At 46.2% G+C, this 67,834-nt stretch overlaps 1 protein-coding gene and 1 long non-coding RNA gene across 3 annotated transcripts; both read right to left on the reverse strand.

The window, feature by feature from the left end:
* Positions 1-750: 750 nt before the first annotated feature.
* On the reverse strand, positions 751-55,465 carry Sae1 (SUMO1 activating enzyme subunit 1). 2 transcript variants are annotated; one of them, XM_052761116.1, is made up of 9 exons: positions 55,278-55,462; positions 45,436-45,547; positions 40,672-40,845; positions 38,426-38,568; positions 36,431-36,530; positions 28,278-28,383; positions 8,905-9,049; positions 4,014-4,083; positions 751-1,735 (listed from the first exon to the last, which is right to left on the reverse strand). In XM_052761116.1, exons 1-9 carry the CDS (start codon positions 55,385-55,387, stop codon positions 1,643-1,645), a joined length of 1,053 nt encoding a protein of 350 aa, XP_052617076.1. In that variant the 5' UTR covers positions 55,388-55,462; the 3' UTR covers positions 751-1,642. The 2 variants fall into 2 exon arrangements, with proteins under 2 accessions (XP_052617076.1, XP_052617077.1); XM_052761117.1 differs by lacking the exons at positions 751-1,735; positions 8,905-9,049 and having other exon boundaries at positions 4,016-4,083; positions 55,278-55,465.
* LOC128124620 (uncharacterized) lies at positions 10,526-28,270 on the reverse strand. The gene is made up of 2 exons (XR_008222906.1): positions 27,704-28,270; positions 10,526-23,535 (listed from the first exon to the last, which is right to left on the reverse strand). It is a non-coding gene; the product is annotated as an uncharacterized LOC128124620 (long non-coding RNA).
* Positions 55,466-67,834: the final 12,369 nt, after the last annotated feature.

Raw genomic sequence — 67,834 nt, forward strand, 5'->3', positions numbered from 1 at the left:
CCTGGGGCCGGCAGCTTCAGATTCTCCAGAGGTTCTCTTGGGTGACTCACTCTGTTATCTAGAGGCACAAGCTAGACAGTTTGTTTCACCAAGTTCAAGGTATATGCTCCTCCTTATGACCAAGGCTTTAAACTGTAACCGCAAAGGTGTGTGTCATTTGTCTGTCCTAGCCCATGAAATTGACATCAGGACTGATGACCCCAGCCCAGCATCTTGTCTACACTAATGGTGCCCAGGAAGGGAGTCCTTTACAACGGGTCCCGCTGCACCTGGTACAGGTTTGGGGACGGGGTGGGAACCGTGTTCGGCACCAACCAGAACACAAAGGGCTAAGAACTGGAGCTGATGGTAGTGCAGCGAAGTGCTGCCTTACGAGTCGTTGGACTCTGCTCTCCACTTCCTGAGCTTGCTGCACAGCAGAGGCTGGCCTTGAACTTGTGATCTTCCTATCTCAGCTCCCAGGAGTGTGCCGCATGCCACTGTTAAGCACAGGTTAGGCCCCCAGACACTCAGGATCACTCACTTGACTTCCCCACAGCTGGGATCCTCAACACAGAGGCAGAAATATAAGCCTCTGTGTGTCCTGCCTGTGTAGCCCAGCTGCGACAGCATCAAAAGGAACACGACGAAAAAACAAAGGTGGTGTCACTGGACACAGAAAGGATCTGAAACATGAGTGAGATTCTTCAGGTTTGGGGAAAAGGGGAGACCAGCCAACTACAAGTTTCTAAACAGAGGAGACAGGCAAGCTTGAGAGAATTATTGTTACTTTATTATCAATCCTCACAAACAACCAGGGAGTCTATGAACTAGAGAAGACAAGTTGTCCCGCCTGGAGAAGACCAAACCAACTCAGCCCGGCCACTGGAGGACCTGGGTGCCCAAGACAGGGACGGAGAGGCGACCACCTCTAACTCTGGAACACACCTTTTATTATATTTTGAGACAGGTTCTTGGTACATTATGTAGACCAACTTGGCCTTGAAACTTAAGACAACCCTCCTGACCCTCCATCCCAATTTCTAGGATTACATGGTCCCTGGCATTGAATCTGCCTTTTTAGAAATAAAAATTTTTGGCTGAGAGATGGCTCAGCCATTAAAGGCTAGGCTCATAGGCTCACAACCAAAAGACAAGAAATGAACAGTTCCACTAAAGTTTAACTTCTAAGATAGCTAGGTGACAGCCTCTCCCTTCCCAAAGCCCAGGCTACAATCCTGATGAAGGAAGGCTCAATAACCAAGGGCTATCCTCAGTCCTTCGGGTTTGGCAGAAGTCCACTTCCACTGGGGTTCAGAGGCTCTGGGCCTCATACTCCTGCTGAAGCCCCACCCCATTCTGTTATAGAAAGGGTTAAGTCCAAAAGGTTGCAAGAAGCTCATGACAAAGCATGCTGCTCTTGCTAGGAACTGTCCGTCTCCAATGACAGCGTAAGTGAGCAGTGCCAGAGGGGTGCTATGTGACAGTCATATGCCAGAACCAGCAGGTTCCTGACACTTGCTAGGACAGAAGCAGGACACAGTCTGGCCTACTTGCTTTAGAAAAATCTTTGTCATTCAGACATGCCTTCTTGGGAAGCCGGCAGGTGACAGGTGGGCTTAGAGCAGGCACGTACACACCTCTGGGCTGCCATACCTCAGCCTCACTTGGGACCCAGGCACTCCACAATTCCACTCCCCTTCATGCCATCGAAAAAGAAGAAGTTGTTGTGAGGAGGGTCCCGCTGAGACAGGGCCTGGGGAAAGACAAGAGGGCTCAGCTTCAATATTGAGAGACATAACATTAAGTATTAAGAGAGAACAACAAATTGACAGGCCTTCTAGAAGTGGACTGGGAAAAATTAAATAAAAATTACAAAATAAGGGCCAAGAGGACTCTGGGTAAAAGCTTCTGCTAAGCCTGACACTCTGAGTTCAATCCCTGAACCCCCATGGCACAGAGAGAACTAACTCCTGCAAGTTGTCCTGTGACCTCCACATGTGTTTCCATGCACCAAAAAAGGGGACTCAACAGCCAGGGTAATGGCACAGGCCTCACCACTCAGCACTCAGGTCTGTGAGTCCAAGGCCAGTGAGGTCTACATAGTGCAGCCAGACACAGTGAGACCCTGCCTTAAACAAACAAAACCAAATCATACATAGACGATTCAGGGCGGTGTTCCTCAACTGAGGCCAGGCTGCCTTTATTCCCAGGAGTCACTAGCATGTCTAGAAACACATCTACCATCTCTTTCTTGTCCCCCTCCTCAGGGCACATTCTCAGTAGAAGGAGCTGTTGTTACCAGTGGGGGTGGGTGGAGGAAGAAGTACTGTCTGAGGATGCCAGAGACAGAACACTCCTAGAGCACTGACCCAAAGCAGAGGTGACCCATGTCTAGGCTGGCCTGTGGTTCAGCCTGAGCAGCTGGAGCTGCAGGTGCCGGTGCTGACGTGACTCACTGACACAGGGTTTGCTGTGCTGGCTGCTGCTTTCAGTACTGCCTCTCCCACTGTGTGCACAAGTCACGAACAGGGATGACTGACGCCTAAAGCCTGCCAGGACAGTGGCAACTAGAAGGGTGCAAGGAAGGAAGGAAGGAAGGAAGCGAAAGCTCATCTGCAGACTTTCACACTCGCCCTCTATCTCCTCCTCCCGTGTACTTTTTATAGGTTCCCAGAGAGAGGGCCTCAGATGCAGGCCCTCCTGCCAGCTGGCCAAAATGTTGTAAGCAGAGGGAGTGGAGCGGATGAAGGGACAGGGCACAGGGTGAACATGGGGCAAAAGGTAAAGTGCTTCCCGAGCAAGATGGGGTACGAGATTCCAAACACACCCAGCAACCAAGAATGTGGAGTGTGCTGACTGTCTGGGGTAAACAGAAACAAGATGCTGAGCAACAGCTGTGCCCGCCGGCAGGAAGGAGGGGGCAGCATGAGGACAGGGGTGCGCAGAAGCCATCACCAACAATGGTTCCAGGCCACCTGCCCCAACCTCCATTCTCCACACCCCCAGGACAAACTGCCACGCAGTCTCTGGACGGGTGTTGTTAGGGCGCCATCTGCAGGATAACATCTCAAGAGATGCTGGCCTCTCTTACTTCTACAGCTCTGAGTCTAGAGTGAAGAAGCAAATAAGTTTAGTCCAGAGAGCCAGGCAGTGGAGTGAAAAAGAGCCAACGTGCCCCTCGGTCTGAATTTACTTGCAGAGATGTGGGGAAGTCAGTCAGCCAGGCACACCTCTGTCCACAACAGACAAGGGCGAGCAGCTCCCAGAGCCTCTAAGAGAAGAGTGGCCATGGTGGTGCACGCCTGCAATCCCAGCACTCAGGAGGCTGAGGCACAAGGACTGAGTTTTCAAGGTCAGCATATAGACTGAGACCCTGTCTGAAAAAAACAAAGGTTTCTAGGGACTGACTCAGAGGCCTTGGGTGTGCTAAGCACACACTTCGCCACTGTTCCCTGCATAAGACAAATATAACAGTTGGGCAGACATCGAAGTCTCCAAAGGATATAAAATCCATTTCAAAGTTTGCCCAAGTTTTAGCAACCCAAACACTCTAGAAAGACTACACTAGTTCTTAGACCTAGTCCTCTTCTGTATGTAAGGCATTAACGGCCCATGACGTTAAGTCCCAGGCCACTGTAGAACCTCACACAGCTGCTGGCAGAGCATACGCCCCCCAGACACTGAACTTGGCTACAGATAGCCACAGCACTCCGAATAAACAGGGGGCGCTCTGACACCACTGTGATGGGTGTAGGTTAGGAGCACAGGCGCTGGCCTCTCTTCTGTCTCCCTCTTAAACTAGGACAATCTTGATCTGCTCACACAGCTGTCACAGCAGAGAAAGTAGCAACTATAGGAAGCAGCCGAGGCCACTAGCTGGCTGGCCTGTGGACAGGCTAGGTAGAAAGCCAGGGCATGCATCAAGGCTGAGGGCAGGGGATCAGGCAGGTCGGAGCCAGCCACCAGCCCTTGGCTCTATTAGTGCATAGTCAGGGCGCTGGGGTCAGCAGTGAGTTCCATCATGACTTTACCTTCACAATTTCCTGTGCCAAGATCCCTCCAACCACAGCACACACTGGGGCCATCTCAGAGAAGCAGTACCTAGAAGACAGACAAGTAAAACATAGCACCAGGGCATTGGGGGCTATCCTGGATAAAAGTCCTAGCCAGAGGGCAGTGCTAGAACTGGCATCCAGGCGTGAAAATTAAATCTGACCCCAGGGGCTCCTTAAATGGGTGGGAAAGACCTTTAACTTTGGAAAGCACTTCACATGATTTTTTTTTTTTTCAAAGTTGAAGGAAAGACTATCTATCTCTGTGCTTCCTAAAAATAAGGCCCTACAAATACCAGATGTGTGAGTGCCCCAGCACATTCCCGCAATTCTCTCAGCACACAGGCAGTGTGTTCTTCTGTATGCTATTCTCAGAACCATGGCTGTGTTAACATGCAGAAGATGGAAACACGGGGTGTAGCACCAAGTCTTGATGACCCTCCTAGAAAGCAGCTCCTTCCTTCTGGGCCTGCTTGAGTACTCAGAGGAGACTGTCAGCCCTCCAAAAACCACCATCGTGGGGTTCAATACACATTTAGCTATAGGTTCCCAAAGGAAGCTGCCCAGCTAGTTCCCAGCCCACAGCACAGAGGGGTCAGTTAGAGGAGCAAACTGGGGCAGCAGCAGGCCACCCTGACTCTTTTACATGGGTACGCATGCCTTCTAGACAATTTTAAAGGCATACCACCCATACACATATAATGTAAACTCAACTACCAACACCCACCCATTCTGTGATCTGGTAAGTCAATGATAAGTGTTTAAACTGCCATCAAGGAACCATGCACAAACCATCCAAAGGGTCTGCTGCATACTAAAGAGACCCATCCCATATGGCACAGTAAAACTCAGGCACAGACGACCAAGTGTGGTAACAACGTTCCTTTTATCATAAAACAAAACCCAAAACAAGACTACATAGCTCAAGCTGGCCCCAGCCCTCAGAATGCTCCCGCTTTAGTCCCAGGAGTACTAGGACTGAGAGTGAGGAAGTGAGAAGCACTCCCACGCCGCCATCTTTCTGTTCACGCTCATGGTGCTGGGGACTAATCCAGGGTCTGGTGCATGCCAGGCAGGTGCTCTGCAGAGATACACCCTTTGCCCTCTTCTTACCTTCTGAGACGAGAGCTTACTAAACTGTCCAAGCTGGCCTTGAACTTGTGATCGTCCTGCTTTTGCCTCCTGAGCACCTGACATTACAGGACATGCTACCACAGCCAGCTTGTTAAACAAACAAAACCACTCACACACCTATATTCTGCCTGTTACACTCTACAGTATTTTGCTTTTTTCCTCCTCAAAAGTACTGTTTTAGGCTGTGGTGGCGCATGTCTTTAGCCCCAGCACTGGGAGGCAGAGGCAGGTGGATCTCTGTGAATTCTAGAACAGTCAGGTCTACTAGAGAGTATACAGACATGAAGACCTGAGTTTATCCCCAGAACCCATGTGAAAGCTAGGCATGATGGAGACAAGATGATACCTAGGGCTTTCTGGCTAGCTAGTTTAACCAATGAGCAACCTCCAGGTTCGGTGAGAGACTCTGTCTTAGAAACATAAGATGGAGAATGACTGAGAAAGATACCCCAATTCAACCTTTGGTCTCCACATCCATAGGAAAGCACATGTATGGGCACCTACCCATAGACATACAAACCTGTCAGTTGGGGCTGGGGCTGTAGCTTAGTGGTATAGCATGTGCTTAGTGTGTTTGGGTCCTGTAAGTCAGTCTCTAGCACCAAAAAGAAAAAGCAAAAAAATAAATCCAAAAGAACAAAGAACAAAAATCCCACAAAGTTCACAAAGGACGACATGGGTAGGTGAGAGGTTGAAGTGGTCTCTCTAGAGTCCTGGTTAGCCTTGAACTCACGGCAATGCTCTTCCCTCTGCCTCGAAAGTTGATGGGAGAACACGTATGTGCTGAGATGTCTGATGCCTAGGACAAATACTACACGATTCCACTTACATGGGAGATTTAGGACAGAGTGCACTGGAGACCCCAGGAGCGGGAGGAATAGAATAGGTAGTCGATGATAATGGTTGTGCAACAGTGAGAGCAGAATTAATGCCAAGGAATGGCATACCCAAAAATTGGTAAAATGGGGCTAAGAGCACTTGCTGTTCTTCCAGAGGATCTGGGTTCTAGTCCCAGCACCACACAATAGCTCATAACCACCTGTTATGCCCAGTTCCAGAGCATCTGACACCCTCCTCTGGCCTGTGTGCTCCTGCACACACATGGTGCAGACAACATGCAGGCACACATCCACACACATGAAGTCTAAGTAAACAAATCAAAACAAACCACTGAACAAAACAAAGGCTAGAGTGAGGCCCAGGGAGATGACTCAGCGTGTAAAGGCACAGACCTGGTGACTTGAGTTCAATCCCTGGAACTCAATAAAGGTGGAGAGAGAAGGGACTCCACAGGTATTCTCTGACCCCCAGACACACTATGGCACATGTATCCTACTCTCCCTAACACACCTAAAACAAATGGCTAAAAGGCCAAATTAGAAAAAATTATTACTGACTTTACTCATTTACATCTCTATTTACTAATGTGAACGTGCCACAGCGTTGAGTAGAGGTCAGAGGACAACTTGCAGAAGGCTGGGTTTCTTCTTTCACGATGTGGCCATAGGCACTGAACTCAGGGTGACAGGGTGGCGGCAAGTGCCCTACCCCATAAGCTCATCGTCCCAGCCCAAGATGGCTAATTTTGTCATGCATACTTTACTATCAATTTGTTTTGAAACAGGATCTCATATAACCCAGGCTAGCTTCAAACATGCTACATAGTAGAAGAGGGCTCTGAACTCCTGATCCTTTTAATTTTTAAAAAAATACAATATCAATTATTTTGTACATAAAGTTATGAATATTTGTTTATGAAGTGCGGACACTATAAACACACCCTAATAAAGTAAGTGATGGTTAAATTAATAGCTACACATCCAGGCAGTGTAATAACAAGTATGTTCAAGTAACAAGCGGATGTACAAGTAACAGAGATCTGGTTAGTAACATAAATAAGCTGTAGGGTATACTGTAAAGAGGCAGTTGAAGAATATCTATTATAATATTTAAACAACAGAAAAAAAAAATTATCTGGGAGCCCAGACCCAAAGATGTTAGCAGCAGCTGAAACAGGCCATCTTTTCTCATCAGAAAAGCAATAAGGCTCTCTGAGGAGACAGCACTCCAAACAAGATGGTAAGTGGCACAGGCCAGATGAAGGACAGACACGCAAGCATAGCTGTCCCTGCTCAGCAGCACTGTCACGCAATTTGTAAGGGGTAGCTCCGCTGAGAGCGGGAGACAGTTCCTCAACCACAGCCCTATCCTATCCCCGAGCCTGCCAGCAGACAGGTTTCAAGAGGCCTCTGAACACCTCTTACTTAGAAGGCAATAGGAGAAGCAGCTGGACACACAGAACCTAGACAGGGGATGCGGTTTCTACAGGGGGTAGGAGGAAGAGAAGGGCCAGCCAGTAGCTCATTAGGCCATGTACAGCCTGTCCCTTCTGTTGTCTGGTGAGATATAAACAGCCAGTTCATCACCATAAATGCTCAAATTAGTCAATTAGCTGTGTGTCCACTGACTGCCTGGGTGGGTCTGCTGGAGAAGCTTGGTGGGACTGAGTGCTCCTCAGGCTCTGAAGGACAGAGCAAGCAATGCCTGCTCCTCGTGTTCTGGTCCTTCCCACAGCAGGAGCAGAGTGCCAAGCGTGCAGTGCTGCCAGGCCTGCTCTTTTGTGTCACTCTTGCCAAAGTGCCTCAGAGACGGCTTTCCTAGCTGTGGAGGACAGCCTTTTGGTTCCCAGCTGCACAGGAGTTGAAGAGCAATGGTGCTCCTGCATGGGTGATGCTGGCTAGGGTGGGTACGAGGAGCCCCGAAAGAGAGAAGGCTCTAGGAAGAAGGGACTCTCTGACCAACTGTACTGCGGGAAGGAACCTGGAAGCAGTATGGGCTAACAGACACAGCCGTGCAGAAAGACGTCCGTGCAGGGGACTAGTCACTGTGCTTCCCTGAACTTCTACCCCGTGCCTACCAACTGCATTGCTTTGAGGACTAAGGCAGATCATGAGCTCACTGAGCAACTCTCCTGTTGCAGAAAGCTGCTCAGAAACTGCAGCAAATAAACTGCAGTGCGCACAATTCCTAGGGCTACAGCTTGGAGGCTCAGGGGTTGGGGGGGGGGGGCGGTGGCAGAGAGGGTCAGCTCAAGTGTGCCCAAGATGGCAGAGCTGCCTGGAAGGAACTCAGGGCTACTTGTGCACAACATCCCAAGCCTGACTGTGTGAGAGCCAGAGACTGCCAAGGCTAGAGCTTCCCAGAGCCTGAGGACTGGATCTGAGGTCTCTACTGAAATATACCTGCCGCTGGATGACAAAAAACTACCCCAATATCTACCAAGTGACCAGGCACACCTTTAGACCCAGCAACTCGCTCCTTATTCATTCACCCTGTAGCTGAATCTGGACAGTGTGCGACCCAAGGAGACACAGTACAGCATTACACAGCTAAGACTGAACACAAGGCCAGGAGGCAGGGAAAAGCTGTAGTGCTCCACATGCTGGGATCCTCCACCCTGTGACAGATGAGGAAATGGCGCACCGATGAACCCTCACACAGGACAGAGTGAGACAGAAAGGCCCAGAACGTGCTAACAGACCACATCGCACCTTCAATTTCAAACCACATGAAAACCAAACCTACAAGTCTTCGCTTCTCTTGCAGTGATGGTTAGAGCACTGGTAGGTGGTTTATGCAGCTGGCAAATGTGGTACAGGAGTCCCCTTTGAGGCTTTGGGTCTCCATAAAGACAAACACCAAAACCAGCTGTCTGTCTGTCTGTTCAGATACCAACCTGACAAAGTCATCGGGAAGCAGGTCAGGACTGACGCCCAGTGAGTCAAGCACATCATTTCGTATCTGCAGCAGCAGTTCAGCGTCCTCACTGTAGCTCTCAGAACTGGGATCTCTCCCTTTATCTGTGCGGAATTTCAGCAGCACTGGGAAAGGGGAAAAGGAGGTTAGAGAGCCAATCTTAGAATGAATGCTCTGATCTCACTTCAAATCTCAATAGAAGGAAAACCCAAAATACCTTTTTTTTTTAAATATTTACCTATAGGAAATAATACATTAATCAAAATGCAGGCCAAGTGAAAGGTAATACACTTTCTTCCCCCATCCAACAAATGCAGCCAGAGAGGCAACTATAGCAGTACAACAACTAAATTTCCTGTGACAAGTGCTCAGAAAGTAAAATGGGATCTGACCCAGGTCAAAGTCAGGTAAGGCTTTCCTGAGGAGGAAACAAGTAAAATGCGTGTGGGCAGAAGAGGCCAGCAGAAGGCCCCGTTACTATGACCTGGAGGAGAGGTTGGGGTGGGAGGCCTGCATTCTAGGCATCAGTTCAAAGGGCTGCTTCAGCCAGAAAGGATAGCCAAATACTCACTCACCAGACAGGCAAGTTACTGCAAACAAACCTCCCTTAACACAAGAACTATGTCAACCTCCAGGAACCCAGGAAGCAGGGAGAGGTTCCAACCCCGTCTCGGCACCAGGCTTATGTAAGGAGAACTTAGTCCAAATGAAGCAGTACTGATTGACACAAGCACTTTCTGCGGCTGCTGTACCGGCCCGCTGTCACCTGTGCACTTCTTCAAGGCAGAGCGACCACAGGGTCACAGTCTGCCCCATACCACAGCGTATTTCAGAGTGGAGGGAGACACGTCCATCAGCTTCGTAGCCTAAGCCCCGGTGCTCTGCACAGCACTTACCTGGACAGGCACTTTACTGTTAGCTAGATACACTCATTTAAGTCTTAGCCCCACAGGGCAGAGGCTCTTCCTGAAGATAAAGGAGACTGGAAAGCTGAGCCATCTCAAGTTGTTCCAGGCTCTTAAAAATACAAGCATTTTGAACTTGACCCAAGTAAAGAACTATTTCTTTTTCTTTTTTAAATTAAGATTTTAAATTATGTATAAGTGTGCGTATGTACATGTGGGCATGTACACATGACTGCAGGTTCCTGTGGAAGCTAGAGGTGTCTGATCCCCTGGAGTTACAGATGGCTCAGTCGCCTGAAATGGGTGCTGGGAAACTAACTCCGATCCTCTGGAAGAGTAGCAAGTACTCTTAACCCCTGAGGCATCTCTCTAGCTCCAGGTTTTTTTGTTTGTTTGTTTGTTTGTTTTGAGACAGGGTTTGAACCTGTCCTGGATCTTGCTTTGTAGACCAGGCTTGCCTGGAACTCACAGAGACCCGCCTAGCTCTGCCTCCTGAGTGCTGGGATTAAAGGCGTGCGCCCCAGGTTTTTTGATTTTTTTTTTTTTTTTGGTTTTTCGAGACAGGGTTTCTCTGTGTAGCTTTGCGCCTTTCCTGGAACTCACTTGGTAGTCCAGGCTGGCCTCGAACTCACAGAGATCCGCCTGGCTCTGCCTCCCGAGTGCTGGGATTAAAGGCGTGCGCCACCACCGCCCGGCGATTTTCTTTTTTAAAGCACATCCTATTACTCTAAGACTGACAAACAGCTTGGCAAATGAGCACCCAAGACTGAGTCTCAGTTTCCAAGTAGCACAAATTCTTTTATTTGACCAGCCCCAGAGGCACTTACTTGGTGCCAGGCACCTAGGTATGAAAGTAAACTAGTGAGTAGGTCTTGATTTCTGCATCTGGAAAGCTTATGATTGAGGCAACATTCATTAACAGAAAATTCACAGGGGCAATGGGCCTCCACCAAAGTCTGAGCAGGTAGAAGAAAAGACTATGATTTCTGGGGAGTCTCTACTGAAGGGTCTCCATTTCTCTGGCACCTCTTCTGTGTTGGAATTATTGCTCATTCGGGGTATTGTGTGTGGTCTGGTATGTCAGCCTCTCCAAGGGCATCACTGAACCCCTTAGTGCTGTCTGAGCACTTGACAAGCTAGAGGCCAGCCACCATGCACTGCCACATGAGCTCGGCTTCTACCCACACACCAAATGTGCATGCAATGAAGACACTTGATTTGGCATCTGGGGACTGGCTGGAGTGGCAGCTGCACTCTGTTATGCAGAAAGCCTCTTCCCCAATGTCCCACGAAAACAGAGAAACTCAGACACCAGACAGTCTAGCCACAGCAATTTTTCTGGGTGGCTCTTGCACATTGTCAGTGACTCCTGAGAAGACAGGGCACAACCCCCACAGTGTTGAACAAAGTCCAAACAGTGATAGACCCTGCTGTGTGTAAGGAGCCATGCTCAACAGCCTACACATATCACTATCTTCACAAGAGTAATCCGAGAGGATGGTGAGAGGAAGAAACATCCAGTGAGAGATGACTCAGTTAACTGCTAAGGGAAAAGGAACAGGAGTGTAAACGTAGGCCTGCTTCTGGAATCCAAAAGTGGCGGAACCATGCAGGAATTTGGCACTAAAGGTGCCATGTGGTCTGGTCCTTTGCCGCACTGGACTACATTTTTGCAAGACGCATTTCCCAGATGGTCTTGAATGCTCAAAAAGGTAACATCCACTGCAAGTTACTAGAGCAGAGGATGAGCAGAGGGAGCAGAACCCCTTGTCCATCTGTCTTCAGAGAGTAACATCAGCTTTGCCTCAGAAAGAAACCAGGTGGCACCAAGAGGAAGAGCAAAGGCAGAAGGCAGCGGCCTGGCCATTCCGGGTGCAGTCTGCCTGGATGAGGCCGGCAGGCTGGCACCGTGCACATACCTCACTGACCACATCTGAGGTACTCTCAGGGCCACTGGGAAGGCGGCCAACAGCAGGGCCACTTATTTGCAGTAAAGCAAACAGAAGCTGTCTTTTTTCCTCTTTTTCGAATGTCAGCACTCATTAGCAGAGGTGAAGGGGGCGGGAAGAAACTCATGTTCCAGAAAGGACTGACCCCAGCCCCTGACAAGTTCTTATTACATTCTGCTCTTTGTTCTGCTTTCTGAAGCTCTTAAACAGTCAGCCACACACGAGCACGGCTGTTGACTCTGCATTTCTGAAGCACACCTCCTCACCAGTTTGGGCTATAATTCGTTCAGATCAAACACTGGGATGGGTGGAGAACTGCTTTGCCAAAAGATGACTCATCCGATAACATAAAAACACTACAAAATGAGTTCTAAACTTGATTAACTTCATCTGAGCTAGTTTACTCAGGTTGCCCAAGTATAGAAGGATGATGACATCTACTGATGAAGATAAACCGATGTCTCCGCTTAAGTTTAGGACTAGTCCATGTGATGAAAAAGACAAACTTTGCAGATAAGTTTCTGCCAGGCAGTGGTGGCATATGCCTTTAATCCCACCACTCAGGGAGGCAGAGGTGGAAATCTCTGAGTTCGAGGCCAGCCAGGCCTACATAGTGTGTTCCAGGACAGTCAGGGCTACACAGAGAAACCCTATCTAGAAAAACAAAACCAAACAATTTTTTTTCATGTTATTACAGAGAATCTGTGTGTATGTGAACATAATACAATTTCTACAAAAATATCTAAATATACACAAACTTCATCTGAATTCAGAACATCAGTTCAGTGCTACCAGCAGTTGTGGTCACACAGAAGAACACTGGTAAGTTCACATTCAAGTTTAGCCTGGGTTACACAGTGAGATGCTGTCTCAAAAGCCAAAAATAAATGTTATTATGACAGGGGCTAGGGATGTGCCCAGCAATAATGTATTTATCCAGCAGGGGCCAGGCCCTGGGTTCCATCCCCAGCACAGAAGCAACAACCAGTCAGTCAAATACTGTATTTAATGTAATCACCAAAACTAAGCAGCGTACACACACAAGTATTTATTTAATAGAAGACAATTGGGTGTTACAAACTAGCCCCAACACAAGCTTCAAAACTGGCTCAACTGAAGGCAGGGAGCTTGAACTTGTATCAAAATCCCCTTTTCTGGGCAGACAACGTGGCCTCATCTTCCTAGTGCTCTCTGAGGTAAGAAACTCATCCATCCCTAACTGGCTCACTTAGGAAAGCTTCCTTCATTTGTTTTTTAGATACAGAGTGTCATTATGATACCCAGGCTAGTCTTAAACTCATTTACCAGTGATTCCCCTGCCTCAGCCTTCTCAGTGCTGAAACTAGAGTTGGGAAGCAAGCACACATTTCCAACAGGCTAACTGATATTCTTTGTTTTCCAATAAGATTTTACCATGCAGCCCAGGCTGGCCTAGACCTCTGGTCCTAATTCGTCTTCCAAGTAACTAGGAATGCAGGCCTATATACTACCACACTGGGTCTCCTCCGATAGCTAGCTATCTAAGGGAAGACTACAGGCCTGACACTGAAAAATCACCCATTCAGTCCATGTGTACTGAGTGGTGCTCAGGCCAGTGCTGGGCAGGAAGAACAAACAGAATGCTCCCCTCCCCAGAGGATTCTCAAAAGGGTGACCAACAAAAACCACACAGGGACTAGCATGGCCAACTCCAGAAGCTCTGAAAGTCTAGGGGTGCCAGGGAATGCTTTTCTCAGCAGCCAGTCTCCCTGACTGGCAGAGCCACACATGCTTAGTTCCTTCTGCTAGGCTGCATCTTCTCTGTGCCAAGGTCATCTCAGGCCCAGAGAGCTGGCAAGTTAGAAGGTAGCACAGAATACCAATGAACAGCCACATGGCTAAAGTCTCTTTTGGAAAACTGGACACTCAAGAACACTCAGTCAAGGTATTTAAGCCCCAAGGATAGTGTGTGGTTCAGTGTGAACACACCAAAAAGATGCCTGCCAGTTCTGTCGCTCCCTCCCCGACAGCGTGGTATCCTAACCCACACGCCCCCTAGGGCAGCCAGCACTGGCTCCGGTTACTCATTTAACTGTGTAGATTGAGCCCCCTCCCTTTCTTTTTTCTGTTTCACTCTTTTCACCTCAGTTTCTCTTTCTTTTTTCTTTAAGATGGTGTTAGCTGGATGGTAGTAGCGCAGGCACACCTTTAATCCCAGCACTCAGGAGGTGGAGGCCAGCCTGGTCTACAGAGCAAGTTCCAGGACAGCCAGGACTACACAGGGAAACCTTGTCTTGAAACAAACCAACAAAAAACCAACCCAAGGGACTGGAGAGATGGCTCAAGTGGTTAAGGGTGCTGATGCTCTTCCAGAGGATCCAGACTCACCACCTCCAGTTCCAGGGGAATATGACATCCTCTCCTAGCCTCCAAGGACACTGTACATGCCTGCAATCCCACAACTCTGCAGATAGAGGCAGAACTTCAAAACAAAGAAACAAGCAGCCCTTTGAGTGGCATAGGTCTATAACCCCATCATTTAGGAGGTGAAGGCAGGACCATTACAAGTCCAAGGTCATCTTTTACTACATAATAGTTAATGCCAGCCTGGACTACAGGAGACCCTGCCTCAAATAACCCCAAAACACATCTCTTGGAGGCCAATGTTGTACCTGAAGCTCAGAGGTAGTAGGACACAGCTTGTGGCAGAGGACAGGGGTCCCTGGAGGCTACTATGAGCTGGTGGCCTCTCTTCAGCTACTCAGATCAGTGCCCAGTGTTTTCCTATTGACCTCAAGTCCAGTCTCAGTAGCATCAGTCCATGCATATGTATACTTATTTCATTAACACTCTCTGAGCCCAGGTCTCTACCCCAGGCCTCAGATGGGGTCCCTACAATCAACAAATTGAGGTAGATCACTGAGTCTACTCTGAGAAAAAAGATAAAGAAATAATAAGATAAATGGGTAGATAATTTAATCTACTCTAAAAAGAAAAAGGGGGAGATATAAAAATGACAAAAGGTAGAAATTAAATCTTCTTTTAAAAAGGAACTACTTGTTTTACATAGGATAGATAAGTAATGAAATTTTTTGTCTGAGTTTATCAAATGTTACTGGACTGAACATTGTTATATATTAATGGAGTTTTTTTTTTGGTCTGAATCTGTCAAATGTTAATGGACTAGACATCATTAATGTAATCTTGACTATGTATATTGTATATACTTATTGGATATAATTTTTCTTGTATTAGTTATAAGCTTTTTTAATTTTAGACAAAAAGAGAGGAAATGTGGTGGTATTGTGTTCCCCAAAATATTGTGTACCCCAATAAACTTATCTGGGGTCAGAGAACAGAAAAGCCACTAGATACTCAGGATAGGCAGTGGTAGCACATGCCTTTAATCCTAGCATTCCAGAGGCAGAAATCCATCTGTTCAAGGATACAGCCAAGCATGGTGACTCACGCCTTTAACCCCAGAAAGCGAGCCTTTAATCCCAGGGAGTGGTGGTAGAAAGCAGGCATATACAGCGTGAGGACCAGAAACTAGAAGCATTTGGCTGGTTAAGCTTTTAGGTTTTGAGCAGCACAGTTCAGCTGAGAGCCATTCGGATATGAGGACACAGAGGCTTCCAGTCGGAGGAAACAAGATCAGCCGAGAAGTTGACCAGTTAGCTGTGGCTTGTTCTGTCTCTCTGATCTTCCAGTGTTCACCCCAATACTTGGCTCTGGGTTTGTTTTATTAATAAAGACTCTTTAAGATTCCTGCTACAACAAATGACATACTTACTAGCCCCTGCTGGATGCCAGAGCCACAGTGGTCTTCCTGAAGACACTCAGATGCCCTGTGTGAACTCCAAGTCCTGCCCACAGCTTTCCTAAGTGTTCACATGATAAAGCCTTGGTTCCTGGCTTGGATGACCGGGAGGCCAGTAGGCTGTTGAAGGTATACCTGATAGGGATTATGGAATCCAAATCTCCTCCTCCTTTGCTTCCTGACTATGACAACCGTGAAAGGTTTTGCTCAGCTATGTACATCCATGGTGGTATCCTCAGTCAGTTCCAAGAGACTGGACCCTCCCACACAAACTTTTTTTTTGAGAGGATCACATTATGCAGCCCTGATGGTCACAAACTAACTAGGCAGGCCACACTGGCCCAGAACTTGCAGTTATCCTCCTGCCTATACCTCCCCAGTACCACCATACTAGGATCTTTTTCTCTAAACAGTTTTCTGCCTCAAGTTATTTGTTATAACGACAGAAAGCTAGCTCTTCACCCTTTCATCCCTCCAATAAAACTTCATCAATGCCCTTATGATGAATCAGCTCAAGAGAGAAAGACACTGTCTCTCACTGTCAGTCTCTCACTTGCTTTTGAAAAACTCCAGACAGCCACATGAAAGCTGTTGATGGGTTAAGGAGAAGACCAATTCTCAGAAATGACTCAAAATAAGATGCCCTTTTTTGCCTATCAAATTACACTGAGATTACTCAAGCAAAAGGCAGAGGACCTGTATCTCATCTAATGCTCAGCAGAGGCATGAGCACTCAGTGAATCACACAAAACATGCTAATAAGAACCTACAATAGAAGCTCTAGGAGCACCACGAGCTAGAGGCCTCGGCTAGTCAGGGGTACAAGACTTTCAAAAAGATTCTCCACACAAGGTCATGTCATAGCACTTGACTGATTATGCACAAATGTTCACCACCACGTTATTTATACCACAGTAAACCTGGGACTAATCTCAGTAATAGGATGCTAACTATGAACAGAACAGAGTATCCTGCAGCTACTAAAATCTTCAAGCTAAAATTTTAGTTACATTTCTATCAACAATTGGATTAAAATCTATGACACTCCCATTCAAATTCCAGTCTCTGCCAGAGACGATTTTTCTGTCTATAAATGATTCCTGAGTGACTCTTACCTTTAATGGGGACATTCTAACTAGCATAAAAAGATCATAATTAATGAAGGAAAACAAAACCAAACAAAACAGAGGCAAACACAAAGGCGAACAGTGTGAGCCCACGGGCTGTGTCCAGCTTGGCCAGTGCACAACAGTCACACAACTACGATGACAGGCCTCTGCACTCAGCCCAGTTTGCCTGGTCACAAGTAGCAGGCAAAGAGAGTCTTTTCTCCAGCCCAGCACTTGAGTGGCACGTGGCCTTGAATCTGGGCATCTGCTGCTCTCTGCCAAGCACACTTGAGAGGGAAGATGGCACAGGACATTCCCGTGACTACGATCTGACAGTCAGAGAAAAGATGTGAGGCTCTAACAACACTGCAGCTGGGCCTGGGGCTTGTCAACAGCTCACAGGCAGATGCTGGGAAGTGGGGGCAGGGACACGACCTGCAAAGAAAAAACAAGGCGAGTGGCTGACAATGTGGCTCATTATGTATCTGACTGTGGTAGGCCTCAGTTTCCCCATCTTTGAAAGCGGTGTAAGACAAGGTCCCAGAGTTCCCGAAGTTCAGATAAAAGAATGGTCTCTTCCATTGGCAGCATTCAGCGCCTCACAATCAGGGTCACTGCACAGTCTCCCGGTACTTTTGAGGTGATGCTTAAACAGGTACTGGGGACACAAGCTTTGCTCAGTTTAACTCTGACAGCACCCAGCCATTCAGACTCAGACTTCCCTGTGTGAGAATGGAGTAGGAGCCGCCCTTGTGTGGGCATGAAGATAACCGTCACTGGTGAAGCATGCCGCCAGGAACTACTAGGACACACCACGACTCAGCCTTCAGGAACTGCCCAGCCTTGGGGCCTGTGGCTCTGGACCTGTTTTCCTGCACTAAGCACTAGCCGTCTCACCTGAGGCTGCTGGAGAGGCACCCCTCCTCTTCCCTGGATGGTAATGCCTTCCTCTTTTCTCAATGACTGTGGTCTCTGAAGTCTGCCACTGAGAACAAAGTGCTGCACAGACACAAACATCACCACTGCTTTTGCCTACAAATTATTTTTAAACATCTGTGGTCACGACAACAGCAAATCAACAGCAGTCAGTTGTCACCCATTATCACAGGTGTCTCCCGTGGCTAGCTGCTCCTCGGGAGTTCTTGTCACTGCTGGGCACCAAACCCCCACTGGGGAGCACCATGCTCAGATAGTGCTGCCTGCCTATGGCCTTCTAAAGAGGATCCATCCCTCATCAGGTGGGGATCTAAGTAACATGACGTAAAACTAAAGAAAACAAGCAGCAGTTTCCTTTCAGGAATTAAAACACAACGTTACTAAAATATTGTTTTTTAGAAACCAAAGAGAATAGGATGATTTCTAACATGAAAACTGGGAGTGACAGATTACCACGGTCCTTCTCACTGTGAAAGGAGAAAGCAGGGTCCATGAAAACGAAGAGCTGCTCAACGGCAGGAAACACAAACTAGTACCCAGCAAAGTGCAGACCCAAACATCTTTCAAATCCAAACAGACTTAAGTACTTTTTTCTTTTTAAAAACCTAACTCTAATAGTTTAATACATATGAGTGTTTTGCCTGCATGTATATGTGAATAATGTATGTATACATGTGCACAATGTATATACGTGCCTGGTACTCACTGAGCTCAGAAGGTGTCAGATCCCCCGCAACTGGAATTACAGGAGTTTGTAAGCCACCAAGTGGGTGCTGGGAATCAAACTCAGGTTTTCAGAAGAGCAGCTGGTGCTCTCAATTGCTGAGGTCTCCCCAGCACCAACTTCAAGTACTTTCTATGGGAAGAAAGTAGGTGTAAGCCCCAGACTTGGTTGGCTAAGTTTAGAAACCAAGAACAAGCAGCTGCCTTAGAAAGACCTTATCTTCCCCATAGGTCAGTGCCCAGCACAGCCACAAGTTCCTAGCTGTTTGATGGTGCCTGAGTGTAGGCAGTCAGGCCAATAGCGGTAGCAATCCTCCAAAAGGGCAGTCCTGCACTTCGAGGTTTAGATACATTTCCTGGCTGTGGCACAGTGGGAAAATGGCCAAGAGTCTACTATGCAAATTACCTCTTCTAGACTGCTTCACAAGGGCCTAGAATAAACTAATGCAGCAACAGAGTAAGAATTGGTCAGAATCTCCAAATTTGGGACAGGTGCCAAGAGACCTCAACCAGTCCCCATTTAGCAAGCAGCACTGTATCAGACCAGTGCTAGACAAGCAAGAGGGGAGGAAGCTTCATTTAGCCAGCTCTTGTCTAGAAGGTGCTATCGGATCAGAGGAAGGAAACCTAACTCAAACACAAGGAAAGGGAAATGGGAAGCTGAGTAGCGAGGACAAGTATGAAGTGCTAAGGACAAGAACATGAACAATTACAGCATGGGCTTGCAGATGCCTCCTGGGGAGAAAAGATGTTTAAGTAGGCCAGAGGTGCAGAGTTCCAGGAGAAGATGGCCAGCCGATTGTGGGATGCGAGTATGTACCTATAGTCAGAACTGTTTTCTGAAGAAAAGGTGAATTATAGAGCTAGGGACATGGCTTAGTGGTAGAGAGTCTAGAACTAGGTAGTGGGGACTCTTTGTGGGATAAAATGGGGATCACAGAAATGTCTGGATACCTAGATGGGCCAATGTAGTGACAAGGAGGTGGCCAGCCAGCTCTCTGGGAATAAGTGTGAGAAGGAGATTCACCTAGGATAAACTCCAGCTTTGTCCATGTAGTTCATGTTGCTGCTCACCAGCTGTGTGAAGGGGTTGCCAATGCCAATTTTCTGAGACAAGGTCTTACTATGTATTCCTGGCTAGCCTGGTCTACATAACAAATTCTAGGATAGCAATGGGTATATAGAGATACTCTGCCTCCAAAGAGAAAAGGAAGAGAATGTAGTAAATGGGTTAGAACAGAACTCAAGCACAACCCAGAGTATACTGGCTTTCAACAGATTGAGTATGCATGTATTTTTTCTCCCCCTTAAGATTCAAAAAAATTTTCTGTCATTTGGGGCTGGAGAGAAGGCTCAATGTTTTTTGGATAGGATTTCTCTGTGTAACAGCCCTGGCTGTCCTGGAACTCACTATGTAAATCATTCATAATGCACATACATACATGAAGGCAAAGCACTCACATACCTAAAATAACAGCAATACATCTTTTTGTTGTTATTGTTTTTTCCCAGACAGGGTTTCTCTGTGTAGTCCTGACTGCCCAGGAACTTGCTCTGTAGACCAGGCTGGCCTTGACTCACAGAGATCTGCCTGCTTCTGCCTCCCGAGTGCTGGGATTAAAGATATGCGCCACCCTGCCCAGCTTACAGCAATATATCTTTAAAAAATTTTTTTTCATGAAAATAATTTTACACGTACATATGTACATGTGAGTGCACCAAGAGGGTATAAGATCCTCTGAAGCTGGAATTACATACAGATGGTTGTGAGACATATGGGCACTTCAAACTGAACTCTGGTCCTGTGCAAGGGTAGCAAGCCATTTTAGCCTGTGAGCCATCACGTCCAGCTGCTTGGGTTTCTCTTGCCCATACTCAGGAGAGGAAGGAGGTGACTCGCGCTCCCCACCTTTGCACTCTCCTCTACACTGCCCAGCTCCTACTCTGTGTACCCCTAGGCCCCATTCGGATTTTGACGAGTTGAGTCTTTCTGCAGTCACCACCCGCTGGTGTTTACAGGCACGTGTGCGCTCCCTGTAGTCTCCCCACACCAGTATTTGGTAGAAACAGAAATTTTCTGTTCGGTTTGGTTTTTTTGAGACATGGTTTCTCTGTGTAGCTTTGCACCTTTCCTGGAACTCACTTGGTAGCCCAGGCTGGCCTCGAACTCACAGAGACCAGCCTGCCTCTGCCTCCCGAGTGCTGGGATTAAAGGCGTGCGCCACCACCGCCCGGCCGAAATAGAAATCTTCTATAGAGAAAGTGCCTTACTGGACAATCCCCACTCTCAACACATCACATAAGCTTTGCTCTGTTATTTTAGAAAAGAAACACAACTCTCTTTTCCAGAGATGAATGTAAGCAGGAATCTCATCTTAAGATCCCCATCTTCTGCTCAGGAGAGCGAGCAATGCACTGTTGAACAAGGCTTTGGGGCTGGAGATCAGCACAGTGACCACCTGCTTATCTAGTACAGTCAGGGTCATGGGACAGGGACGGGGTGGACAGAGAACCCACGGAAACAAACACCTTTCTAGGGACCTAGCATGACGTTCTGTGTTCAGCACTGGCACCTTTCTATGTGCTGACTTGGGTTTTTAGGGTTCTTACTCCGATTATTTTAGAGGTTTTTAAATTTTAATTATGTATCTGTTTATCTGTGTGTGCGTGTGCCGCAGCGGCTGTATGTGCTTGTGAGTGCGGGTGCCCTCAGAGACCAGAAGTGTTGAATCACCTGAAGCTAGAGTTACAGAAAGTTAACTGCTAATCAATCCAGTCTTCCCTCTCTGTTTTCTTTCTTTCTCTTTTTTTTTTTTTTTTTGAGACAAGTTCTTGTGCTACAGCCTAGGCTAGATTTGCTCTTATGGCAATGCCTGACTTTAAAAAAGAAAAGAATGGGCCGGGCGGTGGTGGCGCATGCCTTTAATCCCAGCACTCGGGAGGCAGAGCCAGGCGGATCTCTGTGAGTTCGAGGCCAGCCTGGGCTACCAAGTGAGTTCCAGGAGAGGCGCAAAGCTACACAGAGAAACCCTGTCTCGAAAAACCAAAAAAAAAAAAAAAAAAAAAAAAAGAAAAGAATGCAAGTGATCTTCATGCCTCCATCTCTCTGGTAAAAGTAGTAGAAGCATAACACTCTGCCCAGCTCAAGGTTTTTTTCTTTTTAAGTTATTTTATGTGTGTGTGTAGTTGATTTGCACTTTCTGAAGATTCTCCGGTTGGTTCTGATACCCTATCCAATGGGAAGCCATGGTCATTACACCCTGCCCTGGCTTCCAGCTGCTGTGTACAATCTTTCTCTTTACCTCTTAGCAAAACCTGTTCAAGTCTATATGTATCTGTAGAGGTGCCTACACTCCCAGTTCCTGGAATGCTCTTAACGGTCTGCTTTTGATCACTGCAGAGTAATTTGGTCATACTGAACACCAACACGACAGAGCAGTTTCTTCTGCAGCCTACATTAGGGCTTTCCTCACGAGGTGTTAGTGTGAAGCCACTGCTAAGGAAATCGATTTCTCCTCCTCTGATTCTCAGCTACAGATCGTGCAAACACCAGATGCGCCCCAAATGTTTGATCTTGGGTTATTTTGCCTTCAGTTCTGAGGCTGGAGTATGTGCTAAGTATTTTTCCACAGCTCATTAGAACAGACTCAGAGAGTGAGGACAGCAGGACCCTAGGATAGTCGTAACTCATCATGAGATGTGGTCCATTCCTTCCTGCTCTCAGCTAAGCCTGCGTGTTACTGTCCATGTTGGTAAGTGAACAGTTTCCATACTAGAGCTGCTATTTTTAGCACTCCTGTTATGATAAACTCACAGTAACCTCAAAAAGAACAAATCAAAGTCAACTTTTTGCCACAGGAAACCAGCTCACACTTAATGTTTTGCAACATACCATGGGAGAATAATAAAAAGATGGGCTCTTTCTGCTCACAGATGGAGAGGAGGACAGCTCTCAAGATAGTGGAAAAACGCAGCAGGAAGCATTCAGTCTGACCACTATTGTATTAGACAAACTGGAAAAACACCCAGTTCCCAAATATCTCTCTCTCTCTCTCACACACACACACACACACACACACACACACAGCAGAGCAGCACGAAACTCTGTAAGCACCCAGCCAAGAACACACTGGACATCAAGCCTGGTATGTGCCAGGCTTAATGGCATTGTTACCCCAGGTACCTGAGAGACTGAGGTAGGAGGACCACAACCTCAGGGATATCTTAAGATAACCCAGTGTCTTAAAATTAATTTTTTAAAAATTTTAAAAATTGTTTTGTGCCGGGCGGCAGTGGCACACGCCTTTAATCCCAGCACTCCGGGAGGCAGAGCCAGGCGGATCTCTGTGAGTTCGAGGCCAGCCTAGTCTACAGAGCAAGATCCAGGACAGAAGATCCAGGACAGGCACCAAAACTATACAGAGAAACCCTGTCTCGAAACCCGCGCCCCCCCCCCAATTGTTTTGTGTGTATGAGTGTTCTGACTACATGTATGTCTGTACCATGTGTATGCCTAGTGCCCTCAGAGACCAGAAGAGCATCAGATCCCCTGAAACTGGAGTAACAGACAGCTGTGGGCTGCCACGTGGGTGCTGGAAATCAAAGTCAGGTCCTCTGCAAGAGCAGCCAGTGCTTTTAACTGCTAAGCCATCTTTCCAGCTTCTAGAATATTTTTTTTCCAAGGGCTAGAGCAGTATGGTAGAACACTTATACACATAAGGCTGGCCCTACCTTCAACACCAAGTAAGGGCGGAGGAGCATAAAGAAAAGAAGTCTTGCCAGTACCCAGGGAGCAGACAGCAAGAGGATACTGCAGGGAAACCAGCATGTGAACAGTTCTCGTTCTAAAGTGAAACAAATGAGGAGACAAGCAGTAACCAGTCACTCAGACAAAAATAGTCATTTATCTAGCGCCCAACGTTTTCCACTAGACATGGGGGAAATGAGGTCAGGTTCTTTCTTTCTCAGGGATGCATCACAGCCAAGCACCCTGTCTGTCCTCACTGGGCACTATCAGGTGACATAAAGTCATCAGGAGCTCATATGGGTCACATTCTCAGATCTAGAAAAACTAAAAACTACTTACACATCTTTCCAGATCAGCTGGGCATAGATGATGGTATGTCATCCAGCCAACAGGAGAAGAACAAGGCCACTCATAGGTCCAAAGATCCTTCAGTATCATTTAAGCTATCACATAAAAATAGCAAATTAGCTGGGTGTGGTGGAAGGAGGAGGACCTGGAGTTCAAGGCCAACCAGACCAATCTACAAGTACTGTTCTTCCAGAGGGGTTAATTCCAGCACTCACACCGGGAGGCCTCAAATACTGTTCACTCCAGCTCCAGTGGATTCCACACTCTCTTCTGGCCTCTGAGGGCCCCCACACTCACGTGCACATACTGACACACATAACTGAAAAACTCAAACAAAAATACCAAATTGCACACATATACTAAGCAGCTTAGGTATAAAACCCCAAGCTTCCTACTTCTCCCAGGCCCTGGTTCTTCACAACACACAGGCGTACTCATCTTTCTCTAGACATCCCACATACCCTCCTCCTGGACCTTGCTTCCTTGGCACACATGACAAGTCCTAATAGCCACTGTATGCCTACATCTGCATGGTCCTGATTTTCTTTTCTTTTTCATTTATTACTATTGTGTGGGGCATGTGTATGCACAGAAGCTGGAGGGTATCTCTGTAAAACTGGTTGTCTTTTTCCATCATTATGTGGATTCTAGGGATCAAACTCGGGTCTCAAGAGATACTACCCGCTGAGCCACTCTGCCTACTTTGTGTATGTGGCTGTGTGAATGCAATGCCTATGGAAGCCAGACAGAATAGGGTGTTGGATCCCCCTGGAACTGGAGTTACAGGCAGCTATGAGCTGCCAGATATGGGCCCTCTGGAAGAGAAGCAAGTACTGTTAACTCCAGCCATCTGTCAAGCCCCCTGCTTTTCTAGAGGTGTTACAATTAGAACTGTATGGAGCATCCAGATACAGAGGGGACAAGGCCTGGTCTGCTCTCTGATGGACTATATATAAGACTTCCTTTTCTTTTGGCAGTTCTAGGGGTCCAACCTGGAGCTCTATGCATGTGAAGGTGCTCTACCACTGAACCCTGGCCTCAGCTCAATGCCTTATTCTTATATTCATACAACTGTATCTTTTTAAATTCTTGCTCGGTTACTAATAATCACAACTCTTTTTCCTTTAATTAATGAAAAAATTTTTTAGATTTGGTGTTTGAGAATTTTGCATGCATACAGCCATGTGCTACATGTGTGCTTGGTGCCCATGGAGATCAGAAGGAGGGTTGGATAGCCTGGAACTGGAGCTATAGATGGTTGTGAGTCACTGTGTGGGTGCTAGGAACCAAAGCCCAGCCTTCTCTAAGAGCAGTCGGTGCTCCTAACTGCCGAGCCACGTCTCCAGCCCCCAAGCACAAGACTCTCATGTATATTAATCTCAATCCATTTTTCAGGGCAGCATAGCAGCTTTCATGTGTATATTACTGGCTTTATGTAAGCATCTTTGCCATTAACTGTGGTTGGAATCTTGAGTAAAGAAGTCAATTTACTGCTGAGTGGTAGTACCACACACCTTTAATCCCAGCATTTATGAGGTAGAGGCAGAAGGATCTCTAAGTTCGAGGCCAGCCCTGCAGATCAAATTCCAGGACAGCCAGGGATACAGAGAAACCCTGCCTTGAGGAGGGTTAGAGGAGGCAATTTGCCTTTTGGGGAGTTTGTTTACTTAGCTATGAGATGACAGGAAGAAATTAACTGACCAGTCTCTTAAATCTGAATTCTAAATAATCTAATGAAATATGAGTTCATTTGTGTATTTATCTTTGTACATTTTTATACTTCAAACAATTCTACTGATGTATGATTTATTAGGTCATGTATATTGCTTTGAGATGGTCTGTTTAACTGCGTGTTAGTTTCTTTCTTTCTTTCCTTCCTTCCTTCCTTCCTTCCTTTCTTTCTTTCTCTTTTTTTTGAGACAGGGTTTCTCTGTGTAATACCCCTGGCTGTCCTGGAACTCGATCTATAGAGCAGGCTGGCCTTGAACTCAGAGATCCGCCTGCCTCTGCCTCCCGAGTACTGGGATCAAAGGCTGTGCCACCACCTGACCTATGTGTTAGTTTCGATGCTGCTTATGGATCCTAGGGCCAGTTGCACAGGCGAGGCAGACACTCTAACCAATGGGGTGCACCCTCTAGTCCTTTCTTATTTCTTGTTTTGAGACCGGGTTTCATTAAGTTGTCTAGGACCTTGAGATCATGCTACAGTACAGAGGCCTTGAATTTGCCATCTTCCTGTGTCAGCCTCCTAAGAACCTGGGATTGCTGTCCAATGCCACCAGTGGTTTTACTAAGAATATGTCTCAAAAAACCAGTAATAACAAAACAAAGAGCTTATCTAACGTAAGTATCATAAATACAAAAAAATTACATACACAGTTCTATTAATCAATACAGATCTTCCAGCTAGTCACAGAGTCTCGTTATTATTAGAATCAATTTTTTGCCCAATCTGTTAGGTTTTTGTTTTATGTTTTGTTTTTTTTTTCCTGAAAGGCACAACTGGCCTTGAAGTCATAGCAATCTTCTTGCCTCTGCTTCCTGAGAGCTGGGATTTGAGGTGAGCCCCACATCTGGCTACTCACTGTTTAGATCGGCAATGAAATAATTGCCAGTACTGCATCACGGAAAAGGAACAGGCTTTGGTGACCAATAGCCAGCTTCTAAGATCACTGTCCTTATTTCGCTCAGGAGGGTGCACTCTGCATATGGTTCTAAATTCTCCAGAAGCTGAGGATGAACTGCTTCACAAAAGGTAGTGAGGTGGTGGGTTTGAAGAATACAGGCCCACACTGTGTTACTTTTCTTCTTTGCTCTCTACCAAAAGTTTCCTTTCTCTTTGGTGCTAGGGATTGAACACGAAAACCTTGTGTATGTTAGGTAAGCACTCAATACTGAGGTACACCTCCCCACCCCTTTCATAATCTGTACTGAATAGACTTGTAAGGACCTGGGAATGTAAGGATTACTCATCTCAGAAAAATGGCAGAATAGGCCAGAAAAGTCAGGTCAGTTTTTATTCCAAACACCTGGTCTCAAGAACTATAAGTCATTAATCCCAGCACTCGGCAGGCAGAGGCAGGTGGATCTCTGTGAGTTCAAACCCATTCTGGTTAAGATAGTGAGTTCTAGGACAGCCAGAGCTACAAAAAGAAACCCCTGCCTTAAATGAATAATATAAATGAAAATTAAACTAACGACCACCTCTGCACCTTAGGAGAGTGCTGTGATGTTGAGACAGATGGAACTGCCCCCCCTCGAAATTGCATTCTCAGACATAACATCCTTTTTTCTTAACCTTTTTGAAATAGTCTCCCCATTTCTGAGGCTAGCTTTGAACTTGTTACAATTCTCCTGTCTCAGCTTCCCCAGAGCTAGGACTACGGGTGTAAGGCTAGAGCTTGCACTGACATTTCCAGTGGTTCAACTTCTGCCATGGGAGCTGCTGTGGGGATGTTTAGTGACATCACTCACCACCAGAACCAGAACCACAAACAGTCCAGGTCAGACTCTGGGGCTTCTTCACAAGCAATGTTAGAAAGGGTTTCACCACATCCACAAATGCTGCAAACTAGTAGCTACCGCTTCCTGTGCAGACACAGGGCTTGCAGAGAGCCCCAGCCCAGGAGCAGGTGCTGCTCACAGTACAGCTGGTACTTCTTCCACACAAGGGCCCACAGTCCTTAGGGAGGCATTTCTCACATGCCTAACACTCATTCCTCCTTAACCCACTTAAATATTTCTAGATGAATGGACACTCAAGATGTTAAAATAGTTCACCCCCTGAAATTCCCTACCCTGTCCTTTTCCTGATTTTGAGACAACTTTTCATGTAGCTGAGGCTGTTAGTGAACTCACTAGGTAACCCAGGATGAGTTATACGATCCTCCTGTGTCTGAATCCCAAGTGCTAGGATTATAGGCAAATGTCACCATGTCCCAGCAATTATTTTTTAAATGGTATTTTAAAAACTGAACCTCGATGGGGTTAGAGAGACGGCTCAGCAGATGTAACACCTGCTGCTCTTGCAGAGGACTTAGGTTTGGTTCCTAGCACTGACAAGATGGCTCACAATCACCCATAACTATAGCTCCAGGGAGTCTAGCACCCTCTTCTGTACTCTGTGGATACCAGACACAGACACTGTACTTAGGCACATACAGCACACACACAAACGCACCAACAAAACACTCATATACATAAACTTAAAAAAAAAAAAAGAAAAAAGAAAAAAAGATTGAGGACGGGAGTGGTGGCGCTCACCTGGAGGCAGAGGCAAGCAGACCTCTGAGTTCCAGGCCGACGTGGTCTACAAATCAAGTTCCAGGACAGCTAAGGCTGTTACACAGAGAAACCTTATCTGGGTAGGGGAATGGGGAGTTGGGAATGGAGCCTGGCATGGTGGTGCACATCTTTAATCCCAGTATTCAGAAGGCAGAGGCAGGTGGATCTCTGTGAGTTCAAGGCCTGCTTAGTCTAAACAGCCAGTTCTAGGACAAGCTATATAGTGAAACTGTCTCAATAACTATATACTAAAATAAAATATATATATACTAAAATAAAATATATAGATAGATATAAAATAAAATATATATATACTAAAATAAAAAATGAAAAATAAACAACTGAAATTGTCAGGGACAGAACAACACTGAGAAGACAATCATTATTTTGGTAACAAATCCGTGAATACCAGAAAGGATATACTGAAAGATGGCTCAGTGAGGCTGCATCCCACTCTGGGCTGAGACAGAAACCCACACAGCTTCAGCACTGGGTGACAGTGCAGAAGTCAAAGTTGGAGCCTGCCTGGGTTGGCTCCATCTGTAGGCCTCACCTTGCAGCAGAAAGTAGTCCGGGGCTGTGCGCTTCAAGGCGGCTTTGGCTTTCTCTCCACTCCAATCCACTTCCAGCGCCTCTTTTACAGGGCAGAAAAGCACTTTCTGTGGGAAAAGGCAGAGTGCTCAGGAACAAGCATACTGGTTTGAATCAGAGCTGAAGCTCTTTTCCAGCTGGGACAAATTTCAATATTCAAAGTCTTATTCTGTGAAGCCAGTCCCCACTAAAACTCAGGAAATACTTCCTGCTTCCTACTATAGTGACAGAAGTATGGACATGTGCTCCCTATGTGGGAAGATGACAAAGTCAATTTCCTAAGACCTTTGGTCTCACTATGTAGCTCAGGCTGAAACCATGTAGACCAGGCTGGCCTCAAACTTGCAGAGATCCTCCTGTTTCAGCCTCCCAAAGAACCAGACACAACCTGGATGAGGTGGTACACAGGACTTAATTCCAGGACCTAGGCAGGGGACTAAGGCAGGAGGATGGCAAGTTTGAGGCCAGCCAGCTTGAGCTACTACACAGCAAAACTCAAATCTCAAAAATTGGGGGGGGACGGGGGGAGAGGATTCTTTATAATTATGATCAAGAAAACTAAAATTTAGCCAGGCGGTGGAGGCAATCACCTTTATTCCCAGCACTCAGGATCTCTTGAGTTTAAGGCCAACCTAGTGTACAAAGTGAGTTTTAGGATAGCCAGGGCTGTTACACAGAGAAACCCTGACTAGAAAAAACAAGAAAGAGCCTATGTGGGCTAGAGAGATAGCATAGCAGTTAACTGCACATACTGTTCTTGCAGGGGAACTAACTTCAATTCCTATAATTCCCATTCCAAGAGATCTGAAGTCTCTGGCCTGCACCTGCACAGACATCTAAACACACATGTAATTAAAAATAAAATAAACTGGATCCCTGCCCTCCACCCCACCTCACCCCGCCCCAAGACAGGGTTTCTCTGTGTAACTCTGGCTGTCCTGGAACTCACTCTATAGACAAGGCTGTCCTCAAACTCAGAGATCCACCTGCCTCTGCCTCCCTAGTGCTGAGATTAACGGCCACTACTACCCAGCTAAAATAAACATTTTTTAAAAACCCAAACATCACTTACTTTTCCCTGAGTAATACAGTCCAAAAGTTGAACCTTTCCACCCTCACACCAAGACATTTTCTGGGAAAGGAATTTCCAAGCAAGAATGCAGGAGATGGCTGTCCTGGGTGAAAGGTCTAAGCAGATATTATAAGAAGGCCATCCCCATAGAAATAGTAACAGGACACTGGTTCCATCCAGTGGCTGACACAAGCAAATATTGGAATCTGGGAAGCCCAAGCTTGCCTATCAGAAGAGAGTAACACACGGAACAGTAAGAAACTAGAATGAACATTGTGCTGAGAGGTACTGGTATGAACTCATTGGCAATATATAGAGAAATAAATGTAGCTGGTTACTGGTTAGGCATGTTGTAGGCTTGTAATCCCAGCACTCAGAGGCAAGCTGGCTAGATGCACTAGCTGAATTGGTGAGCTCCGGGTTCAAGCACATGAATTGAACACAGCTACAAGACAACCTGATTTTAACCTTAGGTAGCTTCTATGTGCAACTTGTAGCTGCACATATGTATAACTCATATGCGAATAAGCATGGACAGTAGAAATGTGGAGTACCCACTCATCCAAATTTAAGACTCATTAGAAGTTGGTGAGAAATGAGATAGAGTTGGCTCAGCAGCAAAGAGCACTGACTGCTCTTGCATCAGACTGGGGTTTGATTCTCACCATCCATAGGGCAGATCACAACTCCAGTCCCAGGGAATCTGACCCCTCTTCTGGCCTCCATAAAAACTGCATGGATGCGGTACATATATATTCATGCAGGCATAACACCCAAACACATATAAAACAAAGGGGAAACATTTTATTTTGGCTTTTCAAGACAGGGTAGCCCTGGCTGTCCTGGAACTCACCGAGGACCAGGATGTCCTGAAATTGGGATATCCCCCTGCCTCTGACTCCCAAGTGCTGGGATTAAAGGCGTTGCCACCACTGTCTGTTGGAAAAAAATAAAACAAAAACAAAAACAAACAAACAAACAAACAAACAAAAAACCCCCACCATGGTGGGGCCTATGTATAATCCCAGTACATGGGAGGTAGAAGGAAGAATGCCAACCTCAAGGTCATCCTGAGCTATATAGTGAGACCCTGTCTGAAAAGAAGAAAGTATTCTAACAAATGACAACTACAAGCTGGACAATTTTCACTCAACAGCATAGCTGAAACAAAGCCCGAGGTTATCTATCAAGTGTTACTGTTACATGCTACTGGCCATGGAATGTAAATTGGTAAAAATATTCAAGAGTAATTAACAGAATATGAGAATGTTTAAGATGCCCTTATCCTAATTTTACCCTACAGAAATTAACACAATTGCCCAAGTAGATTATATACAGTCTCACATGCACAAATAGAATGCTTACCACAGCAATTTCTAACAGGAAAAGTTTGCATACCTGAATGCCATCAACAGTACATAAACAGTAATGTATTCACACAACAGAAGCCCTGCAGTGCTGTCCAAGAGGACTTGTTATGATACGGTAGGTCATGTATACATGCTGTGCAACTCCCATGCCAGCAGCTACAGGTGTTTACTCAGCACTAAAGGTGTCTGGTTTTATGCTGTATTTCATGTTATATAGCCGTATGTGCCTAGCAACTACCATAAAGGACAGCAAAGCTCCACAAAGACACACAAACAGATGGCCTCACCAATAATGTCGCTCTTACAAAGCAGGTGACAGCACACGTGCAACATGAACTAGTTCGGAAACAGTGAAGAGACGTGGAGAGCACATCTAGACAGAGCTTACACATGCAGACATGAGAAGAAAAGCAAGGGAAGGAGACCAACTGCTGACAGTCGTTACTTACACTGAGAGAGAAAGGCTCAGCCACAGAGATGTTTGCTACTTTAACTTGGTAGTATAGATGGTGCTAGCTAACAGTTTTAGTTCACGCTTAAACTCCTGTACACAAAGCTGCTTTCTTCTTTTTTTTAAACAGTAACTTTAAAAACAAACCATTTACTTATTTACTTCAGATGTATGAATGTTGTGCACCACATGCATGCCTGATGGACCCTCTGGAACTTGGGCCCTCTGTAAGAGCTACATGTACTCTGAAACACTGAGCCATCTCTCCAGACCCAAAGCTGAGTTCTTTGTATCTACAAACATACGATTAAACTCAAAGGCAAGTAAGGATGAATGGGAACCGCCCCCTTCAGGTGACTTTTTAATCCACTCACACTCCCTAGCAGCCTCATAGTCCCCTGTTTAGTAGTAGAATAAAGCCAAGAATACAGAAAAGGGAGACAGAGCAGTATGCTAACACTGAGAATGTGGGTGTCCAATGAAGACAGTGGTTGTTCTATTATGACTGATAATCTGCAAGGATGTGGCATCTATCTGTACATGAAATAAATACACAGTAACATACATATTTACACATGTATCAGATACAGTGGCAACAGTTACAATGGTGCACCCTATATGCTCAGAATTCTGAAGCAGAAAGGCTGAAAGGACAAGGCCTCTGGCTACGGACAGAGTTCAAATCCAGCTGGGATATCCTTTTTGAGTCACTGGGAGAGGGGAAGGAGAGAGAAATGGAGGGGAGGGATCAACAATTGGACAGCCCCCACCTTCCATGATTACTAAGATGATGAGGGCTAAGCCTTTCTGTGTTCACTTCACTAGAACTGAGGCATTTTTCCCCACAAGGTAAGACACCATGCCCCATCTCAGCTAGCTGTCCTCCCGAGATAATCTGGTACCAGTATCGCACCAAACTCTGCAGATACCAGTGTACTGCATGCCTCTAAACCAGTAGTTCTCAACCTTCCTAATGCTGCAACCCTTTAATATAGTTGTTCATGTTGTGGTGACCCAACCATAAAACTATTTTCTTTTTTTGGTTTTTCAAGACACGGTTTCTCTGTGTGGTCCTGGCTGTCCTGGAGGAACTGGCTCTGTATCCCAGGCTGGCCTTGAACTCAGATATCCACCTGTCTCTGCCTCCAAGTGCTGGGATTAAAGGTGTGCACCATGACCACTCAGCCATCAAGCTATTTTCATTGCTACTTCACTACTGTAATTTGGCCACTGCTATGAATCATAGTGTAAATATCTGTGTTTTCTGATGGTCTTAGGAAACCCTGTGAAAGGGTCATTTGACCCCCGACAGGTTGAGAATCTCTGCTCTGAACCAAGAAGATCTTGATACCTGGGAGGGCCATAACCCTCACTGGCCTGGAGGTTACTGTCTTGACAATTCAGTGAGTCACTTCTAAGTGTTTCTGAGCAAATTCCTTATCTTCTTTGGAATTCTGTTCTAGGATAAAGTCCAAAAAACTAATGTACTGAACATAGTCCATTCCATAAACTAGGTTTAAAATGACAAAGATCTCCTTCAGGGTAGTCATTTTCTGCTACACAAGTGCCACTACACCAAACTCTATTTCTTGACTATGACTGTGCTAAGCACTGGCCTAGGAATATGGCAATAAACAAAAACTTCCCTGCCCTTAGGGACTAAAATCTAATTTTTTAGAAGCTCATTTATTTGTTCGTTTGTTTATTTATTGTGTGTGCACAAGGAAGTCAGAGGCCAATTTGCAGGAGTTGATTTTCTCCTTCTACCATGTGTGTCCTGGAGATCCAACTTCGGTCATCTGGTTTGGTGACAAGTCCCTTTACTCACTGAACTGCCACCTCACCAGCTCAGAGACCAAAGTCTAAAGGGAGGATTAGGGCTGGAGCTCAATGGTAAAGGAACTGTCTATAGCACTTAAGAGGACACGGACATGCATAGACACAGAGTAAACAAATGTATTTTTAAAACCAAAATATCAAAAAAGATGCTAACAAACTCCTGAATGCCAACTGCCTGCAGTCAGGCCTTCCTTTCCTACTGCCCTATTTATCACAGGCACATGTGTGCTAGAAAGGCCTGAGCTTCCTAGATGTGTGAAAACCACAAGCTATGTTTTTCCTCCTTGTTTTTTGAAGTTTCTAATTTAGGAGCACACCATGTACCTTGAACCCCAAAGTGGTTTTACAACATTTGATTGAACCTAGGACAAGTGGGAGGAGAGAGGGACTCTGACAGACACCTTTCACAGGAAACAGGAAGTAGCTGCTTCCCCCACCCCATCCTGCAATCTCTGGGTAGAGCCCAACTAGTTATTCTGTACAATTTAGGAAACCTTAAAATCTGGGTGGAGGAACTTAACTGGTAAGAACTTCAAAATCCCAGGGCTGCCTGGCCTGGTGGGATTCACCTTTAGGCCCAGCACTCAGAGACAGGCAGGAAGATCTGGGTGAGCATGGTCAACATTCTGAGTTCCAGGTCAGCCAGGGCTGCACAATGAGAACCTGTCTCAAAAATTTTAAATGAAATAAAATCCCAAGGCCCTCTCTGCCCAAATGGAGGAGCTGTTACTGTCAGGTGGCAAAGGCACAGGACCAGACACTGCCACACCCTGCGCTGGCCCTGTGTTATTGGTGAGACACACAAAGACAAGGTCTGGAATCCAGGGGATTGTCAGAGGAATGTGCTGCATGCCGTGCACACTCAAGGGCTCAGGACTGGAATCCTAGCTGCACAGTCCCATTGTAACAGCTGACTAACAATGTCAGCTGGGGAATATTTTGATATCTTCAATTTCTGCCCCTTGTAAGGAAGACACTGCACAAAAGGCAAAGTGCCGGCAGAGCCCTCTGGAATGGCACACCAAGGCTGCCAAGTACTGGCCTGGGCTCCCCACATTCTCCTCATAGTGAGATAAAGTGGCTCCCAAAAGAGGCTTCCATATCCACCCTAGAGGGCACTATCAGAAATGACTCCAGGGAAACTTCCAGCTGTGAATGGCTAACAAAGCAAGGGCTTTTTCCATTTGAATGCAAAAAGCAGACCTCAATCAGAGAAGGCCCTTAAGCCATAAAACCCCTTCACACCAGGGCCAAGTGTCACACTTGTAAGAGGGTGTGATTTATAAACTGACAGAGCTGCCCACAAAGCTCCTTTTGTGCCCCTCCATTTGTTAACAATGTCTCTCCCCACCAAACTCAGGCAGCCATGCAGAGAAAGACTGACTGGGCCTCAAAAAGAAAGGACCCCAGGTTTGGCCCAAACTCTAATGTTCACTCTGGGTAATTACAGTCCTGTGAATAGACACTAAAATTAGAGCTTAATAATTCCTCTGCATCAGGCTCACAGATAAAGCTATCCCAACACAAACACAAAAGTAAGGGAAAGAAAATGCACAGCTGTCTTGCCAGAGGCCTTAGTCCCACTTCTGAGGATTCTGAATTCTACGGACCCTCAACCCCCAATGCAACTTAAACTGGACATTCCAACCAGCTGGTTTTCTTTCAACATTTAAATCTACAAGGTAAATATGAGCTTGGTCGCATCATTTCTCAGTTTAACAAAACCAACACCAGGCACTTTAAATTGTTTTCTCCAGTACAAGATTCCCTTTTCTAACACCAGCTAGAGGCACCATTGCCTTCTGACCCCTTTCCTAACTGCTTTCTCCAAAATGAGATTAAACACTGCATCAGACCCAAACACTGCCTAAAGCCCTAACGTAAACCTCATTAAAAAGTACACAGTGGCCCTGAGACCCAGCTGTAGAGCTTGCTAACCCAGCACGTGTTCAGCCCCTAGGTTCTACACCCAATCCTGGGAGGGGAGGACAGGGGACAGCAACAAGAAACACACACAGCACCAGTGATAACTACACACATATGAAAGAAGACCTTTCTGTTTGTTTCGAAAAAAATCGCATGTAGCCCAGGCTAACATGGAACTGGGGCAAATGGCTTTGAATTTCTGACCCCTAGTCTTTATCTCCCCCCCCCCCCCCCCCCCCCCCCCCCCCCGTTTTTCAAGACAGGGTTTCTCTGTAGTTTTGCGCCTTTCCTGGAACTCCCTTTGGAGACCAGGCTGGCCTCGAACTCACAGAGATCTGCCTGCCTCTGCCTCCCGAGTGCTGGAATTAAAGGCGTGCGCCACCACCGCCCCAGCTTAGTCTCTATCTCCTGGGATTACAGGCATGAACTGCCATGCTGGGTTTATGTATCACAGGGTTAAACCCAGGTCCCAACAAGGGCGAGCTCCAGCCCCACTCTTCATCTTTATGAGACAGAATCTATCACTGAACCTAGAACTCACTACACTGACTGGCCAGCAAGCTCCAGGAATCCTCTTGTCTCCAACATCCGGGCACTGGGTTTAAAGAGATGCTATGCTCAGCTTCCCCACCCCCACCCCCCGTATCTGGGGACGAACTTGGTCATCATGCTTATACAGCAAACACTATCGACTGAGCACCTCCCCAGGTCACATAGTGGCTCACAACTGTCCTTAATTCCAGTCCAAAGGGGATCTGACTTCTAGTCTTCCAAGGGTGCTGTCACACATGGCATGCACACACACTCTCTCTCACTACTCTCTTGCATGCAAGCACGTACACGTGTACACGTGTACACACACACACACACACACACACACACACACACACACACACACACACACAACACCCATACATATAAAGGCTAAAAAAAGACTGAGCAAGACTTCAAACATGAACACCAGGTGTAGGCCAGACACACTAGCGCACATTATGTACAAATACAGTTACCAGGGAATGAAAAGGGAGGGAAAAAAATTCAAGTTTAAACTGGCTCCTTCCAAGTTAGGACCTGTACACCAATCTAAAAAAAGAAAATGATTGGGAGGGAGTGGGTGTCAAAGGAGGGAAAACGTAATGACTTCTGCTCCAGACACCAGAGGTCAAAACTGATGTCTTCTATGCTAAATAAGTTACACAAGCTTGCTATGTCTGGCCACCATGGTGCTATACCAGAACAGTACCTGAAGCAATGTGAAGAGGCTGCCAGGATTGTACGGGATTCTAACTTTCTTGAAAATCTCATTTGGAATATAAACCCATCTTCTTTGGGAGGAGCAGCAGCTATGCCCCATTAGATGGGCGGAGCCCAGTCTTGGGCCTCCCCTCAAGGGTTATCTCATTTGCAGTTATGAAGGTCCTCTCCATGCCCCAGGAGTTCTGACCTCAGCTCTTTACCTTTTTGACCATGGTTGTCTCAGATGAATCAAGTTTTGCTCTCTTGGTATCAGGTCCATCTTCTACTCCTTGACCAACTTTGGCAACTTTGGTTTTCTCTCTAGAGAGTGACAAGGGAAGGAAATCAAGTTTGAACCCTAAGTCACGTGACTGGAAAATGAATTTTAAAAATGTTATCAGCTCAGGATACGTATGTGCAAGGGCAAAAAAGCTGAGTTCAAGGCCAGCCTGGTCTACATTGTGAGTTCCAGGACAGCCAGGGCTACACAGAGAAACCCTGTCTAGGAAAAAAAAGTGCAAAACAGCTTTAGGGTCAAGGAGGCATGGATTCAAATCTCACCTCAGCCACTAAAAACCTGGTAAGTCAGTTAACCACTCTGGGAATAGCTGTCCCTGATGTGATTAGGGGAAAAGGAGGGTGTAAGCAAACTCCCTAGCATAAACAAACTCCCATAAACCAAAGAGACTGTTTTGCAAACATTCTCGAGGCACCATGACCTAAAGAACCAAACCTGGCCAAGTATGGTGGTGCACACCTTTAACCCCAGCACTTGGGAGGCAGAGGCAGGTGGATCTCTGTGAGTTCAAGGCCAGCCTGGTCTACATGAGTTCCAAGACAGCAGGGCTATTACCCAGAGAAAGTTTGTCTCAACCCCCCAAAAACAAACAACCAACCAGAATAAAGAGCCAGACCTAATTCCTCCTTCTACTATGGGAATCTCATGCTCGAATCATCAAGCCTGCTTCTGTTATAACCGTTCAATGTATAACACTCCTAGAACCAGATCTTTCTAAAGCTTTTGTGTGACTAGGGGAGGAAATGGCGAGAAAATGTTTGACCCTTTAAAATCCCCATCCGTGTCCCCACCACCCCCACTGCCGCCTCGAGACTGAGTTTCTCCGTGTAAGTCCTGGAACTCACTCTGTAGACCAGGCTAGCCTTGAACTCAGAGAGATCCACCTATCTCTGCCTCCCAAGTGCCGGGATTGAAGGTCTGTGCTACTACCATCCAGCTCAAAGTTTCATTTCACAGGCAAGAAACTTGTGGGTCAGAGAAATACCAATGACTTGCTGGAGAGGCTGAACAATGAGAGCACTGCTTAGTAGGAAGCTCTGCCCAATCAGGCCTAGGCCTCTCTGTATCGCTCACTGGCAAGGTAGGCTTCAGATGCTTGTGTGTGTGTGTGTTTGAGAGAGAGAGACAGAGAGAGAGAGAATATAGTAAATGGTGCCCAAATACCCAGCTTATAGAGTTTTATAATACTCTATCGTCTGCTATCATTCACTTAAAGGCTGTAAATAAAAACCACTGCAGGTCTTGTCATGCGAGAATTATTAAGCTCCGCAGCCTCATGTTCAAAATGAGGGATAAGGTCTGTCTGCTCTACCACAGTAGGCCCCATCTTGGATTTTTTCCAAGGCAGGCTGAATGTGCCCAAAGAGCCCCCCATTTAACCAGCAGGTACTCTCTCCACTATCTCTCCACATGCAAGCACAAACTAGGGAACAAGTGTTTTTAAACCAAGCTTGCCTTCCAAGGACAGCATATGTGGGTTGCAGCCCTTAATTTCATGAGGCTGGGATTCTCCTATGATGTCCTTTGTCCAGAACTCTGACTGCTTTGGGCTTCAGATGACATCATCATTTAAGTGTGGGGTCCACATATCCTAAAATTCTGAACCCAGAAGATAGGCGTGGTAGCGCACACCTTTGATCCTAGCACTCAGGAAGCAGGGTTAGGTGGATCTCTGAGTTGGAAGCCAGCCTGACCTACAGAGTGAGTTCCAAGACAGCCAGACAGAGAAACCCTGTCTTGAAAAAAAACAACAAAAATGTGAACCCACAAAGCACTCTTAGTAATTTGCTAATCGCTTATTTCAGAATGTTCTAAGTATTGTAGCAAAGCAAGCTACTTCATTAGGGCAATTCATTTCCTACCATAAATACTACTCCAACTGTGGAAATACTACCCACCCTCTCCTCCCAGCACTTACTCTACAAACTCATGCTCTCCAAGATTTGCAAAGGTGTACCCATGGTACCCAAAGACATCTCCTGTGAAGAACTTGATGCTGTTTCTGTGACAGATCTGGTCAACTTTAACAATGACATCCCTGGAACAGCAAGTCAGGCACACCTGCAGAGAAACAGGAACTGACTGGTAAGAGCTGAAAACTGTGAATCACTGCCCTGCTGTCTACATAAATCTTAAATTAACTGTCTCTCTGGCAAGCTTAAGACCGGTTTCAACAGGTACAACAGGTTCTTTGGGTGCTATGATTATAAGACAAAAGAGAAGCTGCAGGTTTCAGGGTGTAGAAAGTGTAAATGATATGATGGCCACTTTTGACAACTAAGAGGATTTAGCTGGAAAGTAAAACCACTCGAGAATCTGTTCCCTTAATCCAAGAACACATAAGCTACACTTCACAGTTCTCACGAAGACAGCAATATCAAAGTAATCTAAACTATTATCTAGTAATCTAAACTATTAGCTAATCTGTTAAAATCAAGCAAATTCTGGCAGCAAGTAAAACCAGTTTTTTAACAGACGCAAAGGTCATGTTTGAGGAAAACCTCCCCAACACACATGTAATCTTTTTTTAAGAAGTGTATTTCATTTAGATTATTTTTTACAACAAAGTTCTCTCAATGTAGCCTTACTGGCCTGGAACTCATTCTTGTAGACCAGGCCTCTCTCTACTTCCCAAGCACCAGGGCTAAAGGTACACACCACCACAACTGGCTATTTAATTTATTAATTATGTGTGTGAACAGATGTGGTGACGCAGACTGTAATCAAGGCACACTGGAGGCAGAGACAGAAAGATCTCTGTGAGGCCAGCCTGGTCTACAGAGTGAGTTCCAGGATAGCCAGGGCTTTGTTAGAGAGCCTGTCTCAAAAACAAACAGGAAAAGTCTCATGCACTTTTGCACTGACATAGAATTTAGCTTTTCCTTTCACCTCTGCATAGGCTTGGCACTGAGAGGAGATGAGGTTGGCTATGCCTCATTTGGCTTATTATTGTAGTTACTGTCAAGTGCATGGCCAAAGTGATGATGTGTTAAAAAGGACACAGACACATCAAGATTAGATAGATGTTGGTTGTTGGTTATCTTTACTTTTTTAAGACACAGTCAGTCAGGCACGGTGGCACACACCTTTAATCCCAGCACTTGGGAGGCAGAGGCAGGTAGATCTCTGTGTTCAAGACCAGCCTGGTCTACAGAGCAAGCTGTAGGACAATCAAGGCTGCACAGAGAAACCCTGCTCAGAACCCGCCCCACAAAAGACAGAGTCTTATGTAGCCCAGGCTGGCCTCAAACTCAGTCTTGATCTATTCCATCTGCCAAATGTTGGGATTATAGGCATGTGCCACCAAGTTTGGCTAGGTATGCTCTTTCTTAACACAAAACACAAGCTGCAGCTTGATATTTCTAACAAGTAAGTGCAGCTGGCAACAAAATTAATCAACGACTTAAGTTTTCAGTATAACACATGAGCAAAGATTCTGAAGGAAGATAAAATACTAATGCTGAAATCTAGTCTGGGGGAACATAAGCCCAAACAGAGAAGCAGCCAGTAGACAGCAGGCACCTCTCACAAACAACCACAACAGGTCCAACAGACTGGACCTACACAGAAGCATACTTTTTTTTTTTAAAGACTTATTTATTATGTATGTCTGCAGGCCAGAAGAGGGCACCAGATATCATTATAGATGGTTGTGAGCCACCATGTGGTTGCTGGGGACTGAACTCAGGACCTCTGGAAGAGCAATCAGTGCTCTTATCCACTGAGCCATCTCTCCAGCCCCACAGAAGCATACTTAATGTGTCAAGCCTAAAGAATACAAGTTGAGCCGGGCGGTGGTGGTGCACGCCTTTAATCCCAGCACTCGGGAGGCAGAGCCAGGCGGATCTCTGTGAGTTCGAGGCCAGCCTGGGCTACCAAGTGAGTTCCAGGAAAAGGCGCAAAGCTACACAGAGAAACCCTGTCTCGAAAAAACAAAAAAAACAAAAAAAAAAAGAATACAAGTTGATAAATGTACACGAGAGGAAATTCTAGCACACCTACAGTTAATTTTGCTATGTAGTCCTGGCTGGCCTCAAGCTTGGAGCAGCCCTCCTTCCTGCCTCTGATCCCAAGCACTGGGGTTACAGGTGTGAACCCACAATGAGCTTCCACTATGACTTGAACTTGCTGACTGTCCCAGCAGGCTTACACTAAGAGACTCACCGCATCAAACTGAGTGAAGAATGCCTCCGGCTTCTTCTCTATATCTTCAGTGTCCACCTTTACATCCACCATGGGGTTGAGATTCTGGGCACGTTCCAAAGAGGCCTCAGCCCTATTTCGGCCCACAGACCCAGTCCGAATCAAGAACTGAGCTCCAGGGTCTTCTGGAGATACCTAAGAAAAAAATTTTCTCCTTAATTCTTGAGTCTTTCTAGAATGTAAATCTCAAAGACACTGAGCCTATAAGGATGTTAAAATGCCCACAACCAACTACTATTACTGTTCCTACAGAAATCTGTCTAAATTGGGTATGCTAATGCACACCTTTAATTTTAGCACTCAGGAGGCAGAGGCAGGTGGATCTCTGTGAGATCAAGGCAAACCTGATCTATAAAAGTCCAGGACAGCCAGGACTGCTACCCAGAGAAACCCTGTCTAAAGAAACTGGGGGGGGGGGGGGGGGGGGGGGGGGGGGGGGGGGACACGATGGACACACAGCTGTGCATGCCTTTAATACTGGTGCTCCAGAGGCAGAAGCAGACAGACTTCTGAGTTCGAAGCCAGCCTGGTCTGCTTAGTTCCAGGACAGCCAGGGCTACACAGAGAAACCTTGTCTCAAACAAAACAAAACAAAAATCAGCCAGCATCACTGAGACAAAATCTTCTAGAAGTATTTGTTCAGGGTCAGCACACAGAAGCTGTGGTTCGGAGGTGGTCAAGACCACACCTGTGCTAGCAGCCAAACTCGACAATGTGTGAGTCCCCCAGAGGTACTGCTTTTGAAGACATGAAGGAGTCACAGAGAGCAGAGCAGCTGAGGTACAGCAGGGTCAGAGGAGGGGCTTGTGGTGAAGGTGCAGCCCAGCTGCCATAGAGATACCAGGAACAAGGACTGTAGTAGCTATGGAATGGAGCGCCTCAAGATCTTTGAAGCCCAGAAGATCCTGAGTCAAAGAAGTCTGGCGCTGAGCTTTACACTGTTGTTGGACTTTGATTTTGTTGTAACTGTACTCAGGTTTTTTCCCTCTTAGAGCAGGGAAGCATTTACTTTTTTTTTTTTTTTTTTTAAATTTTGCAGGAGCATACAGTTGAAGTCTGGGTATTTAAGAGAAATCTTGAAAGGTATTTTGCAAGTTTAAAGAAACTAAACTTTCAAAGTGTTTGAATTTTTAACTACCATGGGACTTTTACAAGTTGGGATGTTTTATATTGTAGTATCAATATGAACACCATATTGGGGACAAATTAGAAAAGTTATAGTTGAACAGTGATGATAGTTTAGTTTTTGCTTTTTTTTGTCAACTTGACAAAAGCTAGAATTATTTGGGAAGAGCAACTTCAAAATGAGAAAATGTCTTTATCAGAATGCTTACGGGCAAGTCTGTGGGGCATTTTCTTGATTAATGATTGATGTAGAAGGGCCCAGATTATTGTGGGTGGTAGCACACCTGGGCAGGTGGTCCTAGATTGCATAAAAAGCTAGCTAAGCAAGCCAGTAAGCAGCGTTCCCTATGACCTGTTTCAGTCCCTGCCTCCGAGTCCCTGCGCTGACTCCCTCAGTCATGGGGTGTGACCTGAGAGCTGCAAGCTGAAAACAACAGTTTTCTTCCCAAGTCGCTGTTGGTTACAGTGTTCACACAGCAATACAATTTCTAAGACAGACTCCTGCTCTTCTTCCTTCTGAGGCTTTAACACAGGATGGTTCACTTTTTAAAAACTGGTCATTGATGGTTAAATAGCACCCCCTTGTGTTTACAAGAGAAACTCTAAAGTCTAATGTCTCCTTTACTTAAATTTGTTGATTGTGTGTGTGTGTGTGTGTGTTTTTGTTTTTCAAGACAGGGTTTCTCTGTGTTAACAGTCCTGGCTGTCCTGGAACTCACTTGGTAGACCAGACTGGTCTCGAACTCACAGAGACTCTCCTGCCTCTGCCTCCCGAGTGCTAGGATTAAAGGCATGTGCCACAATACCTGGCTTAAATTTGTTCAGATTTCTAATTGCTAACAGAACAACTGGTTACTAGTGCTCAGTAGTAAAGTGCTTCTCTAGCGCACACAGGACCCTAAATCTGACCTCCCTGAATTGGAGGAACACCCTAACCCCCCAGGTAGGGGAGTGGAGGCAAGCAGAGAAATTGACTTCATTATTAAAGGTAGATGTCAGCAGAGCCTCAAAGACCAGGACTACTAGTAAGCAAATTCCATATCACTCCAAGTATTTCACTCACAAAACATCTAACTTAGCAAATGACTTCACCACCTCACCAGAACCAGTAAGTCATCTCCCATCACCACCACCCCAATCACCTACTAACTGTCCAAAGCACACATCCTTCCTTATATCAAGAAAATGGACCAATTTTTCAGACCAACCCTCTACCAGTGTCATGTTTTTAAGTTACCACATCCTGTTCTTCAGGGATCATTCCCTACTGCAAGGCTGAAATCTATGATTAAGGGCAAGGGTCCTGGACCATTCAGGTTAGATTCAAATCCTCAATTCAAATCTTGGTTCAACCACTGACTGTTATTATCTACATATACAGAAACATGTGATACAGATGCTTATCATTCAACAGATAACACCTACCACATAATGTTCTGCCATTCTAGTCTCTATAAGGCCCTCTGAGATACAGCTGTGTGTAAGTCTATCTCAGGGATATTCACTTCAGTAGGCAAAATTCCATAGAACAATTCACTGACCCTATAGCCAAGTCCACATGATTCCACAGTCTTCTAAACTATTTTGCACCACTGCCTCCCAGGGGTGTTCTTAGGGAAATTGCAGGAGGAAAAGCATGGTGTATTTATGGACTGTTAAATTTATCTGATGGGAGTTGAGCTAGTTAAGCTGACCAGCACTAGACTACAGGAAGTCCATTAGAAACCATGCCTAACTCTAAGCCTGGAGTGCTTTTATATTATCACTGCTCAGGTTCTCTACAATGTAGCTGGGGTTGAGAACCACTACTTCAAGGAGAAGGCACTGTGGTCCTCCATGTAGGGGAAGAAAATCCATCTGTGCCTCCCAACACTGGACAGCCCTTGGTATTCTTCTGACATGGCATCAGAACCACATCACTCACCTCCTGGTATAGGATGGACCCACTGGAGTCCCACAGCCAGATGATGGTTTGGGAAATCCCATTTATACTTTCGATACCAAGAGCTGCCAGTTACAAAGCGTCTGGGCAGGTGTACTAATCCTCTAGATGTGCTCCTGCCTGTAGAGGGCACTGTAGTCTTAGATATGTCCTCTGTCCTGACTGCCTGCTCACAGTAATGTACTTCCTTAGGGTTTCTTTCATTTCTAAATGCTTGTCATCTGAGAGTTTGGATATGTAGCTGAGGATGACTTCAAACCTGCAGCGATCCTCCTGCAGCTGCTTCTTAAGTGCTGGGATTACAGGTATGTACCACCATGCCACTCTCCCCTTAGGTTTAACTTAAAAATCAATTTTTAGTTGGGGATATAGCCCAGTTGACATAGTATTTGCCTAGCAAGCATAAAACCCTGGGTTTGACTGCCAATGCTTCATAAGTAGAGTACGGTAGCTCTTGCCTATAATAATAGCACTGGAGAAGTGGAGGCAAGATCAGAAATTCAAGGTTACCTTCAACTGAAGTTTGGGGTCAGCTTTAGCTAACTGAAATCCTACCTCAGTAACAATAAAAATGCCAGGCCCAATGGTGCATTCCTTTAATCTCAGCACTATGGAGGCAAAGGCAGGCTGACCACTGTGAGTTTGAAGTCAGCTTGGTCTACATACAAAGTGCCAAGCCAGCTCTTACATAGTTGAGAGCTAGTCTTAAAAAGAGTTGCAGCTGCCTGGCATGGTGAAGCATGCCTTTAATCTCAGCACTCAGGAGGCAGAGGCAGGCTGGTCTACATAGAGAGAACGTGCTTCAAAACAAACAAACAAATAAAAGAAGTTGTGGCTGTAACACTAAGTAAGTGAAGCCCATGTTCCTCTTATATTGCAGTAGAAAGTTGTAGATTTTTGAGACAGTCTCATGTATCTCTGAGGCTACACTGCAAGTTCCAAGGCAGCCTGAACTACACAGTGAGTCCCTGCCTCAAAAGACCAAGAAGCAAGCAAAGAAACAAAAATTGTTAGAAAACCTCCATGTCCCTGAGGCGTGAAGATGTGTAAAGAAGCACCTTCACCCTGAAGGAAGGACAGGCTGGAGACACTGCACCAGAACCAGGCGCTGCTCTAGTATCTCCACACCCTGCTCAGTTAATACTGAATGCTCACTGTTCTCCTCTGTGTAAGCAGTCTATACACCTTCTCTCTGATTCAGTATTTCTCAAAATAACGTTAGTGAACCATCTACACCAAGATTAAGTCCTTTTTTTTTTTGAGAGTTGCACTTACGTAGCAAACACCAAACTTGAACTTGCAACCCTGCCTCAATCTCCTGAGTGTTGAGATTATTAGGTGTGTGCCATGAGACATCTTTTTTTTTTGGGGGGGGGGGTTGGTTTTTTGAGACAGGGTTCTCTGTGTAGCTTTGTGCCTTTCCTGGCCCTGCCTCCTGAGTGCTGGGATTAAAGACGTGCACCACCACCGCCCGGCTGAGACATGTACCCATTCCTGAACCACCCCAGAACTTCTGAATCAGCAGCTCAGGAGTGAGGGCCGTACATAGGCCTCAAGGCTTTAGTCTCCCAGCACAGTGCCACTGAACCTAGCTTGGCACTGCAGCACGCACAGCACTGCATCTTGAGGGGAGACGGGGCGAGCAGAGGGATACATACCTGCTCATGATCCAGCATGGTCAGTCCTTTCACTCCTGCCAGGATAAGATTCTTAGCAATTTCAGCCCCAAGTCCTTTCATGACGACAATCAGCACCCGGGAAGCTCGAAGCCTGTAGACACAGGCTATGTTAATTAATGACTCCAAACAGTGGGATGTGTTCAATCACAGGACAACAAAAAAAAAACTTTATTTTCACTATATGCACTGAAGTACCACTGAACCTTCACATCTAGGAAAATGGGTTCCAAACAATCCTGCACAGAATATTACTCCTTTTTTTTGCTTGTTTGTTTGTTTTTCGAGACAGGGTTTCTCTGCATAGCTTTGGAGCCTGTCCTGGAACTCGCTCTGTAGCCCAGGCTGGCCTCGAACTCAGAGATCCACCTGGCTCTGCCTCCCTAGTGCTGGGATTAAAGGCGTGCAACACCACCACCATTGGCCTAGAACATTACTTCTTTATTGAGCACCTACCATAACATGCACCTTCTCTACAGTGTGCAAACAGCAGTCCATAAGATAGCTCTTCAAGCATAAGACTTGAAGAGTCTTATGGGGCTGGTAGAATTTGGCCTTTCACATGAGCTCCTACATGGATCCCAAGAACCACAAAGAAATAAAATTTTAAAAAGGACAAAGGAAGATTTGAATTTTAAACAGAACAGTGATAATGATGAAAACCTTTCAGACCAAGCAGCTGAGGTAGGAAGGATCTCCAGAAGCTCAAGTCCAGACTCGATTACAGAGAACTTGTCTCAACAAAAGGAAACTTGGAGGAGGTGCTTTTTAATCAAAAGGAAATACATAACTAATCAACATACAGATAGTTGAAAAGAAACCATTCCAACTACAGAAAACTACACGTGTAAACACACAAGCTCAGGAAAAGGATGCCTGGCTCAACATGTTTCAGATACAACAAGAACAGAGGCTGCAAAGCAATGCCCAAGGAACACACGCCAGGGATGAGAATGAGGGGCATGACATGAGGGCTTGGTGGGCACTAGAAGGGTTCTGGACTCAATTCTAAGGCATGTGGTGAGAAGATAATGTCACAGTTAACAGAAGACTGGTTATGTTATGTACGCGTACCCTCTCAAAGAGGTGCTGAAAAGGGCAAGTATATTTACTATGAACTGAGGACTGAACTCAGGGGCTCTGGCATAGAAGGCAAGTGCTTTAGCAATGAAATATAACCCCAGCTCGGCAAGAGGAACATTATTTAATCTGGAGCACACAAGCAAAACACATGACAGCATGAAAGTGTGTTTAAGAATGAGAAGGTGTCGGTGCACACCTGTGATTCCAGCACCGGGGAGGTGGAAACAGGGTAAGGGGGTAGGTTCGGAGTCATGTCCGGCTACACAGTAAGTGAGGCCAACCTGAGCATAACAAAACATCGGGTAGGGGAACTGTTTTGATCTCTGTCAAGAGAAAGAAAATGAGACCAAAAAAAAAAAGTAACCCAGTTGTGAGAGGCAGGATTGTTTCACAGTCTCCTGAAAGTCTTGATCCACAACTATCTAAAGTCAGAATTTATCAAGTCTGAGAGGGCAATTCAGACCTTGCTTCTGCACTGTTGGACAAGGCCCTAAGGACCAGGTAGTGCAGTCCATCACAGCCACACTGGGGTTGTGGCGATTCAAGGCTTCTAGCAACCCCAGTGTTGCTGTCCTGGGTCTGCACACAGCAGACCAGCTCTGTTCAAGTGCCAGCATCTGGAGAACACCAGGGGCTCTTTTCCAAAATTACCCTGATGATCATGAGTGCTTGCTTACACAGAATTACATTTAGGAGCCTTTAATAATTACAGTGGCCATCAGAGTGCTGGGGTGCATCCCTACAATCCCAACACTCTAGAGTCTAAGGCAGAAGGATTGGGAGTTTGAGGCCAGCCTGGGTTATGGCACTATATAATTCTAAAGCTACAAACAAAAACAAAGCTGGACATGGTGGGGGAGCACCCTATAATCCCAGGTACTTGGAACTCAAGGTTATCCTTTACCTGAGGTCAGCCTGAGTTTTGAGAGTCTTTCTAACAAAAAAAGAATCAGCAAGGCGTGATGATGCACACCACACTAGTTTATAAGACAGCCAACATTATGACTATGTAGTAGAAAGGAATACTCTCAAAAGGAAACTCTAAGTTATCATTTAGCCGGGCTTGGTGGTACTCACCTTTAATTCCAGCACTGAGGAGGCAGAGGCAGGTGGATCTCTGTTAGTTCAAGGTCAGCCTGGTCTACATAGCAAGTTCTAGTACAGCCACAGCTACATAGTAAGACCCTGTCTCCAAAACACACACACATAGATAGATAGATAGATAGATAGATAGATAGATAGATAGATAGATAAAGTTTGTGTGGTGTGTACATGTACGAGTGAGATCACAGTACATTTTTTTTTTTGGTTTTTCGAGACAGGGTTTCTCTGTGTAGCTTTGCGCCTTTCCTGGATCTCGCTCTGTAGCCCAGGCTGGCCTCGAACTCACAGAGATCCACCTGCCTCTGCCTCCCGAGTGCTGGGATTAAAGGCGTGCACCACCACCGCCTGGCCACAGTAAACTTTTAGAAGTTGGTTGGCTCTCTCCTTCCCCCATGGTTTCCAAACAAGCACTTATTGTTTACCAACTACACTCAAGAGGCAGACAGAGGCAGGCAAATCTCTGTGAGTTCGAGGCCCAGTCTGGTCTACAAAGTGAGTTCCAGGACAGTCAGAGCTAAACAGAGAAACTCTATCTCCAAAAAAAAAGGGGGCAGATAAATGCAGGCACATAACTGCAAATGTAAAGCCATCTTGGTCATCAAACTGAGTTTCAAGCTTGTCAGGATCACAAACAAAAGCATCCTCTAGATTCTAGAGCAATACCTGGCATGTAACAAATGCTCCACAGGTGTTACTACAGACTTACTGAACCCCTCAACCTCACCACCTTCATTACAAAAGCCTGGCTAGCCATACACTGGAATCTGTATTTTCAGCACCCACTCTCAGAAAGAACTGAGACTTGGTCTCATTCACCCCAAGTTGCCCTAAAACTATGCAGCAGAGGACAGCCTTGAACTGTGACCCTCCTGCCCCTCTCTATCTCTGGTACACTAATAGGTGTGCACCTTCTTGCCCAGCACATGTGGTACTAGGATCAAACCCAGGGCTTCATACACACAAGGAAGACAAGCAACTGAGTTCATTGCCAGCTGATAAAATCTACAGCTCACATTTAGTTGTTCAGAACTTACCTACACACTACTTTACTAGTTTTATCTCCTATTATTATCAGATTACTTACCCCCCAAACCATGCCCTCAGCCATTCCATCTCCAGACTTCAAAATCACATTTCACACTCCCTTAAACACATGACCTCTTCCTCCCTAGCCTACTCAAGCTCCCTCACCCCAGTGCTATTCCTCAGCGCCCATGGTGGTTAATAGTCACTGACAACTTAGATTTAGAATCACCATGTACACACAGCTCTGGGTATGTTCTATGTTTGTTTGTTTGTTTTTCGAGACAGGGTTTCTCTGTGTAGTTTTAGAGTCTGTCCTGGATCTAACTTTGTAGACCAGGCTGGCCTCAAACTCACAGAGATCCAATTGGCTCTGCCTCCCATGTGCTGAGATTAAAAGTATGCGCCACCACAGCCTGGCCCTGTGTGTGACATTTATAGGAAGGTTCAATGGGATGGGCAATGACGGTGGCACACACCTTTAATCCCGAGCACTCAGGCAGAGACAGGTGTGTTGAGGCAGCCTGGTCTACAGAGCTAGTTCTACAACAGCCAGGGCTACACAAAGAAACCCTGTCTCAAAAAAAAAAAAGTTCAATAGAAGATGGCAGACCTACCCTGACTGTGACACCATCAGTGGAGTGGATCCCCATTCAATAAAAAAGACAAAGAGGGGCTCTGGTTCTACAAGCAAAAGTGCTTTCTGCCTGAGGATGTAGGCCTGAGGACATGAGTGCTATTTTCTCTCAGAAGCCACAAAGTTGGTAGAGAACCAAGTCCACAAAGTTGCCCTCTAAGCTCCACACACACATGCCAAGATATGTAACCTCCCACAGACATTCAATAATAAATAAAATTCCCAGCACTCAGGGGCAGCAGCAAGTAGGATCTCTGTGAGTTCAGGATTAGCCTGGTCTACCAAGCTACTTCCTAGACCCTGTCTCAAAACAAACAAAAATAAGCCGGGCGGTGGTGGCGCATGCCTTTAATCCCAGCACTCGGGAGGCAGAGCCAGGCGGATCTCTGTGAGTTCGAGGCCAGCCTGGGCTACCAAGTGAGTTCCAGGAAAGGCGCAAAGCTACACAGAGAAACCCTGTCTCGAAAAAAAAAAAAAAAAAATAGTAAGTTTAAAAAGGAGGCGGGGGCCAGGCAGGGGTGGCACACGCCTTTAGTCCCAGCACTAGAGAGGCAGAGGCAGCCGGATCTCTGTGAGTTCCAGGACAGGCTCCAAAGCTACAACAGAGAAACCCTGTCTCAAAAAAAAGAAAGAAAGAAAAGAATAGAAAAAGAAAAAGGAGGCGGGGAACAGAGTACTGACTATTCACCTTTCCTGACTAGCTGCAATGCCACCAGCTGTCTGTCACACATCCCTGCTGCCTGGCTTTCTTGCCATGATGGACTGTACCCTCAAAACAAATCACAGCAATGAGAAAATGTTAACACACAGGCCTTTCTTTTTAAATTTTTATTATTTTGTGTGGATGTATGCCATGCCCATATGTGGAGATCAGATGAAACTCAGGAGTCCATTCTATTCTTCCACTAGGTGGGTCCCTGAGACTGAAACCATGTTGTCAGGTTTTGCAGCAAATGCCTTTACCTGCCGAGCCAGTCCTGGAGGCCTTTCCTACCATGGCACACTCAAGGGAAAATGACCTCTCCAGAACTTTCCTTGCAGCAGAAACATTAAAGGTCTCTAACAGGTTTAATAGAGCAGGCTTGTCATCCCAGCTGCTCAGGAGGCCGAGGCAGGAGGATCAAAAGTACAGAGTGAAGCTAGCTGGGAGAGATGGCTCACACCTAAAATGAGACAGAGTGTGAGACCCTGAAAACACTAAAAAGAGGTTGTTATGTGTACATATTTACAGAAAGAAAAGGGTTCTGACCTGTTTCGGGTAACTGAAAGGCTTCTCCTGTTCCCCACCCCACAACCATTACAACATAGCTCTTCAGAACAAGTGGTCTGGAATTGTTCACTTTATTCAACAGCAATCAAAAATGAGTATCATATTTTTAATCTTAACCACACACAGACGCCAGGGCCCCAGAGACTATAGCTTACTTATGGCTCAATTACATGAAAAGGGCTTAAAACACTACTTGGCACACAGTCAGCACTTAATGAAGTAGCTATTATTCATAATCTCTGAAGTAGCAATTCTCCATCTAGGAATCAATCCTACAGAAGTACATGAGCATAGAAATTACACACAAGCTTTCAGTGGCAATACTGTAGCCAATGAAGTTTGTTCGAGGGACAAGAGAGTTGAAAAAACATGCACAACATAACACAGAAGTGTACCGTCTTCCCCCTGCCCAAACTATATCCTGACCTATGCAATCATCAGTTCTCACCCACAAAATTCAACAGGACCCAGGAGTAAGCAAGCACATGTAGTTCCAGCTGTGTAAGAAGCTGGGGTAGGGGGCTGGAGAGATGGCTCAGAGGTTAAGAGCAGCGACTGCTCTTCCAGAGGTCCTGAGTTCAATTCCCAGCACCCACATGGTGGCTCACAACCATCTATAATGAGATCTGGCACCCCCTTCTGTACACATAATAAATAAATAAATCTTAAAAAAAAGAAGCTGGGGCAGAAAGATAATTACTTGAACCCAGGAAGAACAAAGCAAGACCCTGTTTCTTTCTCTAAAAATAAGATTTATTAATTACTTTGCTGTATTTGCTTGCATGTCATTCTTTTTCCTTGGTTTTTTTTTTTTTTTTTGTGTGTGTGTGTGTGTGTGTGTGTGTGTGTGTGTGTGTGTGTGCGCGCGCGCGCGCGCAGGAGTCACAGAAAGCTAGATCCCCTGGAAGTGGAGTTGCAGGAAGTTGTGAGCTGCCATACGGGTACCAAGAACCGAATTTCAGTCTCTTGACAGAGTAGTTAAGTACTCTTAACCGAACCATCTCAACAGCCCAAGATCCTGTTTCTTTTTTTCTTTTCTTTGGTTTTTCTAGACAGAGTTTCTCTGTGTAGCCCTGTCTGTCCTGGAACTCAGAGAGATCCACCTGCCTCTGCCTTCTGTGCTGGGACTAAAGGCGTGCCCCCCCACCACTCGGCCCTGTTTCTTAAAAGTACAAAAACAAAGGAGCTGTGGCTATAGCTCAGTTGGCAGAGTACTTGCCTAGCGTGCACAAAACACAGGATTCCGTCTCCAGCACAGCATAAATGAGGTGTGGCTCACCCTTGTAATCCAAGCACTACAGAGACAGAAGTAGAGGCAAAGAGGATCTCAAGTTCACGGTGATCAAACTGAATGGAAGACCAAGCTGGGTTACAGGAGACCCTGTTGAAATACATTTGGCCTCCCTGCCTCCATTTGTCCCTCACAATCTACTGCCCACATTTCAAAGACATGTTTTCTTTGCCCTACTGGGGCTAGAACTCAGGGCTTCATGTGCTAGGCCCCTTCTGCAACCACTGATCAGCCCAGACAGAGCTCTTACAATGTGAGCTACATCTTATCACACTGTTCAAAGACTTGAATGGTCTCTCTGCGAGCTCCTTACTGGAAACTCAGTCCTGCGGATCCTCGCACTTCAGTTCATTCTACACTCTTTCCCCTGCTGACCTGCTAAAGCCAAATCAGCTTCCCTTCACAGGAACTAAGGCTACTTCCAACAAAGGACCCTGGCATCAAAGGATCCTATTTGTCCCCCTCCAAGTTTAAACAAATGACCCATTCATCAGGTATCAGACAAAGTGCTACTTTCCTAGAAGCCCATAATGACCTTCTAATCTTTGTGGAGTGTTTTTCTTTTTTTAGGAAAGAGAGATGAGATTGAGATTATGGACATGAGCTACTGAGTCCTTTTTTATGCAGTGCTAGAGAGGGAAGCTGGGCTTTGTATATGCTAAGCAAGCGCTCTATCAACTAAGTTATACACCCAACTAACACAGGTTGCTTCATCACCCCATGAGGAAGTCTGAAACACCATGTTTAAGTGACTTGCCTGAAGACAAGGCACAGACTAAATTCAGATCAAACTTCAGTGACAAGACATAAAGCTCTACGCTTCATAACTGTGCTACATTACTAAAATCCTCAGGGGGAAAAAGCTTAATAAAATAGAAATTACTTGTTCTGTTTTTGAGATAGTCTCATGCTTCGTATCATGAGATAGTCCCAGGCTGACCTTGAACTCCTGGCCCTCCTACAGTCACCTTTGGAAGCACTAGGATTATAAATATGCCCACTGAACCTATGAGCCAGCACTCCTAACACTGGGCAGGAGGACTTTTCCAAGTACGATGCCAGCCTGGGTTAGAAAGAAACCCTGTCTCAAACAATTTGCTGGGATAGGCTGGAGGCTGGGGTGTTTGTACCCCAGATGAAACACACAAGCCTAGCATGTGATTCCACCACTAGCACTGAAACTGTTACTGTTCTTAAAACCTCTCGGCGATGTCAATGGTTCAATACTCTTAATATTTCCCTTCTTTTTTGTTGTTGGTTATTCAGACTTGTCTAATAATGCAGGGAATTTACTGATGTCTTCTGAGTGTAGTTGTTCTTTTTGTTTGTTTGTTTGAGACAGGGTTTCTCTGTGTAGCCCTGGCTGTCCTGGAACTTGCTCTGTAGACCAGGCTGGCCTCGAATTCACAGAGATCTGCCTGCTCTGCCTCCCAAGGGCTGGGATTAAAGGCGTGAGCCGCTGCCATCGCCCGACCTGTGTGTGTACTTGTTCTTATGCTATCTCATTTGCTTCAATCTCATAGAGTCTTTCCTTTTTCCTTCAGAGATTTCACACGTCTGTGTGTTAACATCTGAGTGTATGTACGTGAAACACATGTGTGCAGTTCCCACAGAGACCAGAAGAGGATGTCAGATTCCCTGGAACTAGTTACACATGGCTGTGAATCATCATGTGGATGGGAGAGACCACATCCAGGGCTACTGTAAGAGCCGCCAGTGCTCTTAACCCATCATCACACCTCTCTAGCTCCCAACCCACCCACTCCTTTTTTTTTTTAAAGGGAGGGTCTCACTATGTAGCCCTGGCTGGCCTGGAACTCACTGGGAAGAAAGGTGTACGCCACCGTGCCAAGACTGGCCTTGAACTTCTGATCTTCCTGCATCTACCTACCGAGTGCTAAAATGATAGGCATTTACCCACACATCTAGTTTACATGGCATCTACCTCCCTCCTCAACCTCCTGAGCAGTGGGATTACCAGTGTGAACCACCTCATCAATGCAGTTTTCTGGTTTGACTGGAGTGTATTTATGTAGCCCTGGCCTGCCTCTGACATGACTGAAGGCTTGTACCACCCGCCATGCCTGGCAGCATTTTTGATTTTTGAGGCAAGGTGTCACTGTGGCTCAGAATGGCATCAAACTCATTATGTACTGCAGGCTAGCCTTGAGCCCACTCCTGCATCCTCAGCCTCCTAGGTGCTGGGATTTGGGGTGTGTGCCACTACTTTGGAGCCTTATTATTTCGAAACCTTATTATTTATGAATACTGTCCTCAGTCCCCATCAGAACATAAGCTTCAAGTGGGGAAAGAGCCTATTTTGTTCAATGAAAAATGTTTAGGTAGCCCAAGCACGACGCCTCACCAAATAAAGTGCTTGTCTTGAAGGCCTGGGGGGAACCCTGGCGACCTGAATTCAAACCTCAGAATCCACATCAAGGTGAAAAAGAACTGACTGCACCAAGCTGTCCTTTGGCATCCACATCCACACCATGGAACACATCAACAAATACATCAAATTCTAAAACTTCTCCCAAAGAAACGCTTAAGGCGCTAAGGTGTGGTGGCGAATGCATGGAAGCCCTAGCACTTGGGAAGGTAAGTAAGGGGATCTCTGCAAGTTAATTTGTTTTGAGACAGGGTCTCACTGTGTATCTCTGGCTGTCCTGGAACTACAGAGCCCAGGCTGGCCTCGAACTCACAGAGAACCACCAGCCTCAGTTTCCAGAGTGCCGGAATTAAAGACGTGCAAAACCGTGCCCAGCAAACAAAACAAAATAATAATAATAATAATAATAATAATAATAATAACAACAATTTGAAAGAGGGAAGGAAGCCGTCTGCGGTGGCGCACTCCTCTAACCCCAGCACTCACTCGGGAGGAAGAGGCAGGCGGATCTCTGAGTTCCAGGGCAGCCTGGTCTACTGACCGAGTTCCCCAGGACAACTGTCTTGGGGGGGGGGGGGAGACGGGACCCATGACAATGTGCTCAATAAATGCGGCCATTCTGAGCCTCTCCGGGCGTCCCTTTGTCGGGACTCGCTCCCAAATCCTCCCCAGAGCAGCCTGTGGGGTTTGCCGGGTCCCCGGGGCGCCCAACACAGGTTCCCACCGAGTGGAAGTTAATGAGCTCCGCCCGCCTCTCTCACGCCCTAAACTCCGCCACCACCACCCGTGGCCGACACTGGCGGAGCCTCGAGTTCGAATCCTCCCTCTTCCCCCGCCCCTTCCCAGGACACGCGCACTCTCACCCGGGGGACGCCACCACCTCCCACACCTTCCAGAAACATCCTCCATTCGTCCTTTCCGAGGCACTAGGGAACCCAGGTGCATCCGTCACATCGCGGCTTTACCCACAGGCCCCACCCGCTCCCCCAGGACCCAGAGGCCGGCTCGGGCCAGCCGCGCCCCTCACCGCTTCTGGGCCTCCAGTCCCCACAGGCGGATCTGCCGGTCATACTGCGCCGCCTCCTCCTCGCTGATGCCGCCGCCGCCGCCGCCGCCGGCCTCTTCCTTCTCCACCATGGCGCCGGCTTTCACCTCACCCGCTCCCGCTCTTGCCAACCGCCAGCCGAGCCCTGCGCCGGGGCCGCGTCTGCGCCTGCGCAGAGGGCCGCGTCTGCGCAGTGGCCGCCCCCGTGCATTCCGGGGGACCACGTGGGTTCCCGAGGCTCCAAGGCCCGCTCGCTGCCGCGGGTCACGTGACGGGGACGCCAATCAACCCCGGAGAGGGAAACGAGGGGAAGGGAAAAAAAAAAAAAAAGTGGCGGGAGTTTTGGCTCCGCGGGGATGTCCATGTGGTCATGTATGAAGCTGTACTTGGGTTTATCGAGTTCTCGCGGGGAACCCTGCATCGATGGTAGGGAAAAATAAATGAAGTGGGCTGGGCGGTGGTGACCACGCCTTTCATCCCAGCACTCGGGAGGCAGAGGCAAGCGGATCTCTGTGAGTTCGAGGCCAGCCTGGGCTAGAGCGCTCGGTCCAGGACAGGTTCCAAAGCTACACAGAAATCCTGTCTCGGAAAACCAGATAGATAGAGAGATAGAGAGATAGAGAGATAGAGAGATAGATAGATAGATAGATAGATAGATAGATAGATAGATAGATAGATAGATAGATAGATAAAGTGAATATTTTAAAATAACGACGTGCCCTCCTGGAGCTCACCACCTGTTGAGGGAAAACTAAAGAAAAACAGACATTCCTCCTGGAGAGAATGGAGGTACGTGGGAATGGAAGGGGTTCCCTTCCCTCTCCCAAAATCTGTAGATCCCCAAACCTTACGTAAAATGCAGTACTGAAATTGGGCATGGTAGACCATGCCTGTGATTGTAGCTTTTGGACAAAAGAATGGAGAGGAATCAAAAGTTCAAGTCCAGCCTGGGTTACATGAGATCCTGTTAGCAAACAAGTGCAAACCTGGGTTTAAGGCCACATACCTGTAATCCCAGCACTCAGGAGGCTGAGGCAGGAGAATTACTATGAGTTAGATTCTGCCTCTTAACAAACAGGCCAGGCTTTACTTATGTAGAAAATGGCATGTGCATTATTTGTAGTGCCGGTTTACAAGAAATAGTGACCAAGGGAAAACCTATCAACTCAAACTCACCAACTACTTTAAAGGTACTATTTTGAAACAGACTTTTTTTAAAAATAGGGTCTAGTACACCCCAGACTGCCTCAAATTAACTATGCTTTTGTTCTTACAAAAATGACAATCACAATATACAAATGAAAACATGTTCACCCTTACAGCTGTCAGAAAAATTGCAGATTGAAATTGCATTCAGATTCCATCCCACTCCAATAAGAATGGCAGCTGTTAAGAAGACAACACATGGAGCCGGGCTGTGGTGGCGAACGCCTTTAATCCCAGCACTCGGGAGGCAGAGCCAGGCGGATCTCTGTGAGTTCGAGGCCAGCCTGGGCTACCAAGTGAGTTCCAGGAAAGGCGCAAAGCTACACAGAGAAACCCTGTCTCGAAAAACCAAAAAAAAAAAAAAAGACAATACATGCTGGTGAGTTTGTGGACAATGGGGGGACTCTTACATACCGTGGGAGGGAATTATAAACTAGTCCAGCCACTCTGGAAGTCCATATGGGGGTTCTTGAAACAACTAAAAATAGATCTACCAAAACAAGCAAACAAATAGGCCAGGTCATACATGCCTTTAATTCTAGCATTTGTGAGTCAGAGGCAGGTGGATATCTGAATTCTAGGCCAGTCTGGTCTATATTTTGATTTCCAGGCCAGCCAGGGCTTCATAGTGACCCTGTCTCAAAACAAACAGGGACTAAAGATATGGCTCAGTAAAGCCCAGCAAGCTTAAGTGTTGTGGGGTATTCACCAGAGAAGACTGCTTGGATATGGGTTTAAGCCAAAAGAAAGTATTAGCTGGCCATCAACTACACTGGGTGTTTGGGATACCAGCTTAGCCCCAAGCCTTTCTCAGGGTGAGCTTTTAAGCACAGAAACCATGTTCTGGGTTGTGTGTTTGGCCCTGTGTAATTAATGGGTTGACATACTTCAGTTAACAAGAATAGTTAGCCGGAAGCAGAACTACAGAAGCTAAAAAGCAAGGTTAGTACGTTTTGAGACTTTCCCAGAACTATATGGACTTTAATAGATCAGACCTTTATTTTAGTTTTACAGGTAGTGCTGTCTACGTTCTGAGCGTTACTGCCTGAATGGTACTTCCAGCATGGAGTTAGGTGTGCTAAGGTCTGGGACCCTGTTACAGAAGGATCTGAGTTTGCTCTCTATAGCCCTGTAAAACAAACAAAACAAAACACTGAGCTTATATGGTACAGATTTGTAATCCCAGCACTGAGGAGGTAGAGACCGAAGGATCCCTGGCCATTGCTTATAAGACTGGCACCAGAGGTTGTCCCTGACCAGCTCCACCAATGGGATGTGACCTTGATGAGCTCTCACACACATATACATGTCACACACAATATTTTAAATGTTAACACTTCCCCCAACCAATGCTTACGAAAGTAACCCTAATTAAATGCACACAAGACATGAAAGTTGGATGGGGGTTTGTTGGGCGGAAGAGGTTTGTTGGAAGGACAAAGGGATAAAAGAGGATAATGGGAGCTGGAGAATATGATCAAATTACATTTTATATATATATGTGTATGAAATTGTCTAAGAATAGATCAATTAGAAATACATAATTTAGCCGGGCGGTGGTGGCACATGCCTTTTAATCCCAGCACTCGGGAGGCTGAGAGAGATGGATCTCTGTGAGTTCGAAGCCAGCCTGGTCTATGGAGGGAGTTCCAGGATAGCCAGGGCTGTTAAACAGAGAAACCCTATCTTGAAAAACAAAACAAGATGCTGGGCAGTGGTGGCGCACGCTTTTAATCCCAGCACTCAGGAGGCAGAGCCAGGCAGATCGCTGTGAGTTTGAGGCCAGCCTGGTCTACAGCGTGAGATCCAGGACAGGCACCAAAGCTACATAGAGAAACTCTGTCTCAAAGGAAAAAAAAAAAAGAAAAGAAAAGAAAAAGAAAACAAGGACTGCAGAGATGGTTCAGTGCTTAAGAGCACTGGCTGCTCTTCCAGAGGTCCTGAGTTTAATTCCCAGCAACCACGTGCGGCTCACATCTTTTGTGGGATCTGATGCCCTCTTCTGGCATAAAGGTGTACATGAAGACAGAGCACTCATACATAAAATAAATAAATAAATCTAAAAAAAAAAAAAAAGAAAAACAAGCAAACAAAATAGAATTTACAAAGTAGTTGTGTATGTGCTCAGCTAATAGAGTAATTTGTTTAACATACACAAAGCCCTAGATTGGATTCTTAGCACAATATGAAAATGGACATCCTGGAACACACCTGCAGTGCCAACACTTTGTAAATTCAACAAAGTGAAGAGAATTAGAAGTTCAAGGCCATTGTCAACTACATACACAGGGTTTCAGTCCAACTAGTGAGAAGGCTCAGTGAATAAAGGCACCTGCCACCAAGATTGGTATCTTGAGTTTAATCAGCAGGATCTAAATAGTGAAAGGAGCTGGGCAGTGGTGGCACATGCCTTTAATCCCAGCACTCGGGAGGCAGAGCCAGGCGGATCTCTGTGAGTTCGAGGCCAGCCTGGGCTACAGAGTGAGTTCCAGGACAGGCTCCAAAGCTACAAGGAGAAACCCTGGCTCGAAAAACCAAAAAAAAAAAAAAAAAAAAAAAAAAAAAAAGTGAAAGGAGAGAAGTGGCTCCTCAAATTTGTTTTCTAACCTGTGGTAACATGCACGTGCAAGCATGCACACAAATAAATAAATAAAACAAGTGTAATAAAATAATTTTAAGGGCCTGATGGTAGTGGTGGCGGCGGTGCACACCTTTAATCCTAGTACTCAGGAGACAGAGGCAGGCAGATCTCTGAGCTCCAGGACAGTCAGGGATACACAGAGAAACCCTGTCTCAAAAAAAAAAAAAAAAAAAAGGCAAAATAAATACATGATTAATTTGGTTATTTGGCGGGAGGGTTGCCTCTCCAGTGTTGGAATTAAAGGTGTGTGCCAACACTGCCCAGCAAATAAAGTATTTTTTAAAAGGATAGAGCTACCGTGATGGTTAATTTCTGTTGTCTGCTTGACAAGATGAGAGTATCACCTAGGAGACAAACCTGACATGTTGGCGAGGGTTTTCCGGGTTAGGTGGATTGTGAGCAGCGTCACCCCACCATCCCAGCCTGGAGAAAACACGCTGAGCACCAGCACTCATCCTCCTGCTTTCTGACGGCAGATGGCAGGTGACCAGCAACCATACACTTCTGCTTCCAAACCTGCCCCACCACAATGGACTGTTGCCGCAAGTGTGGGTCAGAATAAACCCTTCCATCCATCAACTGCTTTTGTTAGGTGCCCTGTTACAATGAGGAGGAGAGGAAGAAAATAGCTACCGTGGAAACGAGAGTTCCAATAGACCCTTGAGACGCTGTGTTGGTTTCCATTGCATATTACCCGCCCCGCACCCCTGAGATGAGGGTTGTTGGTGGCTGTTTTGTTTGTTTTGTTTTTCGAGACAGGGCTGGCCTCAAACTCACAGAGACAAATTTGCCTGCCTCTGCCTCCCAAGTGCTGCGATTAAAGGTGTGCGCCACCACTGCCCGGCAGCTGTTGTTTTTAGACTATTAATTTTAACAGTTTAAAACAAAAGTTTTGCCCGGTGGTGGCGGCGGCGGCGGCGGCGGCTGCGGCGGCGGCGGCGGCGGCAGTGGCTCACGCCTTTAATCCCAGCACTCGGGAGGCTGAGGCAGGTGGATTTCTGTGAGTTCGAGGCCAGCCTGGTCTACAGAGTGAATTCCAGGACAACCAGGACTGTTGCACACAGAAACCCTGTTTCAAAAAACCAAAAACATAAAACAACAGTTTTTAGACTGTTATTATTAAACTGTTAATTAGAACAGTTGCCAAATTAAGGCTCTGTACCTTAAAGAGAGAGAGAGCAGTTATTCAGTACCTTAGGCTCCTAGGCTTAAAGATTATGAAATTATCTCTGCCCAGATGACTGCTCACCACTCACTACAGTGGGAATTCTCAATTGCACCTGCGCATTAGCATCACCAAGGGAGCTTTGCAGTAGATATCCTGCACGTCCACCTTCAGAGACTTCAATTAATTGGTCTGTGATGGAGCTGAGATACTGGGAATTTTACAAAGCCTTCCCCTGGTGGTTCTGAAATGCCATACCTGCAATAAGAGCAGAGAAGTGCCTGGCTGTGTTGGCGCACTTAATCCCAGCACTTGGGAGGCAGAAGCAGGCAAATTTGTCTCTGTGAGTTCAAGGCCACCCTGGTCTACAGAGCTAGGTCCAGGACAGCCAAGGCTATCTATTGCTCCATTCCAATCCTCATTCTTTTCTTTGCCTTTAATCCCAGCACTCAGGAGGCAGAGGCAGGCTGATCTCTGAGTTCAAGGCCAGCCTATTCTACAGAGTGAGTTCCAGGACAACCAGGGCTTCAAAGAGAAACCCTGTCTCTTTGAAAAAAAAAGGGGGGCGGGTAGAGAGATGGCTCAGTGGTTAAGAGCACTGGCTGTTCTTTCAGGGAACCCAGGTTCAATTCCTAACACCCAAATGGCAGCTCACAACTATCTGTAACTAGTTCCAGGGGATCTGACATCCTCACACAGACATACACTAATGCACATAAAATAAAAAATAATTAATTAATTAATTAAGAAAAAAAGAAAGAAAATATAACAGGCTGGAGGGATGGCTCAGTGGGCAAGAACACTATTTCAGAGGACCTGGGTTTGATTCCCAGAACCCAAATGGTAACTCACAATGACCATGTGACTCCCATTCCAAGAGATCAAAGAGATCCAACCTCCCTTTTCTGGCCTCTCTGGGCACCAGGGACTCATGTGCTATGGAGGTACACATGCAGGCTGAACACTCATACACATAGAATAATACAATAATTTTTATTTTTTTATTTTCGAAACAGGGTTTCTCTGTGTAGCCCTGGCTGTCCTGGAACTCGATCTATAGACCAGGCTGGCCTCAAACTCACAGATATCCACCTGCCTCTGCCACTCAAGTGATGGGATTAAAGGACTGTGCCACCACTGCCCAGCAATAAAATAATTTTTTAAAAAATGAGAGGATAGGGGCTAGAAAGATGGCTCAGTGGTTAGGAGCACTGGCTGATCTTCTAGAGGACCAGAGTTCAATTCCCAGCACCCACATGGCAACTCACAACTGTCTATCTGTAACCCAAGTTTCAGGGGCCTTGGTACTCTCTCAAAGAAATACATGCAGGCAAAACACCAATGCACATAAAATAAATAAATCATTAAAAGTTTTTAAAAAGAGAGAGAGAGAGAGATGATGCTGGGCATAGTGGTGAATGCCTTTAAGCCCAGCACTTGGAGGCAGAGGCAGGAGGATCTCTGTGAGTTCAATGCCAACTAGTCTATATAATGAGTTCCAGGACAGCCAGGGCTACAGAGAGACCCTGTCTCAAAAATAAATAAATAAAAAGGCAAATGCTTTAAAAAGAAAGAAAACACAATGGGAGTGGTTTGGATAATAATGTCCCTCGTAGGCTCAAATATTTGAATGCTTGGGCCCCATTTGGTGGTACTGTTTGGGTTTGGGTACGTTCAGAAGGTGTTGACTTTCTGGAGAAGGTATGTCACTGGGGGGTGTGCCACTGTCCTTTCCCAGTTCGCTCCTTCTGCTTCCTGCTTGTGGTTTAAGATATGAGTTTTGGGGGCTGGAGAAATGGCTCAGAGGTTAAGAGCACTGATTGTTCTTACAGAGGTCCTGAGTTTGACTCCCAGTGGACACATGGTGGCTCACAAACCATCTGTCATGAGGTCTGGTGCCCTCTTCTGGCCTTCAAGCATACACGCAGGCAGAACACTGTATACATAATAAATTAATTAATTAAAAAAAAAAAAGATATGAGTTTTCTCATGTTGATGTCCATGGTCCGTGTTACCACCAAAGGCAATGGGAATGTCTCTGATCTGAGCTGCCACCTGAATCGGTCAATGTCCATGATCCCTGCTGTGTCCAGAAACCATGTTGATGTCCATGACCCATGTTATCTAAATTATTCTATTATTAATAAAAACTAGGGAGTCAGATAGTAGGGTCTGAACCTGGTAGATCCAAAAAGCAATGAAGAAGAAGCCCAGCTGACCCTCCTCTCTCTTTTCCAAGATCCCAAAAGGCCCATGAAACTCCTAAGCCCCTCCTCCTTCCCTGTGTCCCTCTCTCCCCATCTGAGTCCCCAAAAACACTGGACATACATTGATCCACATGTATCCTATAATGTCTTTTCTACCAGAGTCAGTTTTCCTCAACCTCATCTGATAATATTCTTGGACTATTTAAGTCCTTATCACCTTGTTTTTTTGTTTTTGTTTTTGTTTTGTTTTGTTTTTCGAGACAGGGTTTCTCCGTGTAGCTTTGTGCCTTTCCTGGAACTCACGTGGTAGCCCAGGCTGGCCTCGAACTCAGGCTCTGCCTCCCTCACAGAGAAGTTGATCTTGGACTATTTCCATACATCTAGCCCTATTTTGCTGTTCTGTTACCTTATAGCTTCCTCTCTACCATGTTTTCCATTGTAACTGAGGACCAGCCTCCAATATTGCTGTAACTAAATCTTTCCAGTCTTGTAGAATAATTCTGTCCCTAGTTGCCCATCAATTTAATATTTGCCTCACAAAGGGTGAATGCATACCATATGAAATGACTGCTTCCTTAAATCTCTTCAAATCTAACATTTCTACAGGATTCCAATTAGCTTCTGAATAGCCTTGGGGATATCTATCATTTGGTGGTCATTCGTGTATGGTAACTGGATAAATTAAGGTTCGTTTTCTAATAATCTTGGGCCGCCCCTCTTCAGTTTCATAATGCAATGGTGTGGTAAGTTCTGCTCTAAATGCCTGTCTGTGTCTGAGTATTTTTCTTATTTTCATTAGTAGGTCTTTCTAAGGTTTGTATCAATAGTAAGTCTTTCTAAAGCTTGAATCTTATCATAGCAATAGTAAGTCTTTTTTATTTTGTTGTTTTTTTTTTTTTTTTTTTTTTGGTTTTTCGAGACAGGGTTTCTCTGTGTAGCTTTGCACCTCTCCTGGAACTCACATGGTAGCCCAGGCTGGCCTCGAACTCACAGAGATCCGCCTGCCTCTGCCTCCCGAGTGCTGGGATTAAAGGCGTGCGCCACCACCGCCCGACTTGTTTTTTGTTTTTTGAAACAGGGTTTCCCTGTATAGTTTTGGTGCCTGTCCTGGATCTCACTCTGTAGACCAGGCTGGCCTCAGACTCATAGAGATCCGCCTGGCTCTGTCTCCTGAGTGCTGGGATTAAAGGCCTGGGCCACCACTGCCTGGCAATAGTAAGTCTTTTTAAGGCTTATATCTGATCAGTCAAATTATCATATTTGGCACAGTTATCAAGCTACTTTTTAAAGGATAAAATGTGAATTAACAAACTGATAATATTTTATGATCGACATTTTATCAATCCCAGCTAAGTTGTTTATCCCCTCATTATTTTTTTTTCCATTTGCAAGCCATAGTAGCACTAAACAGGGTCCTAACTCCCTGCATTATGATATTTCTCATTCTTAACATGGGAAAAATCCTCCCCCCCACCCCTTTTTTTTAAAGCTAATTCTCCCTTTAAGATTTCCCAGCTATCTCACCAGATCTGCTGACAATGACAGTGAAGGCAGAGCTGTGCATGAGGGTAACCAGCTGTACATGAGGGTAACCAGCAGTGCATGAGGGTAACCAGCAGTGCATGAGGGTAACCAGCAGTGCATGAGGGTAACCAGCAGTGCATGAGGGTAACCAGCTGTGCATGAGGGTAACCAGCTGTACATGAGGGTAACCAGCTGTGCATGAGGGTAACCAGCAGTGCATGAGGGTAACCAGCTGTGCATGAGGGTAACCAGCTGTGCATGAGGGTAACCAGCAGTGCATGAGGGTAACCAGCTGTGCATGAGGGTAACCAGCAGTGCATGAGGGTAACCAGCTGTGCATGAGGGTAATCAGCTGTGCATGAGGGTAACCAGCAGTGCATGAGGGTAACCAGCTGTGCATGAGGGTAACCAGCTGTGCATGAGGGTAACCAGCAGTGCATGAGGGTAACCAGCTGTGTATGAGGGTAACCAGCAGTGCATGAGGGTAACCAGCTGTGCATGAGGGTAACCAGCTGTGCATGAGGGTAACCAGCAGTGCATGAGGGTAACCAGCAGTGCATGAGGGTAACCAGCTGTGCATGAGGGTAACCATCATCTGTGTCATTGGTACTTGGCTGGGGGGGTGGCGCAGTTAGCTGCCTCTGCTCAGCACAGCAGGCAGAGGATACAGATGGTGCACATCTGGGCCCCTTGGCGGCTTGCAGTGGTGGCAGCAGCAATAAAAGCCTGAGCCCCAAGTGGGTCTCAAGATAGTTGAGCTGGCCTGGGTTGGTGACCCATGGAGGGATTGGCAGTGGGTTGACTAATCCCAGAAATGTTTAGGGCCAGGAGTGGGCAGCAGGTGGCTCCTGCTGTAGAAACACTGTGATGGATAAACCCCAGATGCAGAAAAACAGGTGCATAGAGACCGTGGAGAGGAAGACAAAGCCAGTTGCAATGGTGGTGAAGTGGCAGGTTCACCACCTTGGCATGGTTTAATAATGCCCCACGTTGAACGCCAGATGTAACAATCATCTAAATTATTCTATTATTAATAAGAATTCAGGAGTCAGATAGTAGGGTATGAACCTGATAGATTAAAAAGGCAAGGAGAAAAAGCCCAGCTGACCCTCCTCTCTCTTTTTCAAGATCCAAAAAGGCCCATGAAACTCCTAAGCCCCTCCTTCTCCTCCTCCTCATGTCCCTCTCTCTCTATCTGAGTCCACCAAAAAACTCTATGGTTTATAGTGGTCAGCTGAGCATGGACTCTATTCTCTGAATCAAAGTTCAGTTTATTGACAGTTTCAGGGGACAGAGTGAACAAATCTCCCCCAACAGATGTCCATGGTCTGTATTACCACCTGACCATGGGAATTTCCATGGTCTGTGCTTCCACCTGAATCCAAGTCATTGTCTACGATCCCTACTGTGTCCGGAAACCATGTCGGTGTCCATGACCCAAGTTATCTCCAAAGGCCTTGTTGATGTACCTGATTGGTGCTGCTGCCTGAGGCCATGCTGATGATGTTCAAGGTCCATGCTGCTGTCGAGGAGGACCATGTTCCTGTCCTTGGTCCTGTTGTAGCTGGAGGCCATGTGGATGTCCATGGCTTGTGTATTAACCACCAAAGGCCATGTGGATGTTTGTGGTCTGTGCTTCCTGCTGCCTGAAGCCATGATGTTCACGGGCCCTGCTGCTGCCTGAGGCAGTGGTGATGTATGTGGCCTGGGCTGCTGCCTGAGGCAGTGGTGATGTTCCTGGCTTGGGCTGCTGCCTGAAGCCATATTGTTGTCTGTGGTCTGTGCTGCTTCCAGGGGCCATGGTGGTGTCTGTGGCCCTGCTGTGCCTGGGACCATTTTGATGTCTGTGGCCCACGCTGTAGTGGTAGTCTATGATCTGTGTGCCACCACTGACTGTAAAGAGCAAGGAGGCCTCTCTTGGATCCATGCCTGCAGACTCACAGTGGAGAATGAGAAACATAAAGGACTGCTGTGACAACCTCCCCCCGCCCCCACTCCACACACCCCCAAATAGAAACATTCTAAACAGGAATCCATTGAAGAGAACTATTAAACATTGTTTTAGGGATGCTGAAGTGCAGCTCTTCACAGTTGATGGCTTCTGGAAAGGGGTACGGGTGGAGAAGGACTCAGTTTTCCTTAAGGGGCTGGGTACTGGGAGTTTGATACAAATTGGACTTTTTTTCTTTTTCTTCTTTTGTTTTAGGGGAGGTCACAAGGGTAGGGAGGTGGACCCAGGAGGACTGAGAAGTAAATGTGATCAGGGTGCATTATGTGAAATCTCCAAATAATCAATGAAAATATTAATTACGTTCATCAAAAGAGACATGATCCCTCGTCTTCTTCCTGTTCCCGAGGTCTTGCCTTCACTCCACCCGCACGGACTCTAACCCTCCGGAATCATAAACACAAAAACTCTTCTATAAGTTACCTAGGTCACGGTACTTGTTCTTGCCAAGGATCTGGGTCCGATTCTCCACAGCCACACGGCAGTTCCAGGAGATCCCACTTCCGAACTCCTTGGGCACCAGGCACCCACGTGGCACACATCCATGTGAGAAAAACACTCATACTCATACACACAAAAGTAAAATCAGTAAATCTAAAAAAAAAAAATAGCAACACAACCACAACCAACAGGTAACTAATGCACTAATGTTCAAGGGCTGGAGAGATGGCTCAGGGTTCAGGGAATGTCCTGCTCTTGCAGAGTTTCATTCCCAGCACCCATATTGTACAGCTCATAATGTCTTGTAACTCCAGCTCCAAGGGATCCTATGCCACACACACACAGACACACACACTCTCACGCATATGCATGCATGGAGAGAGAGAGAGAGAGAGAGAGAGAGAGAGAGAGAGAGGCTGTAAACCCTTGAGCTTACTTACTCAACTAGGGTCTTCTGATATGGTCAGTGGGAATGAAAACCAGGTCGGGTTGGAGGCTTCTCAGCAAGACTGAAGCTGAGACAAGTTTATTGCAAGCAATCAGATTTTTTTTATGTATACAGCATTCTGCCTGCATGTGTCCCTGCAGGCCGGAAGAGGGCACCAGATCTCATTACAGGTGGTTGTGAGCCACCATGTGGTTGCTGGGAACTGAACTCATGACCTTTGGAAAAGCAGTCAGTGCTCTTAACCACTGAGCCATCTCTCCAGCCCCCAGATTTTTTTTTTTTATCCCCTTATCAGAAATAGAATATAATGGCAGTTGCCAGGAAGAATCCAATTGTAGTCGCCAGGTTACAATGACGTTTGCAAGCTATACAGGGCACGCAAGATGAATGTCTAAGACTAGTAGTCCAGCCAAGCTTCCATATGCTTTGCTGGCTTCTAAGGAACACAGAGGGAGTGCCTCACTGAACTGAAAGGCGCACAGTGCCCCAGGAGTCAAGGACTCTAAACTGAATCACCTACCACACATGCCTCTCAAGGCAGCTAGACCAGGCCGACTCCATGATTCCCTGTAACACGCAGACAAAATAATAATAGTAGTAAAATTAAATCTTCTTTTCTTTTTAAAATTTGGAGCTAGAGATCTGGCTCAGCAGTTAAGAGCACTGGCTGCTCTTCCAGAGGACCTAGTTCAATTCCCAGCACCCCCGTGGTGGCTCACAGCTGTCTGTAACTCCAGTTCCAGGGCATCTGACACCTCCATACCAATGCACCTAAAATAAATAAATTATTGTTTTTAAAAAGATCAGGGTTGGAGTCCGCGATAGAATTCCCAGCACCCAGGCCTGCCCTTGCTGCATCACCAGCACTGCAGGAAAAAAAGTCATAATGCAAACTTGTC

This window comes from Peromyscus californicus, unplaced genomic scaffold, assembly GCF_007827085.1.
Source record: "Peromyscus californicus insignis strain IS unplaced genomic scaffold, ASM782708v3 Scaffold_4__1_contigs__length_199733344, whole genome shotgun sequence".
NCBI classification, from domain to species: Eukaryota; Metazoa; Chordata; class Mammalia; order Rodentia; family Cricetidae; genus Peromyscus; species Peromyscus californicus.

What these genes read in the sequence shown, in the direction of transcription:
- Sae1 (XM_052761116.1), bottom strand. Translation starts at nt 55,387, where the DNA reads ATGGTGGAGAAGGAAGAGGCCGGCGGCGGCGGCGGCGGCGGCATCAGC. An exon ending in CCATGCTGGATCATGAGCAG is followed by an intron (nt 40,846 to 45,435) that starts GTATGTATCCCT and finishes TTTTTTTCTTAG; the next exon opens with GTATCTCCAGAAGACCCTGG. An exon ending in GGACTACTTTCTGCTGCAAG is followed by an intron (nt 9,050 to 28,277) that starts GTGAGGCCTACA and finishes CCCCTTTCCCAG; the next exon opens with TGCTGCTGAAATTCCGCACA.